The sequence below is a fragment of the Saimiri boliviensis genome, chromosome X (genome assembly GCF_048565385.1).
Source record: "Saimiri boliviensis isolate mSaiBol1 chromosome X, mSaiBol1.pri, whole genome shotgun sequence".
NCBI classification, from domain to species: domain Eukaryota; kingdom Metazoa; phylum Chordata; class Mammalia; order Primates; family Cebidae; genus Saimiri; species Saimiri boliviensis.
Window position 1 is genome coordinate 62,239,050 of NC_133470.1, and position 60,948 is coordinate 62,299,997.

The 60,948-nt window shown below is 40.1% G+C and overlaps 1 protein-coding gene, 1 long non-coding RNA gene and 1 pseudogene across 2 annotated transcripts; all 3 read left to right on the forward strand.

The window, feature by feature from the left end:
- Nucleotides 1-10,336: 10,336 nt before the first annotated feature.
- CDX4 (caudal type homeobox 4) lies at nucleotides 10,337-17,859 on the forward strand. Its single transcript, XM_003936866.3, is given in 3 exon segments — nucleotides 10,337-10,838; nucleotides 16,788-16,933; nucleotides 17,653-17,859. Coding segments are annotated over 3 exon segments (855 nt in total).
- Nucleotides 17,860-31,679: 13,820 nt separating this feature from the next.
- Nucleotides 31,680-59,784, forward strand: LOC141582742 (uncharacterized). Its single transcript, XR_012515621.1, has 3 exons — nucleotides 31,680-31,867; nucleotides 45,759-45,881; nucleotides 59,643-59,784. It is a non-coding gene; the product is annotated as an uncharacterized LOC141582742 (long non-coding RNA).
- Nucleotides 48,948-50,207, forward strand: LOC101032442 (large ribosomal subunit protein uL30-like 1 pseudogene; annotated as a pseudogene).
- Nucleotides 59,785-60,948: the final 1,164 nt, after the last annotated feature.

Sequence of the window (60,948 nt, forward strand, 5' to 3'; positions counted from 1 at the left end):
CCAGCTTGGATTCATTATCTCCATCACATTCAGGTTCACCTATCAAATGCAGATTGGGTCTTTTTGTATAATCCCGTATTTCTTGGAGGATTTGTTCATTTCTTTTCACTCTTTTTTCTCTGCTCTTGTCTTTTCATATTATTTCATCTAGTTGATCTTCAGTCTCTGATATCCTTGCTTCTGCTTAGTTGACTCAGCTATTGAAACTTGTGTATGCTTCGCCAAGTTCTTGTGCTGTGTTTTTCAGCTCCATCGAGTCATTTATATTCTTCTCTAAGCCGTTTATTCTAGTTAGCATCTCATCTAACCTTGTATCTAGGTACTTAGTTTCTTTGCATTGGGTTATCACATGTTCTTTTAGCTCTGAGAAGTTTGTTATTGCCCACCTTCTGAAGCCTGTTTCTGTCAATTCATCAAACTCATTCTCCATCCACTTTTGTTCCCTAGCTAGTGAAGAGTTGTGATCCTTTGAAGGAGGAGAGGCATTCTGGTTTTTGGTGTTTTCATCCCTTTTACACTGGTTTCTTCCCATCTTAGTGGCTTTGTTTACTTGTGGTCTTTGTAGTTGGTGACTTTCGGATGGGGTTTCTGAGTGGACATCCTTTGTGTTGATGGTGAAATTATTTCTTTCTGTTTCTTAATTTTCCTTTTAACAGTCAGGCCCCTCTGCTGCAGGACTGCTGGAGGTCCACTCCAGACCCTGCTTACCTGGGGATCACCTGTGGGTACTGCAGAACAGTAAGGGTGGCTGCTGGTTTCTTCTTCTGTTATCTTTGTCCCAGAAGGGTACCTGCCAGATGTCAGCCTGAGCTCTCCTTTATGAGGTGTCTTTTTGGATATATGGGGGTTGGAGAACTGCTTGAGGGTGTCCCTTATCAGAGCTCAAGTGCTGTGTGGGAAGCTCTGTTGTTCCATGCAGAGCTGCTGGGCAGGTACCTTTAAGTCTGTTGCAGCAGAACTCATAACTGCCTCTTTTCCCAGTTGCTCTGTCCTAGGAAGGTCAGCTTTATTTATAAATTCCTGTCATGCTGCTGCCATTTTTCATAGATGCCCTGCCCCACACAGGGTAGTCTAGTCACAGTCTGCCAGCAGAGGCATTGCTGAGCCACCACAGGCTCTGCCCAGCTGCTGTGTGAACTGCCTCAGTAGAGGCAGACTGCCTCGGTAGCAGTGGTCACCCTCCCCCCACTGAGCTGGACCATCCTGGGTGCAGCTGCGCTTACTGCAGAACTCTCAATCAAGAGCATTTCAGATTGCTTGTTTTGTGGGGGTGGTAGTCGCCGAGCCAGATCACCTGGCTCCCTGTCTCTGCTCCTCCCTTTCAGTTGAATGGGCAACTTTGTCTCCCAGGTGTTCCAGGTGCCAGCTGAAACAGCCACTCTGATTTGTATGAGTTTCTGTGCACCAATCTGGCACTGGCTGAAACCACCATCCTGAAAACTCACGGTACTTTTCAGCCTGGGAATCTTCTGGTCTGGGGGCAGTGAAAATTTGTTTGGAAATGCAGTTGGCACTCACCCTCTGCGTTGTTCTTGCTGAGAACTGCACTCTGGAGCTGTTCCTATTCACCACCCATATTGGATCTTCCCCACCCTTTCCATTTTTTCTGTTTATTAACCATATTCTCTACTTTAGTGCCTTGTAACAGTCCTGCTTCTCAGTTGCAATCAACGAAGCTAGTTCTCCCTGAAATAAGGAAAAGAGCAACTAATTAAAAAGACTGGCTAGTTCACAGAAATGTTAGGAGGGCTAGGCAATTATATATACAGCTAGGAAGAACACCTTAGATCATACACCAGATCATATTTGCTGAGAAAATTGCTGTTACCACAAAAATAGCAGTCAGAAGGGTCAGGGAGAGAAGAAGAAGGAGGAACAGGCAGTGGAGGAGAAAGATGGGAAGGAGAGATATTTGATTATCATTTTCTCTTTGACTTTCCAATCTCATGTCAAAACTCCGCAATCCAGCTGCAAGCAGGCTGAGAAAGTAGATATGCAGCATTCTCAACTCTTATTACCATAACTGAAACTTAATTTTCACAAAACCTCATAAATTGGATAATTGCTCATACACAGAAAAGGATGCTGGCAGACCAAAATTAATACCACCTGCATTCTACAGCTTTTTAGTACTATTTCATAAGTTGTGAAATGCTCATGTTATATGACTTTCTAACAGTATAATAAATTTACATATCAAATTATAACATAATGATAAAACAAGTAGAAACAAGAAAAATGTAGAATAGGAAGGGAAATGTAACATGTTATACCCCAATTTGTAGATTTATAATGCCCATAAGCATCAAAAGTACCCTAAAATTTCCATAGCAAGGAACATTTGAAATAAAATTAAACCCAAAATGTTCTTTAAAAAAATAGAGTAGGCAAAGGGCATGAACACTTTTCAAAAGAAGACATACATAGGGCCAAGAATCATATGAAGAAAAGTTCAACATCTCTATTCATTAAATAATGCGAATCAAAACCACAATGAGATACCATCTCACACCAGTAAGAATTGCTATTGTTAAAAGGTAAAAAAATAACAGATGCTGGTGAGGCTGCGGAGAAAACAGAACACTTATACACTGTTGGTGGGAGTGTAAATTAGTTGAACCGTTGCGGAAGACAGTGGTGTGATTCCTCAAACACCTAAAGAGAGAAATACCATGCCAGGCATGGTGACACACACCTGTAATCCCAGCACTTTGGGAGGCCGAGGCCAGTGGATCACCTGAGGTCAGGAGTTCAAGACCATCATGGCCAACATGGTGAAACTGCGTCTCTACTAAAAACAAAAATTAGCCAGGCATTGTGGCAAGCGTCTGTAATCCCAGCTACTCGGGAGGCTGAGGCACAAGAATTGCTTGAACATGGGAGGCGGAGGTTGTGGTAAGCAGAGATCGTGCCATTGAACTCCAGCCTGGGTGACAGAGTGAGACTCTGTCTTAAAAAAGAAAAGAAAAGAAAAGAGCAAAGAAAAGAAAAGAAATACCATTCAACCCAGCAATCCCATTACTGGATAAATGCCCAATGGAATATAATTTTTTCTGTTACAAAGACACATGCACACTTATGTTCACTGCAGCACTATTCACAGTAGCAAAGACACGAAATCAACCTAAATGCTCATCAGTGGTAGACTGTAAAAAGAAAATGTGGTATATACACACCATGGAATACTATGCAGCCAGAAAAAAACAGGATTGTGTCCCTTGCAGCAACATGGAAGGAGCTAGAGGCCATTATCCTAAGCAAACTAACATAGGAACTGAAAACCAAATACTGCATGTTCTCACTTAGAAGTGAAGGCTAAATTATGAGAACACACGGACACCAAGAGGGTAACAAGGAACACTGGGACCTAGTTGAGGTTGGAGGGTGGGAGGAAGGAGATGAGCAGAAAAATAACTATTAAATACTAGGCTTAGTACACAGGTGATGAAATAATCTGTACAACAAACTCTTGTGACACTAATTTACCTATATAATAAACCTGCATATGTAGCTTTGAACCTGAAAGTTTTCTTATAAAAGAAAATATACAAAGAAGTTGCAGAACTCAACAGTAAGAAAGCAAACAATCTAATTAAAACATGAGAAAAAACCTGAACAGACATTTCCTCCACCCAAAAAAAGATAAACAGATGGCAAATAAGTATATATATAGACATTCAGCATTATATGTCATTAGCGAATTGCAAATTAGAAGAACAATGAAATATCACTCTATGTGTATTAGAATGGTCAAAATTTAAAACAATGGCAACACCTAATGTTCTCAAGGATGGGCAGCAACAGGAATTCTCATTTGTTGTTGATAGAAATGGAAAATGGTACAGCCACTTTGTAAGACTGTTTTGGTTTTTGACAAAACTAAACGTACAGTTATATAATCTAACAATCATGCTCCTTTGTATTTACTCAAATAAATTGAAAACTTATGTTCTTATACAAAACTGCATGTGGATGTTTATAGCTACTTTATACATAATTGCCAAAACTTGGAAGCAACCAAGATGTCCTTCAGTAAGTGCATGGATAAATAAACTGACACATCCAGACAATGAAATATTATTAAGTGCTAAAAGGAAATGAGCTAGAAAGTCATGAAAGATATGGTGCAACCATAAGTGCATATTACTATATGAAAGAAGTCAATCTGAAAAGACTGCACATAGTATGGGTTCAACTATATGACATTTGTGGAAAAGGCAAAACTATGGAAACAGAAAAAGCATCAATAGTTTTCAGGGGTTAGTGGGGGATAACAGGCAGAGTACAGAGGATTTTTAGGGCAGCAAGACTATTCCACATAGTACTTCAATGGTAAATACACATCATATATTTATCAATACCTATAGAATATACAACATCAAGAGTGGACCCTAATGTAAATCATGGACTTTGGGTGATAATGTATCAATGTAAGTTTATTGATTGTAACAAATGTACCACTATAGTGTGGAATGTTTTTTGTTGTTTTTTGCTTTAGCTTGAACACATTTTTTAAATTGAAATATGTTGTTTAATTTTCTATTCCAGGAGCATCCATCAAGCTGCTTTTCAAAGGGCAGGCTTCCTGCTCGCTGCAGATTTTAGGATAAAAGCTTCAGGAAAAAAGTACAGGAAGTCTACCTGAACTTCTCCAAACATGAATTCTTAATCCTGAAATTAAGTATAGAGTAAGACATTTGCATACAAGTCATGTCAGTAATTCAAATCCCTAGATTTGAATTTTCTATGGAATATTAAATGGCTAAATTCCCCCCTTTCAAGGATATAAATTGAATTGTTCCATCCAGATGTTGATAGTGGAGGAGGTTATAGAGGGTCTAGATTTCTTTCATCAACTTGTTCACCTATTTCAGTGCTTTCTGGCCATCAGAGTGGGCATATTCTTCTTCAGAGCTAATCTAAACCTCTCCTACTATAGTCTTCCCAATTTTTCCTTTTATACTATGGTTAGTAAATATGGGCAATACTGCTAGGTCATTATTCTCCATCATGATCTCCAGGCCCTGCATAAACATTGTGGTCAGTTTGGAGTATGATTTACCAGCTACTGCTTAATGGATGTTTGATCTTGAACCCATTACTAAACCTCAGGGAAGTTTAGTTTTGTATTATTTTCCTCTGTAAAATAAGGCTGATCTCATCTACTCCCTTTGATTATAGTGAGCCTGATGGGAGTTTGCACCAGCAAGGACTCAGCACAGGTTCTAGCCTAAAGTACCTGCTCTGTGAACTGGACTTCTGGTTTTCTTTCTCAAGCAGACAGCCACAGCTTGCACTTATCTTTTTAGTTTAGAGAATCGGCATCCTTCGTCCTCTCAGATTGTTAGTTTGAGACTACCCTACCATGGCTAGAGTGTTCAGTTTGCACTATCTCCTCATTCTTTATCGACCTTTATTTTCTCTCTCCATCTTTCTTTTCTCTCTTTTTTTCTTCAAAATCCTTCTTGTACACATCCCTTCCAAATCTGGGTTCTTGGCATTAGTCATTGAGCCCTACTTGCCTCCTTATATACACCTTCTCTTTCCCAGAGTTGAGCCATACTTGAATGCCAAAGAAGCCTGTTTCTTCACTACTTTGACCTTTGGCTTTATCTCAGAGCTCTGGGCCTTTCTCATTCTTTTTACTCTAATCAACACCCAGGTAGCTAGATCCAGTGACAAGGTGGGTATAGAACCCAGGTCCTCCACCACTCCAGTTAGCACTTGCCATAACTACTCATGTTCCCACAAAAGAACCTTAATTTTTCTCCAAAACATACCTAAGTCCTGCCTCAACTGTGATGCTTTAGGGCAAGACAAGAGTCTCATGTTGCTCATTTCCCAGAGAATCTAGTCTTGAAAGTGCAAAAGTCCATCACAGTGATCATGAAGGTGGATGGAAAGGGCTTGAGATTTCTGTCCTTCCAGAAACCCAAGCACCAGTGTTGCTAAGGTTACAAAGGGATTGAGGAGGAAGATAGGAGGGGGCAAGTGAATGGGGGATATGTTTAGAGCCCAGAGTGTAAAGCTAAAATGGAGAGGCAACAAGCATCATGTTCAAATTGCTCTGGGCTGTCACCCCAATTACTAATCATTTTCCATGCCTGGATGTGGACCAGAAGAGAAACAGTAGGCCCATACCCTGTGGAGTCCCAGACACTCTCCAGATGACAATAATAATGGCCATTTATTGAGCACACTACTGATGCACTTAATCCTCCCAATGTTCCTACAGAATGGTCGATATTTTCTGCCCCATTTTTTGTGAGTTGGAAACTGAGGCTGAGAGCAGTGGGGTGCCTTGCAGAGGTCTATAGTCAGATATGCTTGGGTTTAGATCGCAGTTCCACAGATCACCTAATAGTGTGTGCCTTGGGTAAGACCCTGCCCTACTCTCATCTTCAGTTACCACATAAACAAAGAAGAACTTAAACTCTGCATTTCTCATCTCCCTCCCAGTAGTAGGAGGGCCCAATGATTGATGACTGAAGCTAAGTTCCATAGCACTGAGATCCATATCAGGCCTGAATGTGAACCAGGGTTATGGAAAGAGGTTAGGGTGGGGTGTAGTAGAATGGAGAGTAGACTTTCACTACTATCACAAAACTGAGAAGCCGGTCCAGGCTTACAGAATATTTACCAGGCAGTCAGATTCTCCCAAAGCATTATGGCTGGTAAAGAAAAGGTTTACCCAGATCTCCATAGTTCATCACAGGTGGACGTCATTGTTTGCAAAGTTATTTCACATTCATTATCTCCCTCAAGCCTTAAAACAAATCTGATCAGTGGGGGTCAGCCCAGAGTCTAACAGATGCCCTATTTAATGCCTACCTCTAAGTCTCAGAAAAACTAAGAGACCACTCCCTAGTGGCAGTAAGATCACTGCAGGGAAGCCACCCCTTTGGTTAATCTTCAGGTTAAGAAAGAAATACAAAATTCCAGTTAAATAAACTGGATTAAACCTCCCTGTCTGTTCATCTTCATCACCACACACACACAAACAAAAACCAGAGGAAACCTGAAGTCAAATTATTTCAAGCACTGGGAAATGTTCTTACTCACTTCTCTTCCAGACATCCCTGGAGCTAGATCAAATAGTAATTTGCAACCTACATTTCCAAAGTCATTTGCTGATTCAGTACACAAATATTTCCCAAAACCCTACCATGTACAAGTGTGTTTTATTCAAATGGGCTCAAACATACTTCCCCATGACCCTTCAAGGTGCTCAAATTTCAGAAGATTCAGATAGAATCTCAGATAACTCTAAGGTAGACAAAATAATCGCCATCAGTCCATTGGGAAGAGGAATTAATGATGGGATTCACAGAAGAGGAAGAGTGTTTTCTGAGAGGAGCACAAATACATAGATGTTTAAGGAGAAGGGTGCATTTGAACTGAACCTTGAAGAATAGACCACTGGGTAAATTGGTAACCAGCTACTCAGAAGGCTGAGATGGAAGAATTGCTTCAGCCCAGGAGTTTTAGACTACAGTGAGCTATGATAGTGCCACTGCACTCCAGCCTGGATGACAAGCAAGACTACTTCTCTTAAAGAAAAACTGGGAGATTTTGAACAATTTTTTTTCTTTCCACAATTAGAAGGTTATAGAGAAAAACAGACTAGTAGAAGGAATTGCATATGCAAAGATCATTTTTTTAGTGGAAAGAGTGCTGATCTGGTAGTCAACGAACCTGAGTTCACTTCCTTAAAGATTATCTTCCTCTCTCAAGCAGTTTCCTAATCTGTTAGGTAATAATATCGGGTTAGTTAACTTCTAAAGATCCTCCATGTGCTTCCACCCTGACACATCTTTTCAAATATCAGATGGCACAGTTTACCTCAGAATAGAATAGGTGAAAGAATAATGCAAGGTAATTGGGTCTATATTGTGAAGACTTGAATGCCAGGCCTGAAAGCTTGAACAGAGAAAGAAAATAGAAGCTAAGCCCCAGTTCTAAACCCTGATGTTGTGTATTCGGTTGGCCTGGTACCAAGGGAAGAACATGTGCCTTGCAGTCATGGTGGCCCAGAATTTGAATGTAGCTTTACCACACACCAGCCATGTGTATTTAAATAGTTATGCCACCTCTCTGAGCTCAGACTCTAGATCTCTAAAATGGGAATGACAACAACTCATGGGGTTGCTGTGAAGATAAAATAATGTGCAAAAAGTGTAAAAAGGGCCTATAAGTATGTTCCTTTCCTGACTCTTAGTCCCTTCTCCCCAGTAACAGACTTTAATTGGTCTGTTCTGATCAATTACTCATTTTCCCTCTTCTCTGGAAGAAGTTTCAAAATATATACAGAAGCCAACCACTTACCTCCACCCCCACTGCCATTCAGCTGTATTATTGCAAGTCCTTTTTTAAATCTGCCTGATTCTACTTACAATCTATTTTTTGATCCAATGGCCAGAGGGAGCCATTCAAAATTTAACTCAAATCATGTAACTCCTCTACTCTAAATCTTGTAATGTCTCCCTATCTCAAAGCAAAAAACTAGAATTTTTGCAATGGCATATTCCCTTCAGCTTTTAGACTTCATTTAGTCTTTAACTACACTGTCTTCCTTGGGCTTTCTCCAATAGAAGATGAACATTCTCTTTTCACTTGTTTCCTTCTTCTGAATCATCTCTCCTCATATCTCACTCCATTAACTCTTTCATATTTTACTTAAATGTCAATTCTCAGTGAAGTTCTCCTAGACTATCACATTTAAAATTGCAGCATCCACCTCCCAGCTTTCTGTATATTCCTTCCCTGCTTTTTTTCTCCATAGAGTCAATTATTGTCTGCTATACCATAAAATTTAATTACTTATCAGTGTTTCTCCCTACAATTACATATGCTTAATAAAGCCAGAGGTTTTATCTGTTCACCACTGATGTATCCATACATAGAACAGCACCTAGTACTAAACAAGTATTTGTTGAGTGAATACAGTGGTCCCATTCTGTGTGCCAAACACTAAGTTAAGCAGTTTGCTTGCATTATCTGAGGAAATCCTGCTTGTAAGGTAGATACCATTAGGTTCTCTATTTTTAAAAGGGAAAAACTGTGAAACTCAGAGAAGTTAAGTGACTCTTCCAAAACCATAGAGGGATTAGCTAAATGGGGTTGGGGGTGCCCGGTTATGTTGAATTTTGTGTAGGAGCACATTCCCTGAATAAGGAGCAGCCTGGAGTAAAGGCTGTGGTAGGTATTGGGGGTACTGGGTGTAGAGGAGGAACACAACAGGTGACCTGGTTTCTTGAGGCAAGATACTGATTTCGTTGGCATAAACATTTGGATTTTTACAAAGAAAACGTTTTAAGTCTGCTGCAGCTGCCATAGATTTGACACTGCAAGAGTTCTGGCCCCTTGAGGCACCGGATTTCAGACAGAAGCCATACCTGGCAGAAAGAGACATCTGAGAGTGGTTTGACATGAAAATAGGAAAGTTTATTATCTACATGGTTCTTCTCTCTCTCCCCTACCATTTTTCATAACCTACCTTCTTCATCTTTCTTTAATTTGTGCGTATTTGTAAAACATTGTATTAACTCAGCCTGCCATCCACTACAGTGTAATCTTAAGAAAGCTGAGCAAGAATTTTTGCCTTTTATTTGCTGCTGTATCCCCGTGCCTACACAGTACTGGGCACACAGTAGACGTTTAACAGATATTTGTGAAATGAATCTTTGCCCTTGGAAACAAAGGCCTCCTCTTGGAGGGAGTAAGGAGAGTAAGGTAAAGCCCTTACCATTGGCATCTTGGGCCAGTGCCATGCTGTAAACTTCTGCGAGGGAATTTGGGCAGAAGGAGGCTGCAGATGCAGGTTGGAAGCGGGAAGATCGGTGAAAGGGAGAAGGCCGCGGTGTAAGGACTGAATTCCAGAGAGCGGAACTTTGCCCGGCTTCTTCAGGTCTCTATCTGACTTTGAGGGGAGCTGATCAGAAACCGCTGGAGAAGTGTTCCTGTCCCCAAAAGCATAATATTGATGTTATGGGAACAAGATGGACAGAATCAAGAAAGATGAGACAGAAAGGCATGGGAGCTTGGGGAGAGGGTGAACAAGTTGCTGTGAAAGTGAAATGGCCCTTCATTTGAATGCAAATGCTATGTAAAAGCTTGAAGCCCCTTGACGTCAGCCAAGCTATTGGTGGCCTATCTATACAGGGCTACCAATCACCTGGAAACGTAGGATGGAGTAGTCTGAGGGGTCAGAGGAGCTTGCTGCACAACTACGTACTGATAAATTTATTATCTGCTGCTTATTTATTATCTCAAAATCGAGTTGAGGCCTTACGCGGACCTCAGGATGGTTTAGGTAGCGCCTTCTACCCAAGCCACGATGTATGAAAGCTGCCTTTTGGAGAAAGAAGCAGGCATGTACCCGGGCACTCTCAGGAGCCCTAAAGAGAGCGGCACAGCTGAGGCAGGCGGCACGGGGGACGGTGGGAGTCTGATGCCAGCCTCCAATTTCGCTGCGGCATCGGCTTTCTCACACTACATGGGGTATCCTCATATGCCCAGCATGGATCCTCATGGGTCGACTCTGGGAGCCTGGGGCTCACCCTACAGTCCCCCGAGAGAAGACTGGAGCGTGTATCCTGGGCCGTCTAGTACAATGGAAACAGTGCCGGTGAACGACCTGACCTCGAGCCCCGCAGCTTTCTGCTCGCTTGACTACAGCAACTTGGTCCCCTCGGGCGGGGGAACTAGCGGCAGCAGTCTACCAGGCTCGGCTGTCGGGTCACTTGTACCCACCGACGCAGGCGCCATCAACGCCAGTTCCCCCAGCAGGAGCCACCACAGCCCCTATGCATGGATACGCAAGACAGTGCAGGTGACGGGTGAGTAATCAGTTCCAGTGCCCAAACACTTCCTCTCTTCCCTTCTCCGCTATTTTGCTTGCTCGGCCTGCCGTCCTGCTTCTCAGGCCTCTCCTAAGAGGGCTTAGCTGAGGAGACCCCTATGTGGCTGGCTGGCCTATTTAGTATCTCTCTCGCGTTCGCCTGGGCTCAAAACTCATGGAGTGCAGCGAGTGGGACTAAATCTATCCTAGAGGTGCTTTTTGCCTCTTGCTGCTCCATGAAGAAAGTGAGTGAGTGGACAATGGGTATGTTGAGCCACAAGGATCGGGATCCAACTCTGTAGTTGTCCACATGGGAAAACAGATGCATGGGAAAGCTCAACAGGTGAATGAAGCCAGAGGACAGCTTGATGGTTCCATTTCCAAACCCTTATCTATCTGGGCGGGCTGTCTTCCCCCTCCCCTCCCCTAAAGCTGGTGATGCTCACTTTAGGTTCACAGTGCTTGGCAGGCAACGGACCCTCCAGTTTAGCCATGAAGTCCCCGATGGCAAAGCAGCTTCGTCACCCTGGTCTCTGAGGGAAGCTCCAGCTTCCTTCCTACAAATTGGCAGACGCAAATTGGCCTCAAATCCACTGCCAGTTTACAACGTCCTTTCTTCTAACCCAAGTGTTAAGGTAGGCGAGAAGGCTACAACACTGACCTGGCACATAGTACGGTACCTAACCCTCACACCCGCCGGGCACGCAAACGAATCAGCTCTAGCACTAATAAAAGGCTAAAGCCTTCATAACTATCCAGGCGGGCGTCTTTTAGGCGTAGGGGCCGAATGCAGGTCTGCGGCAGCGCGCGGGAAGGCACAGCGATCGTGATGGCAGCCTAACCAATAAGCCAGTAGGCGACTGCAGGGAGCCGGGAGCCAGGGAGGGGGAGGTGGTCCTTTTGCTTTAATCTTAGACCGGGGCGGGGTGGGGAGGAATGTTTGTTTTCAGCTGTCGTTCTTTTATCACATTCTTATTATTCCAATCCTCGCTCTCTGTCGTTAGAGAAAATTAGTAAAATTGGACTCTAGTACTTTCATCCCTCTGGGGAGGAAATGGCATTTCAATAGCATTTGTCCACAGTGATTATGTTCCTTTTCTCGGTTCTGCACTTTTTTTTTCCTCCAAAAAGCAAAAGCAGGAGGGTGAGAAGTGACCCACTTTTACCATTAGGAAAACTTTTAGCCAGGAAGAGGAAGTTCTGTGTATTAGAACATCACTAGAGTAACACTCCCAAGGTAAAAGTAGAGTTCAAATACTTGGCTTTAAAGCGTTTGCAAGTAAATCTGCGTTTTTTAAAAAATATGAGTGAGTCTGTGACTAAGTAGGAGAGAAAAATAGGTTAGGGTGGGGCACGCCCAGAGTTTTTATTACATCTAATCTCGGAGTTGTAATTAACATCCACTCACTAAACTCTAACAATCATCAAAAGACACAAAAGCTAGAAAAGTAGTTGCTGGCAGTCTAGGATTATGTTTTGAAACACATTAAGAGGAAAGTTACTGGCATGGGGTTTGCAATAGAGAACAAGAGAGTAAATGGAGGAGATAAAAGAAATTATCTCTAGCCTTAAATTTTCTGTTTATGTGGGAAAATATAACAGTTTTATCTGCTTAAGGATCTTCCATTTACATTTGCTTTTATTAGCCTGAGTCTCACTCTTGGGTAATCCTAACACCAGAAAATGTTTTGAAAGGAGCTCCTTAGTCTCTTGCATCTTCATCGTTGGTTAAACCCTCAAACCTGACTTTACAATGCCCTTCACAAGATTTTCTCTCCAATTTCTATGAGAAGTTTAAAATTGAATAATATTGGAACCCTTTCGATTCTTGGCAGCCTATTCTGTAGATGAGGCGTCATTAAATTAAAACTTTGTTTACTTGTAACGTCTTATAAATGTAAATTACCCTTTGCTCTATTCTTATAGTCTAAGGTGCATACTTAGCAACAAATTAAGAATATAATGAAAAACTTTGGTTATCTCCTTAGAAAAATGTACTGACCTGGCACATAATAGGGTACCTAACCCTCACACCCACCGGGCACGCAAAAGCATCAGTTCCAGCACTAATAATAAAAGGCTAAAGCCCTTGTTAACTATCCAGGGAGGCGTCTCTCAAGCACAAGGGCTGAATGCAGGTTTGCGGCAGCGCGCGGGAAGGCACAGCTATCGTGATTGCAGCCTAACCTGCAAGCCAGTGGGCGACTGCTGGGAGCCAGGGCGGGAGAAGTGGCCATTCTGCCTTAATCTTAGACAGGGATGGAGGTGGGGGGCACAGCAACACACACAAACACAAGTAATTTGTTACATAATTTCAGGACCTTCATGGATCCATTGAAGCCCTTTCGTGGACGTCAGTTTATAAACCGCACGAAAAAAATTAAGCTGATCACCTCACTGGGCCACCCACCCACTCAGGACCAAAATGCACCCATTTATATGCTTAGCACATAGTGGGTCTTAAATATTTGCTTAATGAATGAATGAGTCATATTCTCCTAAATTTTTCACTTCACTCTGTAGTACTGTGAGACAACATATGGTTTATGACTAAGACAAAAAGATCAACTTCAATATGGAGGTAACCCTTCTTTGCTTAAGACAATCAAATGAAAGTTATTTCCATTACTGAAAAAATGTTTTAAATAAACACAGAAAAAGAAAAATACATGTATTAGTGGACAATCAGAAAATATTTCATAGTAACCATTATAGCATGTTATTTTCTAATGAGAGCAAAGAGGCTGACATATAGAGTAAATGACTGTTCCTTAGGTGATCTGATTTAAAAGTAAACACGTTTATTTCCACTTAGTTCTCTAAGTGGTCTCTTTTTATACATATCTAGCTTTAAAGATTATGTAAAAAAGGAATATGACAGAAAAGTTTCTATGGAAAGTTAAATATTATCATGCACTTTCGCATTTTAAACATTGGCAAGTGATAAGCAGGCTGGAGACAGGCTTTCTTGTTAGAAGTGGAAAAGAGGGAGAGAAAAGGAAGTAATTGTAATTGATTCTGATTCTGACTGATAGTTTTAAGCCACTGAACAACACGAAGGAAGTTATGCTTAAAAGGCATCATTCAGTTAGGACACTTCATAAAATGAGTTGCTTCATAATTCTTGAGACTTATCATTGTCTTCCTTGGTTTTGCTTATTTCACTGGACAACTTTTTTCAAAATAAATTTGGATGCAATTTTTAGCTAAAAACAGTGAAATGTTACCATAAGATGAAAAGTCATCAAAGTGGGGTCAATTAGACAGTACTCCCTACAGAAGAATATTCATTTTCATAATCTTTACACCCACTGCCATCATCATCATCACCTCTGTGTTTGGAGAGTGACTTTCTGCCTAGCAGCACTTTTGCAGCCAGTCTTTCAAATGAACACCATTTTAATTTTATTTATGGTGATAAGTCATCATATATGATGACATTTGTTTGCAAATTCTTTGGAGATAATGTGGTTGGGAGGATGGGAAGGACTCCTTCGTTCTTAAAAACTACAGAAGTTTTTCTTAGTCTTTGAGGAGAAGGCAAATACATCTTTGATAGTATTAATTTCCTAAAGAAACTCAATAACAGCTGAAAATGGAGCCCATCACCCTCAGAAATGTCATAGTCTCTGGAAGAAGAGAACAACTTGAACAATAAAAGTTCTGTTAGTGCTATTTTTTGTGCTTGGGTATGGGAATATGCTTTACTAGAAAATATGCAAATCCCCTTAATCATTTATTCTGGTTTCATCATTCAAGAAGAGATGATAGGATTGGGAGAGAGTTTGAGGAGAGGGACACAAAAGGAGCACCAGGAAATTCAAATTTATTTCTATTTGTAAACTGTGCAGTTGGTTTTTTTCCCCTCAGCTATATCTTATTGGAGTTTTAGGTCTTATCTGTCAGATTTTGGCAACAGACTCTTTTTAACACTTCACATGGCTTTGATATGCAACCAGGCTCTTCCTTATTCCTTCTTTCTTTAGAGGTTATATTGCCGGAAAGGGTACGATTTTTTATGGCAAATAAAGGGGCCTGGTCTTGACTTTATTGTCTTCAGAAGAAATTGCAAGAGGGGAATTTATGACCAATGGGGGTGGGGAAGGACCACAACCTTTCCAGAGTTATTGAAGTCTGGTTATATTTATTGATTATCAAAGAGCATACAACATGAATAAAGACAAGTTGAAATTTTAACCAGTCTGCCTCAATTTATAACGTAAGCACTCACTCACTTTAAGATTAGGAAGGGTTTTAGAAAACATCATTTCAAAGATACATTTAGATCTCAAGATTCAAGGCCCTAGAAATAAATCTCCAAGTTTTTATTTTTCTCTAAATATACAGTTTGCCTTTGCAACATGCCAAAAGATAGACTTCTGGCTTCCAGGTTTTTGCTTAGATTCAGAAAACCAGCTCAAAATTCAGGAGTTTAAGGTAGGTTAACTGACTGGAGCACATCATTTTTCTTTTCTAAGGTCAGGGAAAGGATTCAGTTCATTGTTTAGTTAGCCATTTAGTTTAATCCTAAAATATATCACTTATCTTAAATTTATTTCTTCATTCATGTCCTTTTATTCCTTTTCTGGAGATGAAAGGGTGTTTGACATTTGTTTAGGGCTTGTAAATTCTGAACCAATTGGCTGATGTTTCTGAATGTAAAGAGGGTTCAGAATGGGTTCTGATGCTATGTAACTCTTTTGTTAGGCCTGTGCCACATCTTAACACCTCAATGGAGTTTAGGGAACTGCTTTAAAGAAGGCTTTGTCCTACAGATCACCTCCAAAAAATCACATCAAAAACAACTAGGAAGATCAGAAGGAGTTTTTAAAAGCCTTAGAGAAAAAGAGGAAGATCCTGGAGAGGGGTAGAGAAATTAAAAAGAAAAGGAAACTTTCTAAGTACCTTTGGAACATTTGTAAGGAAGAATAAAACTCTATTTGAAGGAGGGCATGAGAAATTAGTTAAATGTTGTAACACAAAGCAAATGTTTGTATATCCTTTCAAAGGGCATGGAATACTCACTTTATTCTGCTTAAGTCAATACCTCCTCCTTCCCCCATTCACTATCCACTTGGTAATAAAAATTAAGACTCACATAAAAATTATTTTTTTTCTAATAGGTAATTAAGTTTTCTGAAACAGAATCACCTCAGTGACAATTAATGTTTTCTTTTAAAATTACTATCCAAATCAAACTCAAAGAAATTATGTAACTGTAGTGTCAGGATCATACAAGTGATTTCCACTCTTGGGCCATTATTATGCTTTCCAGAATATTTGAACTTGGAATAACATTTAGTCAGCATACTTAAATAAGAGTTGAAGATAAGTATTTGGGTCCCCACTCCTCAGTTCTCCAGCACAAAGTCATTTACCCCAACTGAGCTTCATGTTTCCTATCTGTAAAATGAAGATAAGACATGTTCTGCATAATTCCAGAAGGTAGGTAAGAGGTTTAATAGGAACAATATTAAAAGACTGCATCAAATGTAATGGTAAGTACCTGTATGATGGATGTTGTTACTACTGCCAGTATTAATCTCATATGTAAGTGGGAAGTTATAAAAGCCATGGGTTAAAGTGTTTAAGCATTTTAAATGCTCTGCTACAAAAATAGGCCAAGATGGTATGATTGTGATTTCACTGATCATTTTAGGAGAAATATTAATTAAAGGGATGTTGGTTTCATATATAAAGAGAGATATAGATATGTTGATATACGTCTATGTCTATAGGTGGGAGACAGACAGATATTGCTATCATAGCCACAGACGAGAATGTATTTAATGGAGAAATTGACTTTTATGAATATTTGATTCACAAATATACTTACTTTATATTTTAAAGTAAAGATGAGGGTGGGAAGAGTGGCTATGATTTCTTTAACCAAAACAATATCCAATAAATGGAAAAAGATAAAATTCAATGCTTTCTCCCCTAACAGGTAAAACCAGGACAAAAGAAAAATATCGTGTAGTTTATACTGATCATCAAAGATTGGAGCTGGAAAAGGAATTCCACTGCAATAGATATATCACCATCCGGAGAAAATCAGAGCTGGCAGTTAATCTGGGCCTTTCTGAGAGACAGGTACACCAGAAGTACATCCAACATGTACCATACAGTCCATTTCAGTAGAATCAGAATTCTAGAATTGTAAAGTCCTTTAATGCATTGCCTTATCCCAAGTACCTTGCATTTCAACCACTTGTGAAGGCACATTGCTATCACACTCATCTGTCTCCAGCAAGAGTTATATAATATTTAATCACCCTTGTTCATTCATTTATATGTGTCATTAATATTTTACTAATAGGAAGACAAACTTCCTATTAGTAATAGTGTACTACTAGGAAGATAAATTTTCTATCTTATTTTATTAATATTTTACTAATAGGAAATTTCTCATTAGTAAAAATGTAATAAAACATAGAAATGGCTGATTATAGTTACCTCTGCAATTCAAATATCTCCCGCTTATCAGCACTCCTCAGCATCTGTTATTCTAGCCTCATTTATTTCTACCTGTGCAACAAAGGAAGTAGGTAAGTTATAATATAAAGATTATTGCATTCACAGTTAGTAACCCTAGACTTGGATCTCAGTTTCATTTCATGCAAGGCACTTGCCCTCTCTGAGTCTCAAACTTTTTTTTTTTTAACCTGTTAAGTGGGCATACTTCACAAGGTCAACGTGGGGCTCAAATGAAGTGATGCATATGAAAGGGCTTTGTAAATGCTAAAGTGTTTGTACAATATCAGAAATCACTAAGTTAACTGCATTCAGTATGTTGCCCCATTGTGTTTCAGGTGAAAATCTGGTTTCAGAATCGCAGAGCCAAGGAGAGAAAGATGATCAAAAAGAAAATCTCCCAGTTTGAGAATAGTGGAGACTAGGTGCAAAGTGACTCTGGCTCCATCAGTCCTCGGGAACTGCCTAACACTTTTTTCACCACACCATCTGCTGTTCGTGGATTTCAACCTATTGAGATACAGCAGGTTATAGTCTCTGAATAAAAGAAAGCAAAGAGAAATTTAAAGTGCTCTTTTTTTTTTTTTTTTTTTTTTTTTTTTTTTTTTTTTTTGGTCCCTTTTGGGTCTCTAAGCTATCTGCAGGGGAGTTGGAGCAGGGTGTAATTCCCTGTAAAGCAACATTTGGAACAGATGGATGCACAATGGGTTGAAGATAATTTAGGGGACTCTTACTTCTAGAAACTATTCCCAGAAAACTCCTGTCATGTGCTGTGCTGTATGTCAGTCACTCAGGAAGCTTAGTGGTAAGCTATATAATTAAAAGCTGGAGTCACAGGCCCTTGCAACTCTGCTTGCAATTCCAGAAACTTGTTTATGAATAGACTGTAAAAGACAATTTTGCCAGAAACACATTTTTGTATGTGTACTCATGTTTGTTATTTGATGTTAGTTGTTTTCTTTTATGCTATCTTTAGGTAGTGAAAAGAAGGTAAACTAAAGTTTATCAGTCTTTAGCTACCTTTTCAAGTGCTTAATTCGAAAACTAACAAATTTTATAACAAGATAAATGTTTTTAAAATTATCAGAAGGTGATTCTGATTCCATTGTCCCTGCTTAACAAGAATAACAAATAAAAAAGACAATTTTGGTCCTCAATCATATTTGTCTGGCATCAATTATCTCAGAACTTTCAACTTGCAGTGTCCTTTTAAAATCTTGTCAAAACAATGAAATCAGACTAAAAGAAAATAGGCCAGCTTGGTTGAGTCATTAATTAGCAAGGCACATCTCCAACTCATAGAATAAACTCTACCCCCCGCTTCTGTCTCTCCATTCCATTCCAGTCAGACTTACATAAGCACAAGACAGTGAAAATGTAACCCATACCCGCCATCACCTTTCAACCTGTTCAATCTTACCCACATTACGTCATGTCAATGTAGTTTACTGGTTTATAATCCAAGTAGCTGCAGTTTTCAGGTTAAAAACACACAAGTTGGCTAAGAAAGGGGGTTGTGTTGATCCAGGTTGGCTAAATCTTTTAGTATAGATCTAGTATACTGTTTGGATATCAAAGTGGCTGAAGACTAGGCTGTCAGTCCTTTTGAATTGAGATGGTTTAAAGGAAAGTCTTTGCAAAAAAATCATAAGGGTACAACTTTTCAAGATACATTTTCATTGTTCTTAAGAAAATTAGAATTCTGAGCACAACTCTCTGTCTTTGAGTTGGGAGTAAGGAATGTATCCTCCCGTTCCTTATGGAAATCTCAAAAGGTGGTTTTAATTTCTATGGCTGCTCCTGAGGGCATCTCATCTAATTCTGAAAAGATTCAAGGAAAAACTCTTTCCATTTTTGACCCAACCTCTTGGAATTATAATGTTCACAACACATTTATGAGGAAGGTATCAATTGTCCTATTTTACTAATAGGGAACCTGAGATGTGAGCAATCAAGTCACTTTCCAAAGATACATAGCAAGGATATTGTGGATGTTGATGCGAACTCCTAGCTATTTAGGATGATCTTCCTTGGTCTCTAGTGATAGGTCCAAACTCAAAGCATCCCTTTCTTTACATTTTGTATCTGATTATACTATTGAAGTTGCACACAGCAGCTCCCTAAACACCAATCAGTGGGCAATTACCACCTAGGAATGCAGCCTAATCCTTTTGTTTTGCAGCTCCCTTGTCTTTCTGGTTAGTGAGTGTGAAACTTCTACCAATAATACTAATAATGCCTTATACATCAGTAATATTTTTTATATATTTCAATGCAATTTTACACCTGTTATATTATTAGATCCAGTATCCTCATAAGATATTAAATAATTGCTACCCCTATTTTGTAGTTTAAGAAACTAGAGATCAGAAAGGCTTAATTATCTTTGTGTTTTTCTGGAAGTCAAGAAACCCTCAAGTAATTTGCAGACTTTAGAATCCTCTTTGCAACTTATTAAAGTATTCCAATTTCCCAATAAATTTCTTAAGGCCCTTGATCTGATCTTAGAGTTGTTTGGGTGGAGCTGCAAAGAAAGATCTTTGAGAGGATATGGCTTCTTTTCAAAGAAGAAAGGAAGCAAGGCCCAAGGAAAGTTTTCCACTCTTGGCTCAGATCCAGAGAATCTGGCTGCTTTGCTGAATTGGAACATTTTAATACTACTATGTGAGGTCAAGAAAGGAAGGAGGGGCCAGCAGGAAGAAGGGTCGTGGAAGGGAGAGATGTACTTATAACAGGGAATAAGGAACATTTGGCAGGTGATGAATTTATTATTAATTCTGCTGATAATTTTATGAATGTATACATATGTCAAAACTCAACAACTTTTATATTTTAAACTTGCAGTTTCTTCTATGTCAATGATGTCTAAGAAAGCTGCAAAAAAACAGCAGAGTTGTTGCTACCCTGGTGACAAAAAAGAAGGCAGGGAATCACTAGACAATTTAGTCTGTAAATATAGTCACTTTATATAACTTAGGTTCAGCTTCGCCTTCCCAGGTAGAGATCACTTGCTTGTATGTTCATGTTTAAATGTGTTACTGAGGAAGAGCACCAACAATTGATAATCACTCAGTCTCTCATATCATGGGAATGAGTTAGGAGGGTAGAGGAAGACCAGGTTATGTAAGCACTGAATTTTCAAAGTGAAAAACATGCAAAGCAAAGAAGTCTTTTACTGCAATGCCTCCAGGAACGATATTGTGAGTTGTTAGTAAAAGCAGATGTTCATGTGGTATGGTATAAGAAGTACTGAATTGGGAAATGAGACCTAAAGTTATAGTTTTACCTGATTTTATAACTAAACAGTTGTGCAAATTTTTGTTAAGTCAAATAGTATTCCACCAATAAGGGTCACTAATATCTACATGACATTTTAAGAAGACTCTATATGCTTTATTACTTCCCCACCATTCACACAAAGTAAAACACACACACACACACACACACACACACACACACACACACACCCCTCCCTTCCTGGCTTCTCAGGGCTTAAAGTATCACTGTTTGGAGAGTCAGGCCTTTGGTCTCAAAAAATTTTTCTGTCTTCTAGAAATTACTATGAGGGCCAATTTTTCTGTATTCTAGAGATTACTATGAGGGCCTACTCTTTCAGAGTCCCTGTGTTTCCACGTATAAAATGTGAATCTTGAGCTTAATCTCACCAATTTCCAGACTTCAAGGTTTGTGGATCTTTAATTAAAATACAAATGTCACTGAAAAAGAAAAACACTTAAGCTGTTATAAGTTATTTCTCTAACATCTTTCAAACCAAAAAAGCCTTAGAAAGGCCTGGTCTAAATGGATCACATGGAAATGTTCCCTCAAATAAGAATAAACCCCCGAGGCAGGAGAAGTATACCATAAAACAATAAATTCAAATTACTTGGAATTTAGAAGTTTGCCCTTAGTTGTACTTATGCACACATATTTGATTCTTCCCTATAGATAAGGGAAGAAGCAATTCAAACTCCTTTTAGGAAAAAGGGGGAAATCATCCCTTTTCTTTTTCCATCATGATTGTCTAGACTGAGAAAAGAAAAATGGGTGTAAAATGGAGCCTGTAATGAACCAAATGGTGGTTCCCCAAAAAACATGTCCATATCTTAATCCACAGAATTTCTGAATATGACAAAAGAGTACATATTATTTATTGTGATAAAAGACATGATTAGGTTAAAGAACTTGAGAGGAGAATCTTATCCTGGATTGCCTGGGTTGAACCTAAATACAATCACATGTATACTTATAAGATAGAGGCAGAAGGATGTTTCAAACAGAAGACGGAAAGAAAGCAATGTAACCTTGAAGGCAGATATTGGAGTGATGTGACCAAAAGCCAGGTAATGCCTGGAACCGAGAGAAGCTGGAAGATGCCAGAAACAAATTTTCCTCAAGAGTGTCTATAAGGAGTAGTCTTACTGACACCTAAATTTTGTACTTTTCTGACTTCCAGAAATATAGGAATATAAATTTGTGTTGTGATAACCCACCAAGTTTATGGTAATTTGTCATGGTAGCTACAGGAAATGCATGCAGAGCCTTTAACAAAGGCCTTTCCAACCAAGTCTAAACTCATCACCTTTTATCCTTTCCATAAAATGTTTAGTAAAAACGAAATCGCTCTTGGAGAAGTGTCAGCACAGTTTCTACGTAGGCAGCTTCAAGGGCCCTTCCCTTCACAGAAACAGCAAAAAATCAATCAGAACCTGTTAGAATCAACTGGGTCAAAACTCTGGAAAATAGTCAAAGATTTACAGCAACCAAGTAAATGCTGAATCAAGAAAAATGCAACTTAAAGACAATAGGGAAGTTTTGTGATGTTTTTATTTGTGTTTTGCCTCACCCCCTCCCAGCTCAGTGACAATCTTAAAAAAATGGAAGCTCATGTTACCAGTGTGGAATTTTGGTGCCTTATTCTGGAGAAACATAAACAATCTTATTTGCAAAGAGCTTTGTTTGTTCTTTTTTTTTTTTTTTTTAAGTTTTAAATGGGGCCTTCTGCTAGAATTTCTTTTTTCTTTTTTTTTTTTTTCATTGCATTTTAGGTTTTGGGGTACATGTGATGAACATGCAAGATTGTTGCATAGGTACACACTTGGCAGTGTGGTTTGCTGCCTTCCGACCCATCATCATTTTGTGCTACCTGGCTGTTTTGTTGGTTAGTTGATGCAGCTTCTTGATTGTGTTGATGCTCTTTTACCATTTGGTGTGTTTTTGGAGTGGCTGGTACTGGTTGTTCCTTTATATGTGTAGAGCCTCTTTCAGGAGTTCTTGTAGAGCAGGTTTGGTGGTGATGAAATCTCTGAATGCTTGCTTGTTCACAAAGGATTTTATTTTTCCTTCACTTATGAAGCTTAGTTTGGCTGGATAGGAGATTCTGGGTTGAAAGTTCTTTTCTTTAAGGATGTTGAATATTGGCCCCCAATCTCTTCTGGCTTGTAGGGTTTCTGCTGAGAGATCTGTTGTGAGTCTAATGGGCTTCCCTTTGCGGGTAACCCGACCTTTCTCTCTGGCGGCCCTTAGCATTTTCTCTTTCATTTCAACCCTGGTGAATCTGATGATTATGTGCCTTGGGGTTGCTCTTCTTGAGGAATATCTTTGTGGTGCTCTCTGTATTTCCTGGATTTGAATATTGGCCTGCCTTGCTAGGTTGGGGAAGTTTTCCTGGATAATATCCTGAAGAGTATTTTCCAGCTTGGATTCATTCTCTTCATCACATTCAGGTACACCTATCAGACGTAGATTAGGTCTTTTCACATAGTCCCACATTTCTTGAAGATTTTGTTCATTCCTTTTTGTGCTTTTTTCTCTGTTCTTGCCTTCTCTTTTTATTTCATTGAGTTGATCTTCGACCTCTGATATCCTTTCTTCTGCTTGGTCAATTCGGCTGTTGAAGCTTGTGCATGCTTCACGAAGTTCTCGTGTTGCGTTTTTCAGCTCCATCAATTCACTTATACTCCTCTCTATGCTGTCCATTCTTGTCAGCAGTTCGTCCAATCTTTTTTCAAGGTTCCTGTTTTCTTTGCATTGGGTTAGAACATGTTCTTTTAGCTCATTGTAGTTTCTTACTACCTGTGCGACCCGCAGAGACCCTTCCCAAAGCAAATGAGAGTGAGGCGTTGTTAAGCCGAGTCCAGGTTTATTGGGGTTTGCGGGCAACTCGAGCGGGAGAGGGAAGAGCTGCACCCAGCAGCTGCCGGAGAGGGTTTTTATAGGGGCGGCGGCCTGTTTAGGCAAGGTGTTGTGAAGTGATTGGTGGCGGTTAGGCATGGGCGAAGGGGGAGTATTGTGGAGTGCAGGGATTGGCTTAGCTTTGGCGGGCTAAGGTGGGGAGTACAGGTGAGCTGTTATGGAGTGATTGGTGGAGGTTAAACAAAGAAGAAGGAAGAGCCATGTGGCAAGAGGGGATGGGCTCCGGAGGTGGTCCGCTGGATGTGGGTCCCGGGCATGGGGAATGGGCCCTTTCTACCTAACATTCCCGACTCCCTAAAAAGGGAAAAAGGGCGACGAGGTCGTTCTGGCTACTTCCTGCTGAAAATGGGTGGCGGAGGGATCTGATTTTCTTTAGGGGGTTTGGGAAGTGGGCAGAAGGGCGTAGCTTTCCATGGAGGTTGGTGGGGAAGTGACGTGATTGTTTCGGGGGGCTGGTGTTGGTATGGTGTTATCGTGGAAGACTGGTTGTAGCATCATCTGGTTGATGGTAACTCAGGTTAGTTCTTGGAACCGCCGTTGGAGAAACTGGAAAAAACAAGGAGCAATGAGTAGAACAAGACAGATAACCAGTAAGGGACCGAGTAATGGGGATAGGAGGGTGTACATGGAAGACGACCACTATGCGGAGGCTTCTGCTGAGAACTTGTAATTCTGGAGGCTGGTTTTGATTTTTTGGAGATTTTCGATTCGCGTTTCTACCAGTCCAGATTTGTTGACATAGTAGCAGCATTCCTCTTGTAGGAAGATGCAGGTTTCTTCACGCTCCGCCATAAGTAGATCCAGCGCCCTCCAATTTTGTAGGGCTACCTGGGCGACCGAGGTGATCTGTCGTTGGAAAGATGTTAGAGACGCCGCTGAGTCCTCGATGGCTGCCTGAAGTTGTGAGGAAAGGCGAGCCAGAGCTTGGTGAGAATGGAACAATGCCCCTCCTCCCAACCCCACGGCCAGCGCGGAGCCTGTAAGGGACAGGCCTACAGCCATCGGGAGGAAGGCCGCCCTTCGGGTGCGATGAGACGGAGCCTGTGGGACCTGTAGTAGGAGGAACTCGGCCGGAGAGTAGACAGTGAGTCAAGGTACTAAGGTGACTGGAAGGCATAAGAGGGTTGGAGGTTGGCTAGAGGACAGGTTTTTGGTTAGGGTGCGATTGCACTAGAAGAAAATGCCTCGTGGAGCGGTTAGGTCGGTCAAAACCTGTCTGGTGTAGTTACAATGGGAATAATTGTGGCCTAGGGAGTAGCAGGCCGGGAGCTGAGACTCAGGTAAGGCATAGAGTTGTACGTTAGGAATGGGAGTAAAGGGGTTAGATGATTTCGGAGCATTACGCGGAAAGGGAGCCAGTACCGCAACGAGAGGAGTCTGTCCTAGAGTGGCACACAGAAGGCAGGAGGTTAAATTAGTAAGTCCGGACTGATTAGCAAGTGCCAATCCCTCCCTGAGGAGGGTGATTCATGAAAAGGGGTGTTGCGGGGTTGGAGCTGAGTGTTTAGGATTTGCTCCTGGATTTGTATGGAGGAACGAATCTGTGAAGAGGTGAGGACGTAGGCGCGCCATATGTACAGGTGTGAGGATGGGTACGATTGTTTTGGGAAGTCATAAAGGGCTGCCTTTTGAGGACTGGTCTATATTTGGTTCCAAGGGTCAGAAATGGTTAGAGTGAATTGGTTTTTTCCCTCAGTGGTGGGAGTTTTGGATAAAAGTGAGTGATGGGTTTGACCGCTTGGGCTTGGGTATGGCGTTGTTTTTCCAAGTTACAGGTTGACCAGACACAGCCCAGACAAGAGTACCAGGAAGAGGTTTGACAGGTTGAAGGCTGTCTGTAATGGAAGCAGAGTACAGGGTGGGTGACTTTGGAATTATGAAAACTAGAAAAGTTGAGTTGTAGGGGACGTGAGCCCCCCGTTGCAGGACAGTCAGAGGTGGCTAAAAGATGGTTGTGAGAGTAAGGGGAGGAGTTACAGATATGATGTGTTTTGGTATAGTTTTCAGTAAGGAAGAATCTCCAGACATACTGAGAGGAGCTAAGTTTTGGTAAGTTTGAGAGATAGAGGGCCAGTAGGAGTACACTCCCAGCGGGGAGAGAGGGAGCCATCAGGGCACCTCTTTACTTGGGACAGGTGGACCCACGACGGAATTTGTGCGACCTTAATGGCTGAAGGGGTGGCGAGGATGACCGTGTAAGGGCCTTTCCCACTTGGGGGCGAGAGGCTTTGGGGAGAGGGATTTAATAAGGACTGAGTCACCCGGAGATACCCTTTGGGTGGTTTCGGATGGTTGAGTGGGCTGTGGAAGAGAAGCGTTGGCGTGTTCCCTAAGGAGATTTTGAAGGAGAGTGAAGTATGGGAGGTAATTACTTAAAGGAGTGGCTTCGGGTGATGGAGGAGTTGAAAGTAAGAAGGGGCGACCATACAGTAGCTTAAACAGGCTAAGCTGTGCTGGGCCTTGAGGACTTGCTCTTAACCTGGCAAGGGCGATGGGGAGCAGTGTAACCGAGGACTGGCGGAGTTTGAGCATAAGTTTGGTTAAATGCTCCTTGATGAGGCCATTGGCCCGTTCTACCTTACCAGAAGACTGGGGATGATAGGCAGCGTGTAATTTCCACTGGATTCCTAAGGAAGTGGAGACAGCGTTAGTAATCTTTAGAGATGAAAGCTGGGCCGTTATCTGACTGTACGGTGGCCGGGAGTCCAAACCGGGGGATGATGTCTTGGATAAGATGAGTGGCTACTGTTCCCGCCGACTCGGAGGCTGTGGGATAAGCTTGAATCCGGCCTGAAAAAGTGTCGACAATGGTTAGTAGATAGCGGTATTGTTTGTGTTTTGGCATGTGGGTAAAGTTAATCTGCCAATCTTGGCCAGGCAGAAACCCACGTAGTTGATGAAGTTGACGCCGAGGATGACAGGAACCTTGGGGGTTGGCTTTTGCACAGATAGTACAGGAGGACTGGACCTTCTGTATGGTGTTGAGGAGGTTGTGGGGGTGAAAAAGTGGACTGAGGAAGTGGTACAAGGCTTTGGGTCCAATGTGGAGTGAGTTGTAAATGTCTTGAATTATTTGGTATCTTTGTTTTTCAGGGAGTATAAGGAGATTGTGCTTAAAAACCCAGCTGTCCCTGAATTGAACATTGGGTAAAGATTGAAGGTTGGCTAACTCTGTGGGAGAGTATTGGGGGTCGTATGTTTTGGAAAGGAAATTCCCTTAGCTACAGGAGTACGTGAGGATTGGTGTCCCCTGCAATGGATGATAGCTACCTTACTGGGGAGCTGGATTGCCTGAATAAGCTGAGAGATGAGTTTTCCATTGAGAACAGGGGTGCCTTTAGTGGTAAGGAAGCCCCGTTCTTTCCATATCATGCAGTGGGAGTGAGCGATTAGGAAGGCATATTTGGAGTCTGTGTAAATGTTGACTACTTTTCCGGTTGCCCAGATTAATGCCCGAGTAAGGGCAATTAACTCAGCTTGTTGAGAGGTAGTTCCCGGGGGCAGAGGCTGAGCTTCAATGACGTTAGTGTCTGTAACAATGGCATAGGCAGCTTTCCGGGGTCCTGGGGTGGTGAGGGCTGAACTACCGTCAACGTAGAGAGTGATTGAGGCTGCTGGAATAGGCTGTTCAGCCAGATCTGGGCGCGGGGACTGACTGAGCTCAAGAATTTCGGAGCAGGAGTGCTGTGTTGAAGGCTCCGAGGGGAGAGGAAGGAGGGTAGCCGGGTTTAAAGGGGAGCAATGTGAAAGAGTGATTGCAGGGTTTTCGATGAATAGTACGTGTAGAAGTTGAAGTCGGGAGGGCTCGAGATGAGTTAAAGCTTGGTGAGTAAGTAGGTCAGTGAGCCGGTGTGGGGAGAAAACTTGGAGGGGTTGGTGCAGGTTGAGTTTTAGGGCCTCAGTAGTGAGGTTGACTGCCACTGTGAGGGCCCGTAGGCATGGTTGCCATCCCTGTACAGTGGGGTCTAATTGTCTGGACAGATAAGCTATTGGCAGGAGGGTGGATCCTATTGGCTGAGTAAGGACACCTACTGCTGTGTGCTGCTTCTCGTCTGTATATAGGTGGAAGGGCTTGTTTGGGTTAGGTAGAGCTAGACTGGTAGTTGTGGATAAGGCTTTTAAGAGAGCATTAAAGGCCTGGTTAACAGTTTCCTGGGAGGTTAGGGGTCCTTTAAGCGAATGCGAACAGGCTGATGATGGGAGGCCATGGAGGGAGTACTGGTATCCCATACCTGTGGGCAAACACTAGGAAGGAGTTGGACGGCCTGGTGGGGGGCTGGCGGATTGGTAACCAGAGAAAGAAGGAAGATACTGGCATTAGTATGTGGGAAGACGATAGTTGCCTGCAGTTTGGTTAGAATGTGCCGTCCTAAAAGGGGCACGGGGCATGAGGGGATGACTAGGAAGGAGTGGGTGGAAATGGAGGAGTTAAAAGAGCATGTGAGTGGAGGGGTTTTGCACGGTGTGGATGGAGACCCGTCAATTCCCACAACAGAGACCTGGGAAGGAAGAGTTTGTCCTGAGTAGGAGGGAAGCACAGAGTAGGTAGCCCCCTTGTCGACTAAGAAGGAGACACTTTTACCCGCTACCTTGAATACAACCCTGGGCTCGGCAAGGGTAACCGGGGTTGGGGAGCCAGGGCTCCTCTAGTCGTCTAACAGCCCTAGAAGTTCCGGGAATGGAGAGTTCTGGGCGCCTGGTCCCTGGGCAGCACGACCAGGTTCCAGGCCTCCAGTGACAGCCCCTTGCTGTCCAGGATGTCGGTCCAGAGAGACCGGGACCCTGGGCAAACTGGGGCAGTCAGACTTCCAGTGTCCCATAAGCTGACAGATGGGGCAGGGCTTGGTGGGTGGACAAGGTTGGGGACAGGCCTTGGACCAGTGTCCTTCCTTTCCACATTTAAAACAAGCACCTGGAGGGGTGCGAGCGGTATTTTGTGGGCCCCGGTTTCCTGCCGGCCGCAGGGCTGCTACTAGAGCCTGGGTTTGTAAAGTGACCTTCTGTTTCATTCGGGCTTGGCGGGCAGCCTCGGCTGTGTCTTCCCTTGCGTTAAATACTTTAAAGGCCATTTTTACCAGGTCCTGTATAGGGGTTTCCGGACCATCCTCCACCTTTTTTTGTTTTTTTCGGATATTAGGAGTGGATTGTGAGATGAAGTGGGAGGCTAAGACAGCAGCCCCAATTTGGGAAGTAGGGTCAAGCCGAGTATAGCGGACAAGGGCTTCCTGTAAACGGCCGAGGAAAAGGGCAGGGTTTTCGTCTGGCTTTTGAGTGACTTTTTAAGTTTATTATAGTTAACCACCTTACTGGAGACAGTATCCATGCCCCGCAGAAGATATTGGAGCATCCAGTCACGGGCAGGGATGTTAGACCCCGGCCCTTCCTGATAAGTCCACTGGGGGTCTGTGCTAGGGAGAACTTCAGTGCTAACTGGGATTTGATTAGGGTTTATAGCATGGTCCCTGTCTGCCATATGCCTGGCTGCCGCTAGGATGCGCTCGTGTTTTTCTGCGGTGAGAGTGGAAGTGCAGATAACACGGATATCATGCTAGGTAAGACTATAAGCCTGAGTGAGGTACTGAAATTCCTTAATATAGGTGGAGGGATCGGTCGAGAAAGATCCAAGCCGGCGTTCAATTTGAGCCAGGTCTTGGAAGGAGAAGGAACATGAACTCTGATGAGACCTTCTGCGGTGCTAGGACAGTTGGTGGGTGGGAACGAGTACGGGCCGCAACTGGAGAACTTAAAGGGGGCGGCGCCGCAACAGTTGGAAGGGAGGAGGAGGACGAGGAAGGAGGAGGAGGAGCTGTGGGAGTGGGGGCAGGGTCTGCAACTGGCGCAACAGTTGGAGGGGAGGAGAAGGACGGGGAAGGAGGAGGAGGAGCTGTGGGAGTGGGGGCAGGGTCTGCAACTGGCGGAGGAAGGGAGTTGGAGTGAGCAGGAGGGGGATGGGATAGGTGGTTAGGCAGCTCCTCCTGCTGTTCGTAAGGAGGGGGAGAGCTGACCTTGGGAGGGGTGCGAGCTAAGAGAACTTGATGAGTGGAACAGGAGGAGCAGAGGTCGGGGTGGGGACGCAAATCCCAAAAAGCCTGGACGTATGGCACCTCGCGATCCTTGCCAGTACGGCGACAAAAATTGTTTAGGTCTCGTAGGACGTTAAAATCGAAAGTACCAGTCGGAGGCCAATGTGGCCGGTTATTAAGCTGGTATTGGGGCCAGGCCACTTGGGACAGGAGGATTTGGGAGTAGCCCAGCTGAGAAAAGTTGAGGAGTAAGCACCTGAGAGGGGTGTTGTTAGGAATTTGAGACTCCGTGTTCCCCATGGCGCGTGTGGCAGGACCTTTCCTTTAGCGGGATTGGGCTAGAGTGGTGTGGGAAGAGGCATCCCGTCTGTCCCACAGGCACTCTAGAGGGTGATAGAAAGAGTCAGAGAGGGCATCCCCCCGTCTGACCGTTCCTATAGTGGAAGTGGAAGTGGGGGAAGGACCAGAGGAGGCGTCCCTCGTCTGATCACTTCCAAGGCTCCTGGAGCCTGGTTGGAGGATCTGACTCTCGGGCCGGCCGGCGCTTGGCGAGGGATCCGTGGAGTGGGAGACGCAAAAGGAAAAGAGGCCACCACACGCACCGCGGGGAAGATAGGCAAGTAAATGGACTTACCTTATCTGGAGTGTGGAGGCCAATTCAGAGGAAGGGGGGTCGCCAGAGGGAGGGGGCCGCTGGTGGACCAGCCGCCTACACCTCCCGGGTTTCGGCACCAAATGTGCGACCCGCAGAGACCCTTCCCAAAGCAAATGAGAGCGAGGAGTTGTTAAGCCGAGTCCAGGTTTATTGGGGTTTGCGGGCAACTCGAGCGGGAGAGGGAAGAGCTGCACCCAGCAGCTGCCGGAGAGGGTTTTTATAGGGGCGGCGGCCTGTTTAGGCAAGGTGTTGTGAAGTGATTGGTGGCGGTTGAGCATGGGCAAAGGGGGAGTATTGTGGAGTGCAGGGATTGGCTTAGCTTTGGCGGGCTAAGGTGGGGAGTACAGGTGAGGTGTTATGGAGTGATTGGTGGAGGTTAAACAAAGAAGAAGGAAGAGCCATGTGGCAAGAGGGGATGGGCTCCGGAGGCGGTCCGCTGGATGTGGGTCCCGGGCATGGGGAATGGGCCCTTTCTACCTAACACTACCCACCTTCTGAAGTCTGATTCTGTCATTTCATCACCCTCCTTCTCCATCCAGTCTGGTTCCCTTGCTGGTGAGGAGTTGTGATCCCTTTTAGGAGGAGAGATATTCTGGTTTTGGGAGTTTTCATCCTTTTTGCGCTGGTTTCTTCCCATTTTTGTGGGTTTATCCACCTGTTGTCTGTCTCTGTCCCAGGGAGTTGGAGCTTTATGAGTTTCCGTTGCACTGCTGCCTTTTTTGATTTTCCTTCAGGTCTGACCAGCCCAGCTAGCAGCACGCCTAGCCACTGCCTGCCCGCAGGGGCTTTGCTGAGCTGCTGTGGCCTCCACCCAGCTGCCCTGAGCTCTTCCCTGTAGTCCTTTTTATATGGGCATAGTTAGAACTGTCTGGGCAATGGTGGCCCCGCCTCTGTTATGGCGGACTCTCTCTGTTGTGGCAGGTTGCCTCGGCAATGGCGGGTTGCCTCGGCAACCGCAGCCTGCCTCCTTAGCGGTGGAGAGTCTCAGTAATGGCGGAAGACCCTCCCCCACGGAGCCCGACCGTCCCGGTTCAGCTGTGCTTGGTTTGGAGGGCTCAACCCAGAGGGTTTCCAATTACTGTTTTTGTTTTCGTTGTTGTTGGGGGTGGAGGGGTGGGACCAACCGAGCCTGATCACCTGGCTCCCTGACTCAGAGTCTTTTCTTTTAAGTTGAACGACCCCGCGTTCGGGTCGCCTGCTGAAAAGGCGCCGGGATCTCCTGTGCTGCGACTCACGGAGTCGGCTTGAACTGTGGCGCCGGCTCCTGGCGGATTTTTTGCCTAGGAATCTCCTGGCCTGACTCGCTATTTCAGATGAATGGGCAACTCTGCCGTCTCAGGGCTCTGCTCGCCAGCTAAGAAGGCTCCCAGAACAGTGGCTTTTGTGCGGAGAACCGCAGCAACAGGGCGTGGTCACAGCAGCCGCACGGGCGGAATCAGCCCCACAGGGGCCAAAACAGCCGCACCGGCTGGGACTGGGCTGGGACTGCGACGCTGGCGACCCCTCTGCCTGGGTATCTCCTGGTCTGTGGGCAATAAGAGTTCGTCTGGAAATGCGGCGTCCACTCACCCTCTGCACTTTCACTGGGAGCTGAAGTCCTGAGCTGTTCTTAGGCGGCCATCTTCCCAGCGCTTTGTTTGTTCTAACATGTTTGGAGGATACCTGAAGGACTGATGCAAGGTACTTGTCTATATTTTGCTTAATTCAGAACTTACTCAGATCTGAAAAGTGGTAGGTAGTCCTCAAAAACATTGTAACGTTAATTAATAACTGAAGCTGCCTGGAGCAAACATTTATGGTTGACACACATACAATAGAATGATAAAAGCCTGGAAAGAAAAGCATGAAATAGAGGTTTTTTTGGAAACTGGGGCATTTATAATTGCCTGTGTATACTGGGAAATTTAAAAATGGACACAAATAATCAAGGGAAGATCCAAGCTCATAAAAGACTTAAGGAAGATGTTAAGCTTTCACTTCTGGCTTATCTCTAGGCTCAGTGCAGGCAGAGAGTGAAGACTAAGCCAAGGTTGCTGCAATCATTCTTCACAAGGAAGCAGGCTTTAGCCAGCTCCTATTTTCCAACACTAAGCTCTATTTTATAATTTTAGTTCCTAGCATTTAAGCACGTTGTAACACAGAGCCAAACTCTAAGGACTAAGAGAGGGTTTTTTTCTTCATCTTTCTCCCTCTCTTGCTCTCTCTCTCTCTCTCTCTCTCTTTCTCTCTTATTTTCTTTCTTTCTCTCTTCCCTCCCTTCCCCCCCTCTCTTCTGTTCAAAGAAACCTCTGTCAGAACTCTAGCAGACACATCTTAAAGGGAGACTTCCTGGATCACACATGACAAATAAATGTAGACATTACAAAAATAGTTTTTAAAATTATCAAACAGTTACAGTGACTGCATGCAACCTAAACTGAGAAGAGGAATAAGAATCAGATTTCTGGCTGGGTGCAGTGGCTCACGCCTGTAATTCTAGCACTTTGGGAGGCCGAGGCGAGTGGATCATGAGGTCAAGAGTTCAAGACCAACCTGGCCAAGATGGTGAAACCCTGTCTCTACTAAAAATACAAAAATTAGCCGGGTGCAGTGGTGAGCACCTGTAATCTCAGCTACTCAGGAGGCTGAGGCAGGATAATTGCTTGAACTCGGGAGGAGGAAGTTGCAGTGAGCCGAGGTTGCACCACTGCACTTCAGCCTGGGAGACAGAGCTAGACTCCATCTCAAAAAAAAAAAAAAAAAAAAAAAAAAAAAAAAAAAAAAATCAGATTTCCAGAGTTACTACATTGTAATATTCAAAATGTTCAGTTTTCAACTAAATTGTCAAATAATGGAAACATAAACAAGAAAGAAAATTTAAAGAACAAATTAACAGACACTATCCTTGAGGAAGCACAGACTTAGGACATAATAAACAAGAACTTTAAATCCACTACCTTAAATATGTTCAAAGAGGAAAGAAATACAGAAAAAAGTCTAGAGGAAAGACAGAATTATATATGAACATTTAGAGAGTAACAATAAAGACTAGAAATTTACAAAGAAACCAATCAGAAATTCTGGAGTTGAGAAGTACAATAACTAACATGAAAAAAACGTGAACGTGAAGATAGGTCTTTTGATATTGTCCAGCCTATAGAACTGGTCCTTATCCAGTCTATGCAATGACATTATACAGTCTATAGAATATAAAAGAATGAAGAAAAAAGATGGACAGAACCTAAGGGTCCTGTGACACATCATGAAGTTTAACAACGCATACATTACGATTATCCCAAAAGGTGAAAATAGAGCAAAGGAACCAAAAAGAATATTTGAATAAATAATAAATTTTTTTATTGCATTTTAGGTTTTGGGGTACATGTGATGAACATGCAAGATTGTTGCATAGGTACACACATGGCAGTGTGGTTTGCTGCCTTCCGTCCCCTCACCTGTATCTGTCATTTCTCCCATTGCTATCTCTTCCACCTCCCCACCCTTCCACCCCTCCCCCATTTCCCCACAACGGACCCCAGTGTGTAGTGCTCCCCTCCCTGTGTCCATGTGTTCTCATTGTTCAACACCCGCCTATGAGTGAGAATATACGGTGTTTGATTTTCTGCTCTTGTGTCAGTTTGCTGAGAATGATGGTTTCCAGGTTCATCCATGTCCCTACAAATGACGTGAACTCATCGTTTTTGATGGCTGCGTAATATTCCATGGTGTATATGTACCACATTTTCCCTATCCAGTCTATCATCGTTGGGCATTTGGGTTGGTTCCAGGTCTTTGCTATTGTAAACAGTGCTGCAATGAACATTCGTGTGCACGTGTCCTTGTAGTAGAATGATTTATAATCCTTTGGATATATACCCAGTAATGGGATTGCTGGGTCAAATGGGATTTCTATTTTTAGGTCCTTGAGGAATCGCCACACTGTCTTCCACAATGGTTGAATTAATTTACATTCCCACCAACAGTGTAAAAGTGTTCCTATTTCTCCACATCCTCTCCAGCATCTGTTGTTTCCAGATTTTTTAATGATCGCCATTCTAACTGGTGTGAGATGGTATCTCAATGTGGTTTTGATTTGCATTTCTCTGATGACCAGTGATGATGAGCATTTTTTTCATGTTTGTTGGCCTCCTGTATGTCTTCTTTTGTAAAGTATCTGTTCATATCCTTCGCCCATTTTTGAATGGGCTTGTTTGTTTTCTTCTTGTAGATCTGCTTTAGTTCTTTGTAAATTCTGGATATCAGCCCCTTGTCAGATGGGTAGACTGCAAAAATTTTTTCCCATTCTGTTGGTTGCCGATTCACTCTACTGACTGTTTCTTTTGCCGTGCAGAAGCTGTGGAGTTTGATTAGGTCCCATTTGTCTATTTTGGCTTTTGTTGCCATTGCTTTTGGCGTTTTGGTCATGAAGTCCTTGCCTACACCAATGTCCTGAATGGTGTTTCCTAGATTTTCTTCTAAGGTTTTTATGGTATTAGGTCTGATGTTTAAGTCTTTAATCCATATTAAACAGGGAGTCCTTTCCCCATTGCCTGTTTTTGTCAGGTTTGTCGAAGATCAGATGGTTGTGGGTATGTTGTATTTCCTCTGAGGCCTCTGTTCTGTTCCATTGGTCTATATCTCTGTTTTGGTACCAGTACCATGCTGTTTTGATTACTGTAGCCTTGTAGTATAGTTTGAAGTCCGGTAGTGTGATGTCTCCTGCTTTGTTCTTTTAGCTTAGAATTGACTTGGCTATGCGGGCTCTCTTTTGGTTCCATATGAAGTTTAAGGTGTTTTTTTCCAGTTCTGTGAAGAAGGTCATTGGTAGCTTGATGGGAATAGCATTGAATCTGTAAATTACTTTGGGCAGTATGGCCATTTTCACGATGTTGATTCTTCCTAACCATGAACATGGAATGTTACTCCATCTGTTTGTATCCTCTCTTATTTCGTTGAGCAATGGCTTGTAGTTCTCCTTGAAGAGGTCCTTTACGTTCCTTGTTAGTTGTATTCCTAGGTATTTTATTCTCTTTGTAGCAATTGTGAATGGCAGTTCATTCTTGATTTGGCTCTCTTGAAGTCTATTACTGGTGTATAGGAATGCTTGTGATTTTTGCACGTTGGTTTTGTATCCTGAGACTTTGCTGAAGTTGTTTATCAGTTTCAGGAGATTTTGGGCTCAGATGATGGGGTCTTCCAGATATACAATCATGTCATCTGCAAATAGAGACAATTTGATTTCCTCCTTTCCAATTTGGATACCCTTTATTTCTTTTTCTTGCCTGATTACTCTGGCTAGAACTTCCAGTACTATATTGAATAGGAGTGGTGAGAGAGGGCATCCTTGTCTAGTGCCAGATTTCAAAGGGAATGCTTCCAGTTTTTGCCCATTCAGTATGATATTGGCTGTTGGTTTGTCGTAAATAGCTTTTATTGTTTTGAGATACGTTCCGTCAATACCTAGTTTATTGAGGGTTTTTAGCATAAAGGGTTGTTGAATTTTGTCAAAAGCCTTCTCTGCATCAATTGAGATAATCATGTGGTTTTTGTCTTTGGTTCTGTTTATGTGGTGAATTACGTTTATGGACTTGCGTATGTTGAACCAGCCTTGCATCCCTGGGATGAATCCTACTTGATCATGGTGGATGAGCTTTTTGATATGCTGTTGCAATCGGTTTGCCAGTATTTTATTGAAGATTTTTGCATCTATGTTCATCATGGATATTGGCCTGAAATTTTCTTTTCTTGTTGAGTCTCTGCCGGGTTTTGGTATCAGGATGATGTTTGTCTCGTAAAATGATTTGGGAAGGATTCCCTCTTTTTGGATTGTCTGGAATAGTTTCAGAAGGAATGGTATCAGCTCCTCTTTTTATGTCTGGTAGAATTCAGCTGTGAACCCATCCGGACCTGGGCTTTTTTTGGGTGGTAGGCTCTTTATTGCTGCCTCGACTTCAGACCATGTTATTGGTCTATTCAGGGTTTCGGCTTCTTCCAGGTTTAGGCTTGGGAGGATGCAGGTGTCCAGGAATTTATCCATTTCTTCCAGGTTTACTGGTTTATGTGCGTAGAGTTGTTTGTAATAATCTCTGATGATGGTTTGGATTTCTGTGGAATCTGTGGTGATATCCCCTTTATCATTTTTTATTGCATCAATTTGGTTATTCTCTCTTTTCTTTTTTATTAATCTGGCTAGTGGTCTGTCTATTTTGTTGATCTTTTCTAAAAACCAGCTTCTGGATTTATTGATTTTTTGAAGAGTTTTTTGTGTCTCTATTTCCTTCAGTTCTGCTCTGATCTTAGTTATTTCCTGTCTTCTGCTAGGTTTTGAGTTTTTTTGATCTTGCTCCTCTAGCTCTTTCAATTTTGATGATATGGTGTCAATTTTAGATCTCTCCTTTCTTCTCATGTGGGCACTCATTGCTATATATTTTCCTCTAGAGACTGCTTTAAATGTGTCCCAGAGATTCTGGTATGTTGTGTCTTCGTTCTCATTGGTTTCAAAGAACATCTTTATTTCTGCCTTCATTTCATTGTTTATCCAGTCAACATTCAAGAGCAAGTTATTCAGTTTCCATGAAGCTGTGCGGTTCTGAGTTAGTTTCTGCATTCTGAGTTCTAACTCGATTGCACTGTGGTCTGAGAGACTGTTTGTTATGATTTCTGTTCTTTTGCATTTGCTGAGGAGTGATTTATTGCCAATTATGTGGTCAATTTTAGAGTAGATGTGATGTGGTGCTGAGAAGAATGTATATTCTGTGGATTTGGGGTGGAGAGTTCTGTAAATGTCTATTAGGTTTGCTTGTTCCAGGTCTGTATTCAGGTCCTGGATATCCTTGTTGATTTTCTGTCTGGTTAATCTGTGTAATATTGACAATGGGGTGTTAAAGTCTCCCACTATTATTGTGTGGGAGTCTAAGTCTCTTTGTAAGTCATTAAGAACTTGCCTTATGTATCTGGGTGCTCCTGTATTGGGTGTGTATATATTTAGGATCGTTAGCTCTTCTCGTTGCACTGATCCTTTTACCATTATGTAATGTCCTTCTTTGTCTCTTTTGATCTTTGTTGCTTTAAAGTCTATTTTATCAGAGATGAGAATTGCAACTCCTGCCTTTTTTTGCTCTCCATTTGCTTGGTAGTTCTTCCTCCATCCCTTTATTTTGAGCCTTTGTGTATCCTTGCATGTAAGATGTGTTTCCTGTATACAGCACACTGATGGGTTTTTGCTTTTTATCCAATTTGCCAGTCTGTGTCTTTTGATTGGGGCATTTAGTCCATTGACATTTAGGGATAGTATTGTTATGTGTGAATTTGATACTGTCATTTTGATGCTACCTGGCTGTTTTGTTGGTTAGTTGATGCAGCTTCTGGATTGTGTTGATGCTCTTTTACCATTTGGTGTGTTTTTGGAGTGGCTGGTACTCGTTGTTCCTTTATATGTGTAGAACCTCTTTCAGGAGTTCTTGTAGGGCAGGTTTGGTGTCTCTATTTCCAGATGACGTGACTGGATATTTAGAAGACTCCATCGTCTCAGCCCAAAATCTCCTTAAGCTGATAAGCAATTTCAGCAAAGTCTTAAGATACAAAATCTATGTGCAAAAATCACAAGCATTCTTATACAACAATAACAGACAAACAGAGTGCAAAGTAATGAGTGAATTCCCATTCACAATTAAATGCCTAGGAATATGACTTACAAGAAATGTGAAGGACCCCTTCAAACAGAACCACACTGCTGAAGGAAATAAGAGAGGAAACAAAGAAATGGAAAAACATTCCATGCTTATGGTTAGGAATAATCAGTATTGTAAAAATGGCCATTACTGCCCAAAGTAATCTATAGATTTAGTGCTATCCCCATCAAGCTACCATTGACTTTCTTCAAAGAACTGGAAAAAACCACCTTAAATTTTATATGGAAACAAAAAAGAGCCCACATAGCAAAGACAATTCTGGGGGGCTGGGGGAGGGGTGGAAACAAGGCTGGAGACGTATGCTACCTGACCTCAAATCATACTCCAATGCTAGAGTAACCAAAACAGCATGGTGCTGGTACTAAAACAGAGATATAAACCAATGGGACATAACAGAAGCCTCAGAAATAATGCCACACACTATCTGATCTTCAACAAACCTGACAAAAACAAGCAGTGGGGAAAGGATTCCCTATTTAATAAATGGTATTGGGAAAACTGGCTAGCCATATGCAAAAAGCTAAACTGGATCCCTTCCTTACACCTGATACAAAAATTAACTCAAAATGGGTTAAATATTCAAATGTAAGACCTAAAACCATAAAAACCCTAGAAGAATATCTAGGAAATACCATTCAGCACAACAGCATGGGCAAACACTTCATGACTAAAACACCAAAAGCAATGGCAATGAAAGCCAAAATTAACAAATGGATCTAACCAAACCAAAGAGCTTCTTCACAGCAAAAGAAACTATCATCAGAGTGAACAGGGAACCTGCAGAATGGGAGAAAATGTTTGCAATCTACCCATATGACAAAGGGCTTATATCAAGAATCTACAAAGAACTTAAGCAAATTTACAGGAAAAAAAAAAAAAAAAAAAAAAAAAAACATGAAAAAGTGAGTGAAGGATATGAACAGACACATCTCAAAAGGAGACACTTATGCGGCCAAGAAACATGAAAAACAGCTAATCATCACTGGTCATTAGAGAAATGCAAATTAAAACTACCATCTCATGCCAGTTACAATGGTGATCATTAACAAATCTGGAGACAATAGATGCTGGAGAGGATGTGGAGAAATAAGAATACTTTTACACTGTTGGTGGGCATGTAAATTAGTTCAACCATTGTGGATAAAAGTATGGCGATTCCTCAAGGGTCTAGAAATAGAAATACCACTTGGCCCAGCAATCCCATTACTGGGTGTATACCCAAAGAATTATAAATTGTTCTATTATAAATACACATGCACATGTATGTTTATTGCGGCACTGTATGATTAGTCCAAGCAAAGACCTGGAACCAACCCAATTGCCCATCAATGATAGACTGGATAAAGAAAATGTGGTACATATGCACCATGAAATACTATGCAGCCATAAAAAATGATGAGTTTGTGTCCTTTGCAGGGACATGGATGAAGCTGGAAACCATCATTCTCAGCAAATTAACACAAAAACAGAAAACCACATGCCACATGTTCTCATTCATAAGTGAAAGTTGAACAATGAGAACACATGGACACAAGGAGGAGAACATCACACACCAGGGACTGTCAGAGGGGTGGCAGACTAGGGGAGAGATAGCATTAGGAGAAAGATGGAATATAGATGACTGAGTGATGGATGCTGCCAATCGCAATGGCACATGTATACCTATGTCAGAAACCTACATGTTCTGCACATCTACCCCAGAACTTCAAGTATAATAACAAAAAAGAATAAAGGACCAAAACCACATAATCTTTCCAATTGATGGTGAAAAGCCATTTTTATGGTACTGATTCTTCCTAACCGTAAGCATAGAATATTTTTTCATTTGTTTGTTCCCTCTCTTATTTCCTTGAGTGGTGATGTGTAGATCTTTTTGAAGAGGTCCTTAACATTTCTTGTAAGTTGTATTCCTAGATATTTAATTGTCTTTGTAGCAATTGTGAATGGGAATTCACTCATTATTTCACACTGTTTGTCTTTTATTGTTGTATAGGAATGCTTGTGACTTTTATACACTGATTTTGTATCCTGAGACTTTGCAGAAATTGCTTATCAGCTTAAAGAGATTTTAGGCCGAAATGATGGATTCTTCTAAATACACAATAATGTCTTCTGCAAATAGAGACAATTTGACTTCCTCTTTAGCTATTTGAAAACACTTTCTTTCTTTCTCTTTCCTTATTGCCCTGGCCAAAACTTCCATACTATGTTGAATAGGAGTGGTGAGAGAGGGCATCTTTGTCTTGTGCTGGTTTTCAAAGGGAATGTTTCCAGTTTTTGTCCATTCAATATGATATTGGTTGTGGGTTTGTCATAAATAGCTCTTGTTATTTTGAGATCTGTTCCATCAATACCTAGTTTATTGAGAGTTTTTAGCATGAAGCTATGTTGAATTTTGTCAAAGGCCTTCTCTGCATCTATTGAGATATCATGTGGTTTTTGTCTAATTCTCTTTATGTTATGAACTACATTTATTGATTTGAATAGGTTGAATTAGCCTTGCATTCCAGGGATGAAGCCAACTTGGTCGTGATGGATAAGCTTCTGGATGTGCTGTTGGATTCAGTTTGCCAGTATTTTATTATTTTTCCATTGATGTTCATCAAGGATATTGGCCCGAATTTTCCTTTTGTAGTTGTGTCACTGCCAGGTTTTGGTAACTGGATGATGTTGGCCTCATAAAATGAGTTAATAAGGATTCACCCTTTTTCTATTGTTTGGAATAGTTTCAGAAGAAAGAGTACCAACTCCTCTTTGTGCCTCTGGTAGAATTAGGCTGTGAAACCATCTGGTCCTTTACTTTCTTATAATGATAGGCTATTAATTTCTACCAGAGAAAGGAACAGGCAGCAATCTTTGCTGTTCTGCAGCCTCTGCTGGTGATTCCAAGGCAAACAGGGTCTGGAATGAATCTCCAGCAAACTCCAGCAGAGCTGCAGCAGAAGGGTGTGACTGTTAGAAGGAAGACTAATAAACAGAAAGAAATAGTTTCAACATTAACAGAAAGGACATCCACTCAGAGACCCCATCAAAAGGTCACAAACCTCAAACACCAAAAGAAGATAAATCCACAAAGATGAGAAGAAACCAGTGCAAAAAGGCTAAAAACTCCAAAAACCAAAATGCCTCTTCTCCATTAAGGGATCACAGCTCCTCACCAGCAAGGGAACAAAACTGGATGGAGAATGAGTGTGATCAACTAAAAGAAGCAGGTTTCAGAAGGTGGGTAATAACAAACTTCTCCGAGCTAAAGAAGCATGTTCTAACCCAAGGCAAGTAAGCTAAAAACCTTGAAAAACGGTTACAAGAAATAACTAAAATAACCTGCTTAGAGAAGAACATAAACGACCTGATGGAGCTGCAAAACATAGCACGAGAACTTTGTGAAGCATACACAGGTTTCAAGAGCTGAATAGATCAAGGAGAAAAAAGGATATCAGAGATTGAAGATCTAGTCAATGAAATAAAGTGAGAAGACAAGATTAGAGACAAAAGAGTGAACAGAAATGAATAAAGCCTCCAAGAAATATGGGATTACATGAAAAGACCAATCCTACATTTGATCAGTGTACCTGAAAGTGATGGGGAGAATGAAACCAAGTTGGAAAACACTCTTAAGGATACTATCCAGGAGAACTTTCACCACGCAGCAAGGCAGGTCAACATTCAAATTCAGGAAATACTTAGAACACCACAAAGATACTCCTCGAGAAGAGCAATCCCAGGACACATAATACTCAGATTCACCAAGGTTGAAATGAAGAAAAAAATGCTAAGGGCAGCCTGAAAAAAAGGTCACATTACCCACAAAGGGTAACCCATCAGACTAACAACCGATCTCTTGGCAGAAACCCTAAAAAAAACAGAAGAAAGTGGGGACCAATATTCAGCATTCTTAAAGAATTTTTCTCAGAGATTATTACAAACAACTATATGCACATAAACTAGTAAACCTGGAAGAAATGGATAAATTCCTGGACACCTGCATCCTACCAAGCCTAAACCAGAAAGAAGTCGAAACCCTGAATAGACCAATAACAAGGTCTGAAGTTGAGGCAGCAATTAATAGCCTACCACCCAAAAAACGCCCAGGTCCAGATGGGTTCACAGCCAAATTCTACCAGACATACAAAGAGGAGCTGGTACCATTCCTTCTGAAACTATTCCAGATAGTCCAAAAAGAGGGAATCCTTCCCAAATCATTTTATGAGACAAACATCATCCTGATACCAAAACCCGGCAGAGACTCAACAAGAAAAGAAAACTTCAGGCCAATATCCATGATGAACATAGATGCAAAAATCTTCAATAAAATACTGGCAAACCGATTGCAACAGCACATCAAAAAGCTTATAACAGCCAATATCATACAGAATGGGCAAAAACTGGAAGCATTCCCTTTGAAATCTGGCACTAGACAAGGATGCCCTCTCTCTCCACTCCTATTCAATATAGTACTGGAAGTTCTAGCCAGAGCAATCAGGCCAGAAAAAGAAATAAAGGGTATTCAAATAGAAAAGGAGGAAATCAAATTGTCTCTATTTGCAGATGACATGATTGTATATCTAGAAGACCCCATCATCTCAGCCCAAAATCTCCTGAAACTGATAAACAACTTCAGCAAAGTCTCAGGATACAAAATCAATGTGCAAAAATCACAAGCATTCTGATACACCAGTAAAAGACTTAAACAGAGCCAAATCAAGAACGAACTGCCATTCACAATTGCTACAAAGAGAATAAAATTCCTAGAAATACAACTAACAAGGAATGTAAAGGACCTCTTCAAAGAGAACTCCAAGCCACTGCTCAACGAAATAAGAGAGGACACAAACAGATGGAGAAACATTCCATGTTCATGGTCAGGAAGAATCAACATCGTGAAAATGGTCATACTGCCCAAAGCAATTTACAGATTCAATGCTATTCTCATCAAGCGACCAATGACCTTCTTCACAGAACTGGAAAAGAACACCTTAAAATTCATATGGAACCAAAAGAGAGCCTGCATAGCCAAGTAAATTCTAAGCAAAAAGAACAAAGCAGGAGGCATCACACTACCGAACTTCAAACTAAACTACAAGGCTACAGTAACCAAAAGAGCATGGTACTGGTACCAAAACAGACATATAGACCAATGGAACAGAACAGAGGCCTTGGAGGAAACACAACATGTCTACAACCATCTGATCTTTGACAAACCTGAAAAAAAACAAGCAATGGGGAAAGGATTCCCTGTTTAATAAATGGTGTTGGGAAAACTGGCTAGCCATGTGCAGAAAGCGGAAACTGGACCCCTTCCTGACACCTGACACTAAAATTAACTCCAGATGGATTAAAGACTTAAACATAAGACCTAAGACCATAAAAACCCTAGAAGAAAATCTAGGCAAAACCATTCAGGACATAGGCATAGGCAAGGACTTCATGATCAAAACACCGAAAGCATTGGCAACAAATGCCTAAATAGACAAATGGGACCTAATCAAACTCCACAGCTTCTGCACAGCAAAAGAAACAGTCATTAGAGTGAATCACCAACCAACAGAATGGGAAAAATTTTGGCAGTCTACCCATCTGATAAGGGGCTGATATCCAGAATTTACAAAGAACTAAAACAGATCTACAAGTAAAAAACAAAAAAAGCCCATTCAAAATTGGGTGAAGGATATGAGCAGACACTTTACAAAAGAAGACATACAGGAGGCCCACAAACATATGAAAAAATGCTCGTCATCACTGGTCATCAGAGAAATGCAAATCAAAACCACATTGAGATACCATCTCACACCAGTTAGAATGGTGATCATTAAAAAATCTGGAGACAACAGATGCTGGAGAGGATGTGGAGAAATAGGAACACTTTTACACTGTTGGTGGGAGTGTAAATTAATTCAACCATTGTGGAAGACAGTGTGGCAATTCCTCAATGACCTAAAAATAGAAATTCCATTTGATCCAGCAATCCCATTACTGGCTATATATCCAAAGGATTATAAACCGTTCTACTATAATGACACATGCACATGAATGTTCATTGCAGCACTGTTTACAATGGCAAAGACCTGGAACCAACCCAACTGCCCATTGATGATGGACTGGACAGGAAAAATGTGGCACATATACACCATGGAATACTATACATCAAAAATGATGAGTTTGTGTTCTTTGTAGGGACATGGATCAACCTGGAAACCATCATTCTCAGCAAACTGACACAAGAGCAGAAAATTAAACACTGCATGTTCTCACTCATAGGCAGGTGTTGAACAAAGAGAACACATGGACACAAGGAGGGGAGCATCACTCACTGGGGTCTGTCTGGGGGAAATAGGTGAGAAAAAGCAGGGGGTGCGGAGTTGGGGAGAGATAGCATGGAGCGAAATGCCAGATATAGGGAGGAAGGCAGCACATCACACTGCCATGTGTGTACTTATGCAACAATCTTGCATGTTCTTCACCTGTACCCAAAAACCTAAAATGCAATTTAAAAAAAAGAAAGTCAATAAATATAATTCAGCATATTAAAAAAAGATCACAAGAGCCTTTGGGGAAAGCTTGGAGAAAGATTAACAGTATAAATTTGTGGTAATGTATCTGGGTCCCTTATTCTTATTAAGGAGTCCAGGTCCCTTCTTTATTCAAGGTGTCTGGGTCTGTAAACTGTCTTAAATATGTGAATTGATTAAGGAGTTGTAACTGTTTTAGAATTCAAGTTTTTAGTCATCTGCTCAATAGACTTAGAACTCTTCCACTTCCACAAAAAAGTAATAATTTAGTAGACTAAATTACTTTATTGTGAACAACTAACTAGCCAATGCCATCTGTCTCCTCAAGAAAGACTATGTTATTACAGACTTGACTGCTATCCATTATGGAAACCATGTTTACATTGTCTTGTCAATTAAGTTCTGCCTCTTGGCCCTTGTCCTTCTAGGATCCAATTTCTCCTCATTGCATTTAGGATTTTCAATTGGTGACAGTAGTTTCCACTGTAGTTCTTACCTACAGAGAAAAGTGACCACAGGACCCAAGGATGATGGGAATCCCCTCACAAATTTATTTCTCATTGTCATGGAGAAAAGTGTGTTCTTTGGACCCTCCTTGGATATAGAAATCTTACATGATAAACCCCCTCTAACATTCTAATCTCTACCAAAGTATTCTGTCATTTCTACTTCATTCACAGTAGGCAATCTTTTGGTTCATATTTTAATCAGTTAACCATCCAAACTGACAGAACTCTGTCTAATCTCTCAGGTTGAACGTGGAATCCAGAGTCTCTGCTTAGTAGACCCTTAACAATTTTAGTCTGATCCAACTCTATGTTTCTTCCACCTTTATTATATACCCTAATATCCATTTCTAAACATATAACCCAGATTTTTGTCTATATAAATTAGAAAAAGCATGGAAATCTCTTGGTGTGTAGCAGACTTCCTCACGGGTCACACTTATAGCTCACTTTTTGGGGCCTGCTGGGTCCTGAGTCTAGTTACAGACTCATACACATGTATATGTGCACACACATGCACACACACAGTTTTTCCTACCTAACAAACTTTGTACCGTTTTACCTCCCCATTCTCTAAGCCACCCCTGGGTAACTGCCATTCTTCTCTCTAAATCTATGAATTAGACTTTAAAATTCCACATGTAAGTAAAATTATACAGTATTTTTCTTTCTGTTTCTGGGTTATTTCACTTCACATACTGTACTCTAGGTTCATCCATGTTGTTGCAAATATCAGCATTTACTTCCATTTTAAGAGTAAATAACATTTCATTACATGTAATGAAATATATATATATACACAGGTATGTACACATGTATACTATGATTTATTTGTTAATTCATTTATCAATGGACTATACTTTTGTTTTTTTCTTCTTTTTGGGAGGGTGAAAAGGAGAAGAAAAAGGGCCATTTCTGCCCAAGACCAAGGGATACAAAAACTCATTGTGGTTGTTTCTACCAATATGATGTGTGCAAACCAGCTTCAACCCTTGCCTCAAGAAACCAGGTGAGATCTACTAAAATGTTTTCCCAGCTATGAGCCAAGCCCTCATTTTAGATTACTTGTCCTGTTCCTGTGTTCTCCTGGATCTCAAAAATAATTTTCAAAAAAATCTTTACATGTAAAATGTGTTTGCTAACTGCAACAACAACAAAAAACATATTGCTTTGTAGCTGCAATTGCCAACCTCCCACAGGTTAGCTTAGCTAAGTCCAAGACTCATTATTTTGGGCTGGAGGAGGGGACACAAGAAGATTCCTTTTGCCATCACAACACTTGAATATTCTACTTGTTTTCGCAACCCTGGGTGCTTTCTTCCACCATTCTTGTGGAGGTGAAAGGGAGCCAGTTTGACTGTGTGGAAGGAGGAATTTCACCAGTTGCCTTTGCAGTGTCCAGGCTTGATGGCCACATTGGGTCGGGGTGGATTGGTGATATATCTCTAAAATAATTAGAGTATAGAGGAAAAGGACTACTTTGTAAGCCTTATCAGTGGCCACTCTCCACCATTCTGAGGTTGGGCCCTGAGGTCTGGGAATATAGAGACTGAAGTGAACCACTGGACAGATGTTTAGGGAGTGGCTTTGTTAGCATTTGAGGGGGTGACTGAGCAACAAGTACAGAAGGGACAGTGCCTTTCTGTACTTTCAGTGCCCCTGCCCCACAGTACCCAAAAGGCACCTTCAGATGTAATTTCTCCCCATCATTGTCCTCCCCTACATCAAGTAGACTATCTTCGAGGTAATATTAAAAAAAAAAAAAAAAAAAAAAAAAAAAAAAAAAGACTCTTCAGAGTGGCAGCTTGGAAGAATGCACATCCAGCTGCTCCAAGCTGGTTAATCTGCTGTTTTTCCCCTTGAGCATCAGCCTTGGACCTGGGAACTATAGCTTTGTGCTTCCTCTGACCTTAAGTGGAGCAGAGTGGTGCAGCCAGACCTCACAAACCCTTCTTCTAGAGGCCCCAGGCCCCAGCAGAAGCAGGAAGGGAAACCACTGAGATGCATGCACCCTGAGTGTCACATGGCTTAGAGAAGCTCAGTTGATTAAAGTGGAAGGAACTTGGTAGTTTGCAAAAGCCAGCTCTTGGCAAAAGCTGAAGCCCATAGCCTGGCTCCCACACTTCTTTTTATTGCACACATACACTTAACAATACAGTTTTACACAGAATTCTGACAATTTTCTTCATATTTTACAGAAGAGCTTGAAAGATAATTTTTTATTAGTAGTCATACCAGCACACCCAAATCTATTTTTTATTGGTAGACTGCTTTGTTGGTAGCAGTTAGGACATATCAATAAATATTGATCCCCCAAAGAGTGCACAGTTATTTGTCAAATTACTGGTCCATAGAGACCTCTTTACCACTGAAAATAGAATCTATTTCAGAAAACCCAGAACCAAATGAGATAGTTTATCTTTAAGATTCTCCTCCTCCAAGATCACTCTGAGTACTTAAATCTGTGTCAGTGTTCTATCAAAGAAGCAGAACAATAAGGGAGATAAATAGGGAGATGACAGATAGATAGATAGATTAGATAGATAAATAGATAGAGATTAATTTATTGCAAGCACTTGGCTTATGTGATGGTGGTGACTGGCTAGAAAAGCATGAAATCTGTAAGGTAGTTGGAGGCTAGAACATCTCAGGCAGATGATACTGCAGTCCACAGGGAGAAATGTCCTCTTTCTCAGGGAATCATCAGTTTTGCTTTTAAGGGCTAATTCTTAGGATTAGGACCAAAGATATACAAGACTTGTACAATGAAAGCTACAAAACAGTGCTGAAATAATTTTTAGAAGACATCAGTAAATGGAAAAACATCTTGTATTTATGGATTGAAATATTTAATGTTTTTAAGATGTTAATACTATACAAATTTACCTACAGATTTAAATCAATCCATAATAAAATTCCAACAGCTCTGTGTGTGTGTTTGTGTGTGTGTGCCAAAATGGAAAACATAATTCTCAAATTCATATTAAATTGCAAAAGAACCTGAATAACCAAAACAATCTTTTAAAAGAAGAAAAACTTGGAAGACTCACATCCTTATTTCAAAACTTAGTACAAAGCTATAGTTATCAACATAGTGTGGTACTGGCATAAAGAAAGTAATAAAAATGTTCTAGAATTGAATAGTGGTGATGTTTGCACAACATAGTGAATTCACCAAAAGCCACTAAATTGTACATATTAAAATAGTTAAAATGGTGAATTCTATGTTATGTGAATTTTACTGTGTGGTGGCTAGTTTTATGTGTCAGCTTGACTATGCCACAGGGTACCCAGAAATTTTGTCAAAGATATTCTGGGTGTTTTGTGAGGGTGTTTTAGGATGAGATTAACATTTGAATAAATGTACTGAGTAAATTGAATCACCTTCTGTAATGTACGTGGTCCTTATTTAGAAAATTGAAGACACAAATAAAACAAAAAGCCTGACCCTCCCACCCCCTCTTCCCCCACTTCCTGCACAGGAACAAGAGAGAACTCCTCATGTCTGATGTCTTTAACCTGGGACATTGATCTTGTCTGGCCTTTTGATTCAAACTAAAATATTGAATCATATTAAGTCTTACACCTCCTCGCATTTGAACTAACTAGAACTTATAGTATTGGCTTTCATTATTCTCAGGCCTTCAGACACAGACTGGAACTACAGTTCTCCTGCTCTCCATCTTGCTCACTGCATGTCTTGGGAGTACTCAGCCTCCATAATTCCATGAGTGTGTGTGTGTGTGTGTGTGTGTGTGTGTGTGTGTGCATGCATATATATATATATATTTAGAGAGAAAGAGAGAGAGAGAGCTCTTTACCACTGAAAATAGAATCTATTTCAGAAAACCCAGAACCAATTCAGATAATTTATCTTTAAGATTCTGTTCCTCCAGGATCACTCTGAGTACTTAAATCTGTGTCAGTGTTCTATCAAAAAAGCAGAACTAGAAGGGGGCAGAGAGAGAGAGAGAGTTTTAGAATAAGATATATTCTATTCTATAATATATATATTTTTTCTATTGGTTCTGTTTCTCTGGAGAACTCTGACAAATATGTACTTCAAGTCAAAAAACAGCCTAATGCTATACAATAAAATATAATTATTAACTTAAAAGACAAATAAAAATTTTAGAATAGAAAAATAAAATGTAGAAAACTCAGGTAATGGGATCAGTAGTAGAATAAATATAAAAGAGGACAGAATCAGTGAACTTGAGAATAGCTTAGTAGAATTTAACTAGTATGAATTAATAAAAATAGGCACAAAATATAAAGAATCAAGCTTTGGGGATCTGTAGGAAAATAGAAATAGTTAAAAGATTTGTATTACCAGAATTCTGAAAAGAAAGGATAGAGAATATGGCTCAAATTATATTTAAAGAAATAATGGGCTACCCTAGAAAGATGGCAGAACAAGAGCAAAGAAAAATACCTTTGGTTTCAGAAAATCTCCTAAAAAAGAGGAAGGCTTATCAAGCCTTCAAAGCCACTCAGGCAAAGTAGGCACTTTGGGCAAAGAAGGAGCAGAAGAAAGGAAAAGGGCCCAGGTTTAAGGGATTTCAATCATTCCTACATGATTCCTGGTGGCAGACACGTGACAAGGTGTGTGTCAGATGACTAGAAGTGAAGCCTCACCCTTGGAATTGCCAGATAAACATTCCTTGGCCTTTGTTGTATGCACTGAAAGGATTGATGATGTGAGTTTGCTGATGCAGAGAATCACTGAAAGACTTCACCTAAGAAAAATTTTAGTGGTTTCTTTGTAAAAGTCACCCCCCAGAACCTAAAAATGCTACGTATAGTGGAACCTTATGTGACCTGGGTATTTCCAAATCTGAAGTCTGTCCGGGAATTCATTCTGAAACATGGACAAGCCAGGGTCAAGAATAAGACCATCCCTCTGACAGACAACACTATGATTGAGGAGCACCTGGGGAAGTTTGGTGTCATTTGCTTGGAAGACCTCATTCATGAAGTTGCCTTCCAGGGGAAGTATTTCCAGGAGATCTCATGGTTCTTGTGCCCTTTCCACCTCTCAGTGGTCCATCATGCAACCAAAAATAGAGTGGGCTTTCTCAAGGAGATGGGCACACCTGGCTATCAAGGTGAACGCATCAATCAGCTCATCCACCAGCTGAACTAGAATGAGGTGCCAAACCGCAATAAATTTTTATCAATGAAGTGGAAGCATGTGTTTTGGGGTTTTGGAGAATTTGTAATAAGTATCTTCAGTGAAGATTATTTCCTGCCTCATCTTTAAAAACTAGAAAGGAGGGGTCAAAGAAAAGACAGCAGCTGGTCAGGTGTGGTGGCTTATGCCTGTAATCCCAGTACTTTGGGAGGCTGAGGAGGGCAGATCACCTAAGGTCAGGAGTTTGAGACCAGCCTGACCAACATGGTGAAACCCTGTCTCTACTGAAAATACAAAAATTAGTGGAGCGTGGTGGCCCATGCCTGTAATCCGAGCTACTCAGGAGGCTGAGGCAGGAGAATCACTTGAACCTGGGAGGCAGAGGTTGCAGTGAGCCAAGATCATGCCATTGAACTCTAGCCTGGACAACAAGAGTGAAACTCCATATCAAAAGAAAAAAGAAAAGAAAAAAACAGTAGCTTATGTTCATGGCAAGCACCTCTCATCACAGTCCAGTTTCAAGGAAAAATTCCAACGTTTTCTACATTGGCTGTCACCTCATCTGAAATCAGCACATTCCATGGAGAAAGGAGTCCTGATTTGCTGCATCTCCTATCCTAGGGTTTAATATTGGTAGTTGAGTAACTCTAGCATTTGTAATGACTGAATAATTACCTATAATGGCAAAAGATATAAACCTACAAATTCAAGGGTCTGGGTGAACACCAAATGAAACAAATCCATGTAATTCCACATGAAGACATATAATAATCACACTTGAAAAATAAATGCAAAAACACCTTGAAAGCTGCAAGAGAAGAATGACACATTACCTAAAGAGAAACACTAACTCAAAAGGCATCAAATTCTCATCTGAAACCACGAAGTCTAGAAAGAAGTGGCACAACATTTTTCCAGTTCTAATAGTAATTCGACTGTGAATTTTATGTGTCAAAACTGTCCCTCAAGAAGGAAAGGAAAACAGAATTCTCAAATAAAGGAAGTCTTTAAAATTTTTCATTAGCAGGCCTACCACTAAAGAGTGGACAAAGAAAGCTCTCAAAATAGAAAATTGTCAAATAAGTAATCTTATAACATCAAGGAAATTAAAAATCAGAAATATAAGTAAATACAACAGATTAGCCTCAAAATTTTAAGTGATATTTTGTAATTAAAACAAAAATTATAACATTATGTGATACTGAAATAATAATATTTAAAAGTTAAGAGGGTATAGTAATATAAATGGAAGTGCTTACAACACTTCACTCAAAGTGGTAAAATGTTAATACTAGTAGACTTTAATGTCACAAATTTATGTTTTAATACCTATAGTAATTATCAAAAAATGTTAAGTGATGCACTGGAAAAAAAAAACCTAGAAATCGAGATGGAATCCTTAAAAATGTTAAAGTAACTCATGAAAAGACAATAAAAGGAAACTAGAGGAATATAAGATTGGAAAACAAATAATAAAATGGCAAGCTTAAGCTCTAATATAAAGACATTATGTTAAATATTACCTTATCCAATATTATTTTAAATATAATTGGTCTAAATATATCAATTAAAAAGACTGCCTGGAGTAAAAATAGCATCCTGCTCTTGTTCCCAAGTCTGGGGAAATGCCTGAAGTCTTTCTTGGTATCTTTTCCTCTCAGCACCTCCAAACCTATCCGCAGGTTAGCTTGGGAGAAACAAAGTGCTCTCCCTTGGCCTGGGTTTCTTAGATCCCCAGTAAAAAAGTAAGACACAGAGGGAGGCTTTCTGCCCCTCTCACATACTAAAACTTCACTCACTTTTGTCAGCCAGATGTCCTCACAGGAGCTGATTGCCTATAATATCCTCTTCCAGGATCAAGGGTATCCTTCACAATTTAAGTGGATTCCTGTATTCTTTCTTGAATTAATGCTCACAGAGTCATTACATTACGCAACTTCAATCTACACTATAAGCTACAGTAACTGAAATATCATGACACTAGCATACAAAGACAGACCAGTGGAACAGAATAGAGAACCTCAAACTCAAGTTTCACACAGACAGATATCTAATCTTTGACAAAATTGAGAGACACAATGAGGCAAAACCTCACTATTCAATAATGGTGCTGGGAGAGCTGGCTAGCCATATGCAGAAGAATTAAACTGGAGTTCTATCTTTCACCATCCACAAAATTAACTCAAGATAGATTAAATACTTACATATAAGACCTCAAACTATAAGAATCTTATAAGAAAACTGAGGAAACATCATTCTGGATATCAGCCTTGGACTAGAATACATGACTATGTCCTCGAAAGCAATGGCAACAAAAACAAAAATTGACAAGACTTAATTAAAGAGCTTCTACACAGCAAAAGAAACAAGAATAAACAACCTACAGAATGGAAGAAAATATTTGCACACTGTACATCTAAAAATGTTGAATATCCATAATCTATAAGGAATTCAAACATTGCAACAAACAAGAAACAAATAACTCCATTAAAAAGTGGACAAAAGATGTGAGCAGATACTTCTCAAAAGAAGACATACAAGCAGCCAACAATCAGGTGAGGGGACGGAAGGCAGCAAAGCACACTGCCATGTGTGTACCTATGCAACAATCTTGCATGTTCATCACATGTACCCCAAAACCTAAAATGCAATAAAAAAAAAAAAAAGAAAAAAGAAACTACAAGATGTCTGATCTAAAAAAAAAAAAAAAAAATTTCAACATCAGTAATAAACAGGGAAATGTAAATCAAAGTCACGATGAGATACCATCTCACACCAGTCAGAATGACTATTATTAAAAAGTCACAAATAATGAATGTTTATGAGCCTGCAGAGAAACAAACAAACAAACAAACAAACATGTATACACTGTTGATGGGAATGTAAATTAGTTCAGCCACTGTGGAAAGCAATTTGAAGATTTCTCAAAGAACTTAAAATAGAATCATCATTCAACCCAGTAATCTCATTACTGAGTATATACCCAAAGGAAAATAAATCATTCCACCAAAAAGACACATACACCCATAGGTTTATTACAGCACTATTTACAATAGCAATCACATAGAATCAACCTAGGTGCCCAACAATGGTGAATTGAATAAAGAACATATGGTACATACACACAATGGAATACTATGCAGCCATAAAAAAGAAAAAACATATTCTTGGCAGCAACATGGATGCAGCTGGAGGCCATTGTGCTAAACAAAGCAATACAAAAACAGAAAACTAAACACCCTGTGTTCTCACTTGTAAATGGTAGCTAATCACTGGGTACATATGGACAGAATGATGGGAACAATAGGCACTAGGGACTATGAGGGGTGGGAAAGAGGAGGAGGGGAGAAGAGCTTAAAAACTACAATCAGGCACTATGCTCACTACCTCAGTGATGGAATCACTCATACGCCAAACCTCAGCATCATACAATATACTCACATATTAAATTTTCACATGTATCCCCTAAATCTAAAATAAAAGTTAAATTGTTAAAAATTTAAAAATAAAAGCAGACTGGTAGAGTGGATAAAAAAAATATGATTCCATTCTATGCTGTCTACAAGAAACTCACATCATATATAAAAATATGAAAGAGTTAAGAATTAAAGTGTTGAAAAATATGCATCAGGCAAGCATTATTTACAAAATAAGTAGCTATATTAGTATCACATAAAATATATTTCACAGCAAAGAAAATTACTATGAACAAAAAGGGACATTGCACAATGATAGGATGATCAATCCAACAGGAAAACATAATTATTCTAAATGTATATCCACCAAACCATAGAGTTTCAAAATATGTGCAGAATAAACTGATAGAGCTGAAATGGAAAATAGAGGCATCCACAACTATTGTTGCAGACATGATGACCCTCATCTCAGCAACTGATAAAAGTACTTATGTAGAAAATTACGAATCATACAGAAGATCCAAACAATATAATCACTCAATAGGACCTCCACACAACAACAGTAACATATCCGTTTTTGCAAGAACTCATGGAATATTCAAGATAGCCCATATCTAGTCCAAAAAACAAACTTTGGCAAATTTAGAAGACTTGTAATCATACAGATTATCTTCCATGAACCATGATGAAATCAAAGTAAAAACCAATAATTGAAAGATAACAGAAGAATATAACAGAAAAGTATTTTAAAACTTAGAAATGCAACAATTAATTTCCAATAGTGCATGGGTAACAGAGAAAGTCTCAAAGGAAATTTAAAAATACATTGGACTGAATGGAATTTTTAGAAATCCTTCATCCGAATATCCCACACGAAAAATATTAAATTTGTAGGATGCAAGTAAGGTAATGCTGAGAGAATTAATTTATTGTACCAACATTTAACATTTTAAAATAAGACAAAAATAAAGCCAATAGTCTAAGTTTTGACTTTAAGAACTAGAAAAAGAAGAGCAAAATAAACTTAAAACAAGTAGAAGGAAGGATATAATAAATGCAAGCATGTAAGTCAATGAAATTTAAAATAGGATAACAATACAAAAATATAAAGTAATAAATATTTGGGTCTTTAAAAAATCAATTAAAAAACATCTACCAAGTTTAACCAAAAAAAATACAAAAATTACCAATATCAGGAATGAAACAAGAAATATGAATATAGGTCTTACAACCATTAAAATAGAAATAGAATAAAACAATGTATAATTTTAGCTCATATATACAACACATGAGAAGAAATGGAGCATTTTTTAATAGCCACAAACTATTCAAATTCAAACAAGACAAAATCGATATCCTGAATATTTCAATAACCATTAAAGAAACCGAATTTATAATTTATATGCTTCTCCCAGGGAAATCTTCATCCCCAGTTGTTTTTAATAATTTGCCCAAAAATAAGAAGAATTAATACCAATTTTATACAACCTCTTCCAGAAAATACAAAAGATGACAACACTTTTAAACTGATTTCTTGAAGCCAGTGTTGCTATAATACTAAAATCAGGCAAAGACGGTACAAATTTTAAAAAATAAAGCTACATATAAATATCTGTCATGAAGTTAGACAAAATAATTATTAACAAAATATTAACAAATTAAAGCAAACTATATATTTAAAGAATTGTAAATTATGAGCAAGTAAGATTTATTTCAAGCATAAAATTGTCATTCAATATTTGAAAATTAACCAGTGCAGTACACCATATCAATAAGCTAAAGAAGAAAAATATATATTCATATCAAATAACACAGAAAAATAATTTGACAAAATGGAGCACTCATACATGATAAAATGCTCAGCAAAGTAGGAATAACAGAGAAATTCCTTAACTTAATGAAGAGAATCTGTAAAATGTCTACAGCTAACCACATATTTCATGATTAAAGAGTAAATATTTGACCTTCATGATTGGGAAAAAGGAAAGGTCTCTGCTCCACCACTCATAATTTATATTACTAAAAGTTCTAGCCAGTGCAATAAAGTATGAAAGAATTTATGTCATGCTTTTAGAAAAGAAGGAAATTAAACCGTCCCTATTTCCAAATGTTATAATTGTCTATGTGGAAAATCCCACGTAGTCTACAAAACACCGGCTATAACTAATTAGCGAGGTCAGTAATACTGTAGGACACAGGATACTCATCAAAATAGAAATTACATTTCTAGGCCAGGTGTGGTGGCTCATGACTGTAATCCCAGTACATTGGGAGAACAAGGCAGAAGGATCGCTTAAGCCTAGGAGTTCAAGAACAGCCTGAGCAACAAAGGGAGACCCCATCTCTACAAAAAGTAAGATAAAATAAATTAGCCAGACATAGTGGCACATGTCTGTTGTTCTACCTTTTCAGGAGACTAAGCCTGCAGGATCACTTAGCTCTGGGAGGTTGAAGTTGCAATGAGCCATGTTTGTGCCACTGCACTCCAGCCTGGGGAACAGAGCAAGACTCTGTCTCAAAAAAAAAAAAAAAAAAAAAAATTAAGTACTAATAATGAATGTGTAGAAGTAAATATTAAAAACACAATATCATTCATTAAGTGAATGAAAATAAGATAATTAGGTATAAACTTAACAATGAGGCATGCAGTGTATAGTATCTCCATGTAGAAAATTATAAAATGCTGATGAAATCAATAAAAGACCTAAATTAATGAAGAAACAAATGTATTGATAGAAGACTAAATATAGTAAAGCAGTCAAACTTCCTCTTATTGATTAACTCATTTAACACAATGTTTATGAAAATCCTACCGAGAGTTTTGTAGGTATAGAAAAGTTTATTCCAATATTTGTATGCAAAACCACATGACCCAGAACACCAAGCTGGACAAAAACTGAAAAAAAAAAAAAAAAACACTACATGAAGACATGTCAAAGTCAAACTGAAGAAAACCAAAAGTGAAAGGAAAATCTTGAAAGAATGAAAAGAAAAAAACCTCATGTGTTGAAGAATGGAATTACAGCATACCTCCTATCAGAAACCATGCAAGCAAGAAGACAGTGCAGTTAAATCTTCAATATGTTGAAAGGAAAATCTGCACACCTAGTATTCTACATCCAGAAAGAAAATGATCCTTCAAAATTGAAGGAGAAATACTTTTTTGGACAGATATTGTGGTAATTTATTGCCAGAAGACATGTCCTACAAGAAATACTAAAAGCTTATCAATCAGAAAGGACATTTATTAGGTATATCAGAAACTTGAATCTAGATAGAAATTAAAATTATTAGAAAAAGAATTAAAAATAAAACAATTTATTATATTTATTATTAATTAATCTAAAACATGGCTGCTTAAAGCAATAATAGTAGCAAAGTATTGGTATTTATAGCATATGCATAAGTAAAATATACAACAGCAATATCAAAAGAGAGAAGAAAATATTTAGGCATACTCTGATAAAATATATCTACAGTATGCATGCAGTGTATAATGTTATCTGAAGATAGAATCTCATCATTTAAAATGAATATTGTAAACCCCAAAGTAACTACTAAAGTCTTCAAAACAAAAAAGTATAAATGATGCAGCAAGAGAAGAGATAATATGTGATCTTAAATCATACTCAATTAAAAGCAAAGGCACAAGAGAAGGGAAAAAATAACAAAATGCAATAAAAAAAAGTTATGAAGCTTATAGATTGCATTCAACTATGTCAATATTCATTTTAAATGTGGATGATCAAACCCACTGTTTAAAAGAGATTGTCAGAATGGATAAAACATAAAAAGATTGAAGAGTATATAACATCCCAACACAAAGCTGAAGTAAATATGCTAATGTAAGATGAAAAAGGTTTTAGGATATTAAAGTTTATCAGATATAAAAGAGGAAAATTACAAGATAATAAAGGAGTCAATTCTCCAAGAAGGCATAATAATTTTAAACATGTATAATCTAACAAGAGAGCATCAAAATGCATGAGCCAAAATTTATTTTAAAAAGCTATTTGAGCCACCTTACCTGCACCCACCCAGAGCAATTCTCCAAGCACCCAGCATCCAGCAAGACATGCCACACACCAAGGGAGGGCACATGGGCAGAACAATGATGGCCAGGTTCTGGCTTGGGCTGCTGTTGCTGGCACTGCTGCTACCCATGCAGATTTATTACAATTAAACAGCTGTTGTAAAAGTTAGTTAATGCCACACCAAGGTGTTTTGTGGTGCCCTGAAGTCAACAGCCAGTCTTTTTGTGGTCTCTCTCTTCCACATCTCTACTGTTAAGAGACTCAGACCAAGAAACATCTGTAAACCCAATCCAAATGGCGTCTGGAAGTCCAATGTGGCAAGGAAAAAAGTCTTCATCAAATCTACTAATTCCACACCTTTACTGACACAGAAAATGTTGAGAATCTCAAATTTGATTAGTTTGAAGAACATGTGAGAAGTTTGACTAGATGATGGATGCCAATATTAAATCTGCTGGAGTTTCACTTAAAAGATCAAGGAGAGGCAACATCCAAAATAGTTAAAAAGTGGTTTCCTTGAATGTGGCTTAAGAAATATGGCCACTTAATATTACCTTAAATATAAGAATAGAAATAATTGGAATGGAATGGAGATTCAGTTTTCATTTGTTTTATTAACTCTGTAAGGCCATAAAACAGGTAATATAAAAATTTCCATGATTCCACTTATATGTACATAAGAATGAACTTTCAGGTGCTACTATAAATCCTCAACATATTGTTTCAGCCGTATTAATTTAATGGTGACATACTCCAGATGAAGTTTTATATTGTTTGACTATCACTGTTCTCTTGGGAACTGAACTTGCTTTCCTCTTGAGCCTTTGGATTTGACATTCCATTTGACCTTTTATGTAGTAATTGACATGTGCCAGAGCAATGATGAATTAGCATTTACCCCCAGGTCCAAGCATTCTGAGTATCTCTTGATTATCTATACAGAGTCAAATGGTAGGCATTTTCTATCACCTATTTCCATTCAACAAGAGTACTACATTTATTTGGCTAAACTGATTCAAAGAGTAGAATTGTATTGACCATGACTAATTTCAAAATGCGTTTTATTTCTGCACATATTGAATTTTTTTGCAATTAAAAAAAACTGTTTTGAAAGTAAAATTATAAATTTTGAAATTAAAAAGGCAAAAATGTAAAGGAGCCAAAATTGTAAATCAAATATTTGGGAAGTGAAGACTGTAAGCTAATTTGAATTAAATTCACAAAAACTTTTATAATCTTTCTGTATATACTTTAAAAACAACAACAACAACTATGGATCAGAATAGCTACATTTGGAACACTTTTTGTTATTGGTCAATATTTTTAGATAGTTAGTACCTGGTCCTAAGCCTAAAAGGGGATTTGATTCTGCAGTAAATCTTTTACAACTGCCTCAACACACAGAAATTTTTTTAAAAAATAGATGTTCCCCAAAGTCTTTTGTTCACATGGTCACACACTAATGCTTAGATGTTCCAGTAATTTAATATGGCCACAGTAGCCTTGATGATGAAAGTCATTTTCTACCATCTTTAGAAAACTATGTAGGAACAAACAGATTGAATAGATCTAAAGCAACTGTGTTTGTGAATGAACACTCTTTTACTTCATTTCAGGATGCTGCACATCTTTTACAAGAAAAAAACAAACAATCCCCTTCAAAAGTGGGAGAAGGATATGAACAGACACTTTACAAAAGAAGACATACATGAGGCCAACAAACATATGAAAAAATGCTCATCATCACTGGTCATTAGAGAAATGCAAACCAAAACTACATTGAGATACCACCTCATGCCAGTTAGAATGGCGATCATTAAAAAATCTGGAGACAACAGATGCTGGAGAGGATGTGGAGAAATAGGAACACTTTTACACTGTGGGTGGGAGTATAAATTAGTCCAACCATTGTGGAAGACAGTGTGGCGATTCCTCAAGGACCTAGAAATAGAAATTCCATTTGACCCAGCAATCCCCTTACTGGGTATATATCTAAAGGATTAGAAATTGTTCTACTATAAAGAAACATGCACACAAATGTTCATTGTAGCACTGTTCACAATACCAAAGATTTGGAACCAATCCAAAATGGCCATCGATAATAGACTGGACAGGGAAAATGTGGGACATATACACCATGGAATACCATGCAGCCAAAAAACATAATAAGTTCATGTTCTTTGTAGGGACCTGGATGAACCTGGAAACCAACATTCTCAGCAAACTGACACAAGAACAGAAAATCAAATGCCACATGTTCTCATTCACAGGTGGGTTTTGAACGATGAGAACACATGGACACAGGGAGGGGAGCATCACACACTGGAGTCTGTTGGGGGTAAATAGAAAAAGGACAGTGGGGGATGGAGAGTTGGGGAGAGATAGCATGGGGAGAAATGCCAGATATAAGTGATAGGGAGGAAGGCAGCAAATCACACTGCTATGTGTGTACCTATGCAACAATCTTGCATGTTCTTCACATGTACCCCAAAATCTAAAATGCAATTGAAAAAAATTTAAAAATTAAAAAAAAATTAAAAAGTTGAAAGAAAGAATGCTGCACATCTATTTTGGATTGTATATTGTGTTTGCGTATCTATGCTTTGATTCATAGTAATGTCTTATGTTATGGAATTCATTGGCCTTGAATACAAATTGTAAATAAAAAGAAATAAGTGGATGGAAGAGTAAAAAAGAAAAGCTTTTTGAAAAGATTAATAAATTTTTAAGCATCTAGCCAAGTTAACCAACAAATAAAGAAAGTATGAATTAGCCATACCAGATATAAAAGACGGTTTATTACTATGAACATTAAAAGGATAATAAATTGATAATAATTCTGTACCTTCAAATTTAATTTCTTAGATAAAATGAATCAATCTCTTGAAAAATACAAACTAACAGAGGATCCGGCAAGATCCGATCTGTAGCTCCAATCTATAGCTCGCAGCGAGACCAACACAGAGTGTGAGTGATTTCTCCATTTCCAACTAAGGTACACAGTTCATCTCATTGGGACTGGTTAGGCAGTGGGTGCAGCCCATCCAGAGAGAGCAGAAGCAGGCTAGGGCATCACCTCAACTGAGAAGTTCAAGGAGCCAGGGAACTCCCTCCTCAAGCCAAGGGAAGCCATGAGGGATTGTACTATTTAGTTCAGATACTATGCTTTTCCCACGGTTTTTGCAATCTGCAAAACAGATTTCCTCATGTGCCTACACCACTAGGGCCCTGGGTTTTATGCACAAGACTGAGCAGCTGTTTCGGCAGACACCAAGCTAGATGCAGAATTCTTTTTTTTTTTTTCTGTATCCTAGTGGTGCCTGAACACCAGTGAGGCAGAACCATTCACTCCCATGGAAAGGGCTGAAGCCAAGGAGCCAAGTGATCTCACTCAGTAGGTCCCAATCCCAAGGAACTCAGCAAGCTAAAAACTACTGGCTTGAAATTCTCACTGCCAGCACGGCAGTCAGTTGACCTGGGGCAATCAAGCTT